The sequence below is a fragment of the Cibotium barometz genome, chromosome 58 (assembly GCF_041138505.1).
Source record: "Cibotium barometz isolate CiBa-2024 chromosome 58, ASM4113850v1, whole genome shotgun sequence".
NCBI lineage: Eukaryota > Viridiplantae > Streptophyta > Polypodiopsida > Cyatheales > Cibotiaceae > Cibotium > Cibotium barometz.
Genome location: NC_141103.1, coordinates 17,532,695 through 17,604,783, shown reverse-complemented (window position 1 = coordinate 17,604,783; position 72,089 = coordinate 17,532,695). Strand labels below are relative to the sequence as shown.

The 72,089-nt window shown below is 42.9% G+C and overlaps 1 protein-coding gene across 1 annotated transcript; it reads left to right on the top strand.

Moving 5' to 3' along the window:
- Positions 1 to 18,062: 18,062 nt before the first annotated feature.
- LOC147605978 (uncharacterized) lies at positions 18,063 to 57,120 on the top strand. Its single transcript, XM_086792603.1, has 7 exons — positions 18,063 to 18,509; positions 27,653 to 27,784; positions 27,971 to 28,015; positions 28,280 to 28,449; positions 28,546 to 28,631; positions 56,386 to 56,493; positions 56,591 to 57,120. Exons 1-7 carry the CDS (start codon positions 18,406 to 18,408, stop codon positions 56,720 to 56,722), a joined length of 777 nt encoding a protein of 258 aa, XP_086648729.1. The 5' UTR covers positions 18,063 to 18,405; the 3' UTR covers positions 56,723 to 57,120.
- Positions 57,121 to 72,089: the final 14,969 nt, after the last annotated feature.

Here is a 72,089-nt window from a genome sequence, read left to right as displayed (position 1 = left end):
TTAGTCCTCTTAATGTAGAGGGTACTGGACTGTTGCAAAAACCTTATGCAATCGTATGCATGTATCTTCTCATACCATGCTCTGGGAGCCTGCTTAAGACCATATAAAGCTTTTTTCAATATGTATACTTTTGATTCATGACCTTTCTGAACAAAACCATGAGGTTGAGATACATAGACCTCCTCATGTAAATCTCCATTCAAAAAAGAAATTTTGATGTCCATTTAATGTACATTCCAAACTTAATGTGATGCTAATGCAATGATACGCTGCATGGTAGTCATACAACATGTGGGTGCAAAGGTCTCACTATAGAGTCAATGCATTTTTCCTATACATAATCCTTTGCAACAAACCTTGCTTTGTATCACTCCCCACTATCATCAACTTTACATTTAAGCTTGTAAACCCATTTTCTACCAATGGCTTTCTTGCCACCATAAGGCAACATTAAAGGAGATAGGTTCCTCTTCATTACATAAATTGGTAATAAGAGCATGACCTGTGTCAACATGAGATGCGTGATGAGAACCTACATGTCCCCATTGTTTTTATTTTCATCGATGGTGTAGCTAGAGTGACCACCAAGAAGAGAGACTACCAGAGTAAGACTGTAGTTAAGTGGGCTCCTGCAGGTTAGTTTTGTTGAAGGTTGCAGGCTGGAGTTCCTATAGTTTATTTCACGTTTTCAGAGAGGAAGACAGTGTGAGGATTGATTGGTTCAGAGCGGAGGGAGAGCTGGAGGCCTGTGAGATCCCTGCCCCCTCTGTGCGTCCGGAGTGCTAGCAAACGGAAGTAGCAACCTCTTGCATAGGGCAGAGCTTCCCACTCAGGGCCTCGCCCACGAATGTCTGGACAAGAGACTAATCCCTCAGTTCTTCCAAAACCGAACTCGGAAAAAAAACTTCCCTCGCTCAGAAAGCATGGGCGATTCCTCTAGGAAAATATTCTAGCGTAGTCAAGGGCCTTAACTAACCTTTGTATTCCGACCAAACCCGCGGGTCACATGGCTGAATCAAAGGAAATCAAAGGAGGAACTTGCACTTGGTTCATAGAGATCAATGCTTTTTTCCCTATCAAAGAGGCACAGCCATTGATTCTTTTCCATAGAGCAAGAATTATCCTGTGACTTACTTCAACTATCGTAACTTGAAAAGAATTAAATTTTATTATAGGAATCCATCGATCCAACCTAACCCCATCCAATCCCATGGTTTAGCCAACCGCCCAACCACTATATTGATAGGATCCATTATAAAAGTTTGGTTAGGTTTTGTCCCGAGTACCAGGGAAAAGAGTTCCCAGGCTCCTTAGCCGGCTCTCATGCAAAATTTAAATAGACACACCACTTACACACCCAATAGAAAATTGTCTTTTCTTTGATTCAACTATTTCCAAAATAGCATTGCAATAAAACCACAGTATTTCCATCATAATCTCAGTATTCCATTTCCAGGTCCCATTTCCAACTTTTCTACCTCCTAACCATAAAATCCAAATTTCAGTCATTCCTTCCTCAGCGTACCTATGGCATCATCGGTAACCAGAATGCTCACCACCTGCTCACTCAAGGGCCTTTTCAATAGTTCCTAGCCCATAGTACCTAGGGGTATAATCACATAAAATCCATATGGACTCTCCGTTGAAGATCAACTAGATCAATCAACAGGATCCATGTAAAAGTGCCATGAACTCATCCGTTTGAAGACCAGCAAGGCCAATCAATCAGATCCATGTCCGTGTTCAGAAAACAGCTCCAACTCATTTTTCTTCCTCGTCGCACGTGTGGGTATCCTGGGCGACCCAGAGCCCGAGCACCGTATGGTCAGCACCCTCTAGGCTCCTTCGTAGCAAGTCACCTAGCGCTTCACTCATAGGCCGCTTCCTTGGTCCCTCATCCACCGTACCTGAAGCTCACCATTTTAATCGAACCGAGGCTGGTCAAGACCTCGGCCGACCTTGCCACGCAAGACGTCCTTCATTGACTCTCCGTCAGCTATTACAACTTTTTCACTTAGGTCCCCCCCACAAACTCATTCCACAAGATAGTCAAAATGCTTCCCTAGCATTCTTGACATAAAACAACCTTTAAAAAATAGGTTTCACATACAAATACAGTTCCAAACAAAATTCCCATCTTTCCTTGTCATTCCACATCCTTTCACATTATTCCTCATCATTTCTCATCATTCCTCATCATTTCTCATCATCCCATATCATTCCACGTCATTTCTCATTATCCCACATTTTTCTACATCAATTCACATCACATCATTTCACATCAATTCACATCAATCCACGTCATCCACACATCACTCCACATCATTCCACATCCCACACATCACTTCTCATCACTCCACATCATTCCATATATCCCACATCCTTCCACACATCACTCCACATCAATCCACATCACTCTACATCTTTCCACACATCAATGAGATTAAAAGTATAGTTACCCTACTTTTTATACTGATAAGACTTTCTAAGTCTCGACCATTACTTGACTCAGTTAAAGATAACTTTTCTCGACTCAATTCAGTTAAGTCAAAATTTCCATTCTCTTTTGGATCCTCGATCCTTTCAAGGGTTCCGGATTCCTTTCCCAGCAGGGAATCTAGGAATAAGTGAGTCACAATTATTCATATTTATCCAACTAAGCGTGTTTCTGGTCTTTTTTTGGGAAATCCTTTTCTCGTTCAGAATGTACACCAAGATTCTATTTTTTGAGAATCTAGACATATACTTAGTAATTCCAAAAGTTAATTATGTTCGTGATTTCTCTTTCTGATTAAAATTTTATCCATGATTTCTCGATGCATTCCCATGAATATTTTCTCATTCTTATCTCAATTTTTCCAAAATAAAATATACTCAATATTCCTCTTTTTGAATAAAAGATTTATGCATACGATCGATCTCATGGGATTTATAAAATCAATTATACCCATAATTCCTCTTTCTAATTAAAATTTATCTATATTTTCTCAATGCACCCCTATGAATATTTTCACCTTCTTTTCTCTATTTTCCCTAAATAGAATATCATGGAAATCCCTCTTTTAGCATAAAATATTTATGTACACATACTAATCTATTTTTATCTAAATGAATTATATTCATAATCATTTTCATAATTCTCATAAATTAAATGAATCTAGAAAATTTGTGCAGAACCTTCTTTATTTTTTTCAAGCAAATGAATAATGTTCAAAACTCCACTTTTAGCATAAAATTTATTATGCATAAATTCATTCTCTAATGATATAAATTTTTCCATTGCTTTCCCATATTTTCTAAGAACTGATAATACTCAAAATTTCCACTTTTGATATAAAAGAGCAATAATTATGAGTTTATAGTGTCATCTGAGAGTCAGCTGAGCTTTAGTATAGTCAGCTGACACTATACTCTCACAATTGTTGCTGCAATTGAGTCAGTGCTGCTAGCTTAGTCACAACAACAATTACAAGAGTACAATGTCAATCACAACAACAATTAAGAGAGTACAGTGTCAGCTAAGAGTCCCCTGAGCTTCATTATGGTTAACTGAAGGTGTAGAGGGTTTTTCTTGGCCTGGTTAAGATTGGGAGAAGTGCTTGTGAGTGAGGTCTAACAATTTTAGAACTCAACTGTCTCAGCAGTCATCAGAAGGGTCTGAGGTCTAATTGGTTTCGGTGTCAGTTGTGTGTCAGGTGATGTGAGTTGAGTGTCCACAGGGTTGGATACATGTTTGGTTTGTGTCTGAAGGGTTTAGAAGTGCCAGCGCACGCAGAACAGAGGAAGCCTCTATGAGCTGTGTCAGTTTAGTTGGCCGGTTGGGTATAGTCAGATCTGAAGCAGTTGCGTGTCTCTGATTTCAACAGAGAGCTTATAGTGTGGTATCCTTGCAAGGTAGGAGTAGCCTAAGGGTCAGAGAGAGTCTACGGACAAGTGAGAGGATTTTGATTCAGCTAAGGCTGTTGAGTCAGTCAAATCTAGGTCAGATTGTTGAGGTAGTTTTTAATGGGTTCAATCAGAGAAAGGTTAGAAGAGGGTTGGCAAGATGTCCAAGAAGGTCCTGGGGTTGTGTATATAAGGTTAGCTAATGCTAGAGGAGAATAGAGGAGCCTGGCGACAGTTCTATGGCTGGGGACAAGTGGATGATTCCAAAGGCAGATTACAGTCAATTCTTTGTCTCACTAGGGAGTTGTTTAGGTCAGCTGGATGTCAGCTGAGGTCAGGAGAGGATTTTAGGTGGAATATCAGAGGTGCTGGAGTTCAGTGTGCTGACCTGGAAGGATAGATGAGAGAGTCAGCGCTGAATCAGAAAGGGAGGTTGGGAGGGTGTCCGGAGGTGTTAGCTGGAGGGCTGAGGACAGGAGCTAGGTTGATTGGTGCCCTTAGAGCTGGTATTTCAATGTCTCCCAGTTATGATCCCATTGTGTTCTCTTCTTGTGTTTCTATGGTAGTGTAGTAGATTCCATCACCCAGCCACCACACATGCTTTGGTGCCTCCACAGAGGATCATAAGGTTCTTCTTAAGGGCTTTGGTCAACAGGTTGGAACCCACTTGTTGATCAACTCAGGACTAATGGCTGGAGTTGGATATGATGTGTTTAGAGGTCAGAATGGTGAGGACGTCACCCAGTTTTTGAGGAGTGTTTAATTGGTAGCCTTGAGGAACAATAGAGATTAGGGTTCCTACAAGTTGAAGATGGTGAATCTATTGCTTGAGAATGCAGCCAAGGACTAGTTTGAATATGAAGCCACTGATGCTGAGACAAGAAGCTGGGATGGATTGAAAGAAGCCATGAAGAGGAAATATGGGAGAGCTGATAGTCCTAAGGACTTGTGGAGGGATTTGAGTAGACTGACCCAAGAAGAGTTTGAAGAGGTGTCAGATTTGAAGTGGCTTGGAGGAGGAGGATCAAGATCTTGGGACAGAATCAGATTTCTCCTAACTTTTTGAAGAATTTTTATTTTTTGAAGTGATGACTGAGAGGATCAGAAAGAAAGGTGGAACTGAAGGACCCACCCACATTTGCTGAAGCTGTGAAGACTACAGTGTACAGGAGAGGAAGATAAAGTGGAAAGCTGGCTTATGTATGCCACCCACTAGACATGGTAAGGTTGTTGCATTTGATTTTCTTGAGGTGTGTCCTGCTAGAGGCAATATGCAGGTTGTGGATCTCTCTGTGAATGTTGTGATAGAGGATGCAAAGGCATTGGATCAAAGTGTTTGTGAAGTTATAGTAAGTGCAAGTTGTGTAGCCGGCGGACCCAAGATGGAGATAGTGGATTTTGGCAAGGCAATGGGAGGGTTGCTCAGTGATTAATGAGTCTGCTATGGAGGGGCAGGTAGTCCATAATATGATGGAAATGTCACAAGATCCTGAGATGAGGATAGATTCATCAGAGAAAGAAAGGGTGGAAACTACATGTACGTTTGGTGGAAGTGGTGGAGTATGAGGAAGAGAGACGGTCGGAGTTACCTTTCTTTGATGACACATATGATGATGGTGGTGGCAGGTTCAGTAGCCAAGTGTGCATAAAGTTACGAATAGTGGAGTGGGTAAGGATGCTTGGTCAGATGACGCCTTGGAAGATGTCTTTACCTTGTTTGAAGGACCCGTGGGTCTAGATGATGTCAAGCCGATTATGATGCCCAGGTGAATGCTTGAGTATATGTTGGGGGGATGATGAAGTTTTGGATGTCGTGCATAGGCTATGCGATGAGGAAGTCGTAGATGATGACCAGGAAGTGCAACAGGTTGCTTTTTGGGGCTCTTTGCTAGATAGTGCTGAAGGTGATCTAGTTGGGGAGTTTTTTTGTAATGGTGCAGATGTATTAGGGGAATGTAATGAAGGCTTGATAGAGGTACAGAGAATTGTAAAATGCTTTGAGTCATATGAAGAGAACAAAGCTGACAGGGATGGAGGAAATAGGAAAAGTGCTGACAAGAGGTATGTTTGGATGATGCAACTGGCGGTTGATAAGGGGAGGACCCTGAAGTTGTTTGAAGATAGTGTGCAAGTTTTTTATCCAGGTTGATGGATCAATGCAGTTGGAAAGCTTTGGAGAAGGGTGTTGTTCCCATTTGATCCCACGAGGATGATGTAATGCTGGATCATGCTGTTATTGTTGTATATAAAGTTGTTTAGAGTGATGTGAGGAAGAGGGTAGTCTAGAGCATAAAGGAGACAATGAAAACATGTATGTTTTACTCTAGGGGGTGGGCTATATGTGAGGATAATCCCAAGCCCCTCCTAAGCATGATGTATAACCCTTCTCCTATAGTAAATTTGTCTCCTATATGTGAGGATAATCCCAAGCCCCTCCTAAGCATGATGTATAACCCTTCTCCTATAGTAAATTTGTCAGGTTGTCATAATTGGCCATGAACATACAACCAACATGCTCATCTGTGTATATAAGGTGAGCCGATGTGAGGAACCTAGAGGACAGTTTTCTTGATGGAGACAAGTGGAGGATTCCGAAGGTAGATTACAGTAGATTCTGTGTTAGCTGGAAAGTGTTTAGGTCAACTGGATGTCAGCTCAGGAGAGGTTTTTAGATGGAATATCAGAGGTGCTGGATGTCAGTGCTAAATTGGTAGGAACCTAGAGGACAGTTTTCTTGATGGAGACAAGTGGAGGATTCCGAAGGTAGATTACAGTAGATTCTGTGTTAGCTGGAAAGTGTTTAGGTCAACTGCATGTCAGCTCAGGAGAGGTTTTTAGATGGAATATCAGAGGTGCTGGACGTCAGTGCTAAATTGGTAGGACAATTGAGGGAGTCAACTGGATCAGGAAGGGAGGTTGGGAGGGTTTCCGGAGGTGTCAGTTGGAGGCTGAGGACAAGAGCTAGGTTGATTGGTGCCTTTAGAGCTAGGATTTCAATGTCTCCTAGTTGTGATCCCATTGTGTTCTCTTCTTGTGTGTCTTAGGTGGTGTAGTAGAGACTATCACCTAGCCACCACACATGCTTTGGTGCCTCCACAGAGGATCAAAAAGTTCTTGTTAAGGGCTTTGGTCAGCAGGTTGAAACCCACTTGTTAATCAACTCAAGACTAATGGCTGGAGTTGCATATGATGTGTTTAGAGGTTAGAAACTAGTTTTTGAGGAGTGTTGAATTGGTAGCCTTGAGGAACAACATAGATGAGGGTTCCTACAAGTTGAAGATGGTGAGTCTGTTACTTGAGGATGTAGCCAGGGACTCGTTTGAATATTTAGGGAGCTGAGATGGATTAAAAGAAGCTTTGAAGAGGAAATATGGGAGAGTTGATAGTCCTAAGGAATTATGGAGGGAGTTGGGTAGACTGACCCAAGAAGAGTTTGAAGAGGTGTCAGATTTTGTAGACAAATTTGAAGCTACTTGGAGGAGGATTCTCAAGAGCTTGGGACAAAATCAGATTCCTCCTCAGTTTTTGAAGAAAGATAAATTTGTTAAAGTGCTGATTGAGAGGATTAGAGAGAAGATGGAACTAAAGGACCCACCTAGTTTGCTGAAGCTGTGAAGACTACAGTAGTGTATCAAGAGAGGAAGATGAGGTGGAAAGTTGGCTTATGTATGCCACCACTAGACCTGGTAAGGTTTCTACATTGATTTGATTGAGGTGTGTCCTACTAGAGGCAGTATGTAGGTTGTGGATCCTTGTGTGAATTTTGTAAGATAGAGGATGCAAAGGCATTGGATCAGAGTGTTTGTGAAGCTACAATAAGTGCAAGTTGTGTAGTTGACGGACCCTGAGATGGAGATAGTGGATACTGGTGAAGAAATGGGAGGGTTGCTCAGTGATTAGTGAGTCTGCTATGGATGGGCAAGTAGTCCCTAATATGCTAGAAGTGTCACGGGAGCCTGAGATGAGGATAGATTCATCAGAGGAGGCAGGGGTGGAAACTACAGGTACATTTGGTGATGTGGTGGAGTATGAGGAAGAGAGACTTTCAGAGTTGCCTTTCTTTAATGACACATATGATGATGGTGGTTGCATGGTTCATCAGTCAGGTGTGCATGAAGTTATGGATAGTGGTGTGGGTAAGGATTCTTGGTTGGATGACACCTTGGAAGATGTCTCTACCTTGTTTGAAGGACCCGTGGGTCTAGATGATGTCGAGCCGGTTGACGCTTAGGTGAATGCTGGAGTGTTTGTTGGGGATGATGAAGTATTGGATGTCATGTGCGGGCTATGGGACAAGGAAGCCGTGGATGATGACTAGGAAGTGTAGTAGGTTGCTTTTTTGGGCTCTTTTCTAGATAGTGTTGAAGGTGATCCGTTGGGGAGTTTTTTTGTGATGGTGGAGATGTATTGAGGGAATGCAATGAAGGCTTGATAGAGGTACAGAGAATTGTAAAATGCTCTGAGTCATATGAACATAACAAAGCTGATAGGGATGGAGGAAATACAAAAAGGATTGACAAGAGGTATGTTTGGATGATGAAATCGGTTGATAGGGGGAGGACCCTGAAGTTGTTTTAAGATAGTGTGCAGGTTTTTAATCCAGGTGGATGGATCAATGTAGTTGAAAAGCTTTGCAGAAGTGTATTGTTCCCATTCGATTGAGGGGGATGATGCAGTGCTAGATCGTGCTGCTATTGTTGTATATAAAGTTGTTTAGAGTGATGTGAGGAAGAGGGCAGTCTAGAGCATAAAGGAGACTGTGTTTTCACTCTAGGGGGTGGGCTATATGTGAGGAGAATCCCAAGCCCCTCCTAAACATGATGTATAGATGTATGAAAGGTCCATAGGATGGTGTGTAGAGGATCCTAAGTGGCAAAAGCGGTGTTGCAATCGAATGGATAAGCAAAGGTGCACAATTGAAAATGGAAAATGCATGGATGAACAAAGGAAGTGGGCAACGTAGGTTCCAAAAGGAAGGCAAGGCGATGATGGGTTGAAGAGGGAGAATTGAGGAAGTTTTTGAGGGTGGTTTGTCGACAATGTAGCTAGAGTGACCACCAAGAAGAGAGACCACTAGAGTAAGACTACAGTTGAGTGGGCTCCTACAGGTTAGTTTTGTTAAAGGTTGTAGGCTGGAGTTCCTACACTTTTTTTCAAGTTTTCAGGGAGGAAGATAGTGCAGTGTGAGGATTGATTGGATCAGACCGGAGGGAGAGCTGGAGGCCAAAGACTCTTGTAGGAAGTGTGTCTCCTAGGATCTCTGAGGAGCTGAACACCGTTAGAGTCTTGATTGAGTTCATTGGTGCCCATCTCTCAAGGCTGTTGAGAGAGTGGAATGTTTTTGTTTATCTGAAGCAGACAGAAGGTTTGGGGGTTATCTTTTTGTTGTGATAAAAGTGTGGTTCTGATTGAGTTCATGGTGGAGAGACCTGTATGTGTCAGATTGGTGTCTGTTGAGTTGATTCTGAGTCAGTGTTGACTCAGTCAGCAATGGTTGTGGAAGTACAGTGTCAACTCAGAGTGAGCTAAGCTTCAGTATGGTCAGCTGAAGGTGTAGAGGGTTTGTCCTAGCTTGGTTGATATTGGGAGAAGTGCTTGTGAGTCAAGTCTGATAGTTTTAGAAGTCAACTGTCATCCAGCAAGTCACAAGGGTCTGAGGTCTGATTGGTTTCAGTGTCAGTTGTGTGTTAGCTGATGTTAGTAAAGTGTCCACAAGGTTGGATCCATGTTTGGTTTGAGTGTTTGAAGGGTTTAGAAGTGCCAACAATGTAGCACAGAGGAAGCTTGTATCAGCTGTGTTAGTTTAGTTGGTCGGTTCTGATTCAATTAAGGCTGGTGAGTCAATCGAATCTAGGTCAGATTGTTGAGGTAGTTTTCAGTGGGTTGAGTCATAGAAAGGTCAGAAGAGGGTCAGCGAGATATCTAAGAAGGTCGTGGGGTTATGTATATAAGGTTAGCTGATGCTGGAGGACAATAGAGGAGCCTGGAGGATAATTTTCTAGCTGGGAACAAGTGGAGGATTTCAGAGGCAAATTACAACCAATTTTGTGTCAGCTAAGAGTTATTTAGGTCAGCTGGATGTCAGTTGAGGTTAGGAGAGGCTTTTAGGTGGAATATCAGAGGTACTAGAGGTCAGTGCTGACCTGGAAGGAAAGCTGAGGGAGTCAGGTGGATCAGAAAGGGAGGTTGGGAGGGTGTTAAGGTGTCCGGAGGTGTGAGTTGTAGGGTTGAGGACAAGAGCCAGGTTGATTGGTTCCTTTGGAGCTGGGATTTCAGTGTCTCCCAGTTTTGATCCCATTGTGTTCTCTTCTTGTGTATCTATAGAGGTGGTGTAGTAGGCCATCACCCAGCCACCACACAACATGTTCTGCTAGGCAAAGGAGTGGCCAATTTACTGTCATGGAGTGTTTGAACTAGCCATTTTTGGCATACTTTTTAACTTGTCAATTTTCCTTCTTTCCCAAAATGGTCTACATCCATGTGTTCTGCATTGAACAATGGAAGGAGAGTGTCAAATATGTCGCCAACATACATTTTGTTATTTTTTACACTAATGCAAGGGCTAAATTGCATTTTCCACAAATACATCTTTTCTCATAAGAATCCACTTGGTAGCAGGATGATAGAGATGATAACCTTTACTTTCTAAGCTATACCCCACAAAAATACAGTTAACAGCCTTATCATCAAGCTTGATGTGAATTTGTTGAGGCACAAATATATAAGCAAAACAATAAAAAATGCGTAAGTGAGCTATAAAGGACTTTCTACCATTCCACATTTCAAAAGACATAATTGTATGTAAAGCCTTTATAGGACACCTGTTCAAAACATATGTTGCACACATGACTACTTCTAGCTAAAAATCATGAGGAAACTCTGGACTTTTAACCATACAATGTGATGAGAGACCTATTTTTGCATTCAGCTACACCATTTTTCTCAAGTGCATAGGGCACAATACATTGGTGTTTTATCCCATGATCAGCCACCATGTATGCATGAAACTCCTTAGACATATACTCCCCCCCTCGATCAATACCTAGGTTACTAATCTTACATATGGAAACATTTTCAACCATATCTTTAGATCTATTTTACCTAGATTGCTCTTCTTGCAAGAGCACAAAAACCGACTTCTTAAACTTCAAGGCATTTGGATTGCATTTCATCATAAGCCTGATGGTAGAAGCAAATTTTTTATACGAATCCAGCAACACATTCAAGATAGTAGGCACCAATGAACTGTCAAGATATACTTTATCAACCTTAGCCAATAGCTCCTTAAAGTCCTTGGTTTTTGTAAGGAAATTATCCATGTAATCTCCCTCATTCATATTCTTTGACTGCTGACTCTTATTGCTTGCATAAATAAGCAACACGTGCTTCATTACGTACCTAGTATAATTGCAATCCCAAAGCATGGTTTGTAGTCCCTGTATGACTGAATGTGAGGAATGATACTCCTCTTAGCTGACAAAACACGCATTGCATGTGCCTGCATCTCTTCCATCCCACTTTGTTTGTTATCGCGTAGGAGGTATTCTATCCTATGATAATGTACCATGTGAAACTGAGTCTTTGTCTACAGATGTGCCTTCTGTATCATGTTCATCAGAGGAACCAGGACGTTTCTCAGTACTAACCACAACATTCTATAGCCCTTTGGCTACCAATACATGCCGCATCATATAAGACCATAACGAGTAGTTGGTCCCGTCAAGGTTATCCTTAGCGAGACGAATAACATTTGACATACATCACCCTCTACCATTTCTAATAATACCTAAGTAAGTAATCACGTAACCAATACATAGCCCTTTGGCTACCAATACATGTCGCATCATATAAGACCATAACGAGTAGTTGGTCCCGTCAAGGTTATCCTTAGCGAGACGAATAACATTTGACATACATCACTGTCTACCATTTCTAATAATACCCAAGTAAGTAATCACGTAACTTACAAGTGCTAAGTGATCCTTTGATCCAACCAAGGTGGTTTCATCAAAGGGTGGTTACTATAATAAGGCCCTGACAATGGAGGCCTACAAGGTGTATGAAAGAAATGCAGAGTAAAGTGAGTAGAAATTTTACTTGTAAGAAGTAGAGATCGATGTTGCTGAAGTGTAGCTCGTAGATAAGATCCAGTATGGTGAGATGCTTTCATGTGTATCTGCACACTTGTTTGTAGTAGATCTCACAATACTACTCCAAAATTTGATGAAGGACAGTGCAAATTTGGTTCCTAAAGATGCCTGTAAAAAACCAAAAACTGCACGAACAGACCCCAAAACATGCCCAGAACAAAAATTTGACCACAAAACTTCAATATCTTCATAGTTCATAGCCATCTTTCTTCTCCTAGAAGGGCTCCTTGATCCGATTCAAGAAGACAGATGAATCAGGGTGAAGGGCTAAGGAGCGTATACTCTGATACCAAATGTTAGAAATAGGGTTGTAAGAATGCACACACACACACACACACACATAGTGGAGAAGCTTAAGGGAGCACACAATGAGATGGTAGATAGATAATGAATGTGTGATATACAAAGATGATAAGTATATTGCACGATGGGTGTATACTAGCAAAAACCTCCTAAAGAGGGAAAAAGTGTCCTAGCTAGTCCTAGTGCGTTCACACACATCACTACCAAATATGACTACAATCTATACAAAACTTTTTCACCTTCTTTCTTGTCTCATTCTCTCCACAAGCTTATGAACTATTTAAAGCTTTAACCTTATCCCAAAGGAAATAAACCCACATCTTCCTACTAAAATCAGTTAACATCGTAAAGGAAGAAGATCCCCCTAATATAGTAGTAGACATCTTACCATAGAGATCAGCATGTACCAGCTCTAGAGGAGTCTTTGCCCTATTTCTACTCTCTTATGTGGAAATGCCTTGTGCTAATGGCTTGCCCATTATGAAACCCTCACATGGTTCCTACAATTCTAAAAATGCAAGCAAATTAGCTACCATTCCCTTTTTCTACATCTTCTTCAACTCTACAAATCTGATGTGACCAAATCGCTCGTGCTAAAGCATGCTCATGCTCTTATCTATAGTGGTGGCTATACGTGCACTTAATTCATACAGATTGTTGCAGCTTACTCGTTTGCTGAAAAACTTACCAGCAACATCTAGAATTTTTACTTTAGCTTTCTTGAAGAGTACTTCAAGCCCACGATCTATCATCATGGAAAACAAGTTCCTCCTTGATTTGAGGTATATAGAGCATGTGACGACTTCTTCTCTTCATTTGTAGCTGCCACAAAGAGATGGTTCTAGAACCTTCAACTAGACATTTAGCATTATTCCCAACAACAACACTAATGGGTTTCTATATAGGCTTCCAAGAACTATACTAGTCCTTTTTACTAGTCACGTGTCGAGATGCCCCACTATCTAAAATTCATGAATCATCTAACAATAACTAGAGCCTGAGTAGATGAAAATACTCTTTAATGGTGACCCAAAGTTCAAGCTTAGTCTCAGAATTGTTAGCTGACTCCTTTTCCTTCTATGAAGACTTTAGGATGCTATTCTTCTCGTCAGCCTTCTTCATTCTATAGTCTTTGATAGTGTGACCCTTCTTGCCGCCACAATAATAGTAGCTCCCTTGAAACTACTTCTTCTTTGGCTTTTCCTTCCTATCTCATCAGAAGATGCTATGCCTTTACCTTTAGCATTGGCTAAAAATGCAGCATCACTGACACCATCATGGGTTGCATCTCCTCCTTAACCAGCAACATAGTACTAAATTCTTCAATTGACAGAGGTGGTACTCTAACTTGAGTGTTTAGTGCCATAAGCAAGCCATCATACTTTTATGAAAGAATTTGAATGCATCTTCGGGCTGGTCTTTGTAATCCCCACAACAACCATTTGATCTTGTAGATTTTTGATCCGTGTGATAAATGCTTTAGTAGCTTATCCTTTAGTAAATAATCAGTAGTAAGTTAATTCTCTAGGTTCTAAATCATGATCTGATTTTGAGTCTTATACTGATTCCTCAGTATGGTCCAAGCCTCCAATGCCTTAGTTATGTGTTGAATTAGAGTAAGAACAAAATCACTTACGTTGGTGATGATGTCACAAAGTGCTTTAGCATTGTGCCTCTTCCATGCCCAAAGAAGTGTAGCATTTGGTGGAAGTATGTTCATGCTATTGTTGGGGTCAAGGGTTCTTGTTGGTTTTGTATTCATTCCTAAATTAGTTTCTAGAAGCTCGTAAGAGTGGCATTGATTTTGGATTTTTAGAAAGTGTAGTTTGTCCCATCATGCTTGCCTTTTCTGAAGGCCAGTGGACAAATGCACAAGACCAGTGCAGTAATAACGAGGTAGAAGCTATCACACCTAGTATCCTATGCAAAGAAAGACTAGACTTTATACAATATTTTTGCTAAAAGCACCTACGCTTTGATATTAAGAATATAGCACAACAGAAAGATAGATAGCAAAACAAAGTGCAATAAACAATGTAATAGATAGAATCTAAATTTCTAAGATAGGTACAATAATGTGATGGTGGTGTCCACCTGTGTGCTCTCAAGTACAGCTTAGATGGTGATCTAGAAAGACTTTGGATGGATGATGTACTAAGTGTAGAGGGTGTGGATACTCACAAGCATTGGATGCCTTGGCTTGTGAGATAACTATGTCTATATATATAATGATATAGGTGGTGTGGTAGGCACGTATGTAACGTGGGAAGTTACGTGGCATAGATATAGTCACTACCCTCAAAATGTGGCCAGCCAATCAACGCCCACCCAAGGGCCCTACCTAACACTCAAACCCTTGACCATCTCCTAACCATCAATGGTCATAATAATGACCTCATCGGTATCTAAGTCAAGATTCCCACCAAAGACACATGCCAATGGCTTCTCCTCATAATGGGGGCCTTTACAAATGTGTAAGTGTTGGTTCCATACTCCCTAATATCTTGAACTCTGCATATTAATTCAAAGTTGGAAGTGGAAACACAAAAAGTAAGCATGCACTTCATACTTCCATCCAACTTCCAACTTTAAGAGTAAGAGTAAGAGTCAAGATTTCATTGTGTGTCTCAAGAGAAAATACTCGCCATGCCCCTCCTTGCCACCTTCACCCCCCTTAGACCCTTCCTGGATAAGTGGTGCATGTACTCCCTCCCCCTGCCACCTCTCCCCTCCTATGTACACCCCTTCCAAACCCCTCCTAGACAGGTGGCGTTCTCTCCCCAACACACCTATTCCCATGTAGCTAGCCCAGATGTTGCCCCCACCTGGACACACTTGTCCCCCTTGCTGGCACTCCCTCTATGCGCAGGCATCCCCTCCCCACACCTATATAAACCCCCCTCCCCTCCCATAGGCACTCACGTAAAGGCTAGGCTCTAGCTTTAGGACATGTCCTACAACTCTTCTCCCCTGTGTGAATAGACTTAAAGTCACTCATGTAGAGTCTAGGCTCTAGCTCTAAGACATTTCCTACAACTCTTCTCCCCCCTCCCCTCCCAGAGGCACTCACGTAGAGGCTAGGCTCTAGCTATAGGACATGTCCTACAACTCTTCTCCCCGTGTGAATAGAGGCTTGGGTACGTCACCTTCTTGGCCTCCCCCAACCAAGGCTAGACGTACCCAAGCCTCACTCTCTCTTGTGAGAGCTCTCCCTAAGGACACCCTCTCCAAAGGTGAGCTTAAGCCCTGTTCTCATTAGGATTTCAAGAAAGCTTGTGGAAGCCCAAACGGTGTCCATTTCCAAATGCATTTGATATGTTTAGAATCCTCTCTCTCTCCTACTGATCTCTAGAATTTCACATCCACCCTACTCTCTTTTTATTCTTCGCAAATAAAGGCCTTACTATGGCACTGAAATGCTACCGAATCGAAGAAATGCATGACAATCAATGCAGAAATGAGGAAGCACGCATCCATGCAAATGACTTCTCCCCTTTCATAACAAACCCTCATGTAAACGACAACTAGGTTGGCCATATTTTTAATTTTCTTAAATATTAGCAACTTCTTCCTTTTGGGTCATAAAGTTAAGATTCTTAGGCTTAGCAAGATTACGTTTCTATTGAATAAACCTATAACGATCACAATTAGCATTGTATAAGCATCACACCTCTCTTTTAAGTTAAGTAGCCAAAAAGATTAAGGCTCCAATATGGAGAATTGCCGCTTTCTTCCTTGTATAATTCCTTAAGTAAGGCTAGTAAGTGAAATTGTGAGTGAGTAATCTTACTCCGGAATACTTTATGGTTCTTTTTTCTTGTTGACAAGGATTATAGCTAAGAAGATCATTTTTGTGTCTGATGCTATTTTTTTATTGCTCAATAAATTATTAAAAAGTAAAAATATTTTCTTGGTTTCAATGGATATGTTTGCTGGTTTCATTGCTAATTTGAAGGTACATCTTCTCCCCTAATTAGTTAACTCCCCTCTTGCTTATGTAGTCAGCAGGCGCAGGCAGTTAGCAAGAAGCCGGGGAGCCGGCCCAGGGTAACCCCCTCTATGCCATTGGGAATTGGATTTTCTGCCCCGTGAGTGTGGACATGTGATTATGGATGCTGCCTAGTTCTACAGGCCTAGGCTAGTGCGATGAATTAGCCCACCTCATGAGTAGATGTTAACTCTAAGGAGCGGGATGGCCTCATGAGTAGATGTCACCTCTAAGGAGCGGGATGGTTTGGTATAAGTGGTAGTGCCTGAGGGGGCAACAATGTTCCATGAGGTATGCCCAGCTGGTTGAGGTTGGAAGATCGAATTCTAGATCATCGATGGATTGGTTTTGGTTTGGATATGTCTATGGACATGGATATGGAACCCTGGATCTGGCTGTTGACTTGGTTTCAGGGTCTTTTTTGTGAACATCTTGCTGTAAGAATTGTTTGATGTAAATATTATTGTTTTCATTAAAGGAACATTGGAACTTTTTTAATTAGAGAACTTGTTTTTATATGTTTCATAGAGTGGTAGGACCTCATTAGATAACAAAAATGAATGGGTGAGTGGGTGGATGGATGCCTTGATGGTGCCATCCTATGGATGGGTGGACCCAATGAGTCGGGTAACTTTTCGATAGATTTATTTAATAATGATCTGTAGGACATGAACAAGTTCCATTCTAGGGGAACGAGCCAGCAGAGCAAGGCTATGCCTCATAAAGAAAAGAGGAAAAAGGCATCGGCTTCTATGAACCAAGTACGGACTTGTTTCATTCTCGATTAGGCACATTGGAAGATTTGGATTGTGATCTCACATCTCCTTGAAAAGGATGAGGAAGGATGATGGCATTTTATTTGGTGCTATCATTTGGCTAACATAGTGTGGTCATTATGATCAATCTGGGAGTTACTCGACAGCGCCGTCTTTAGGACATGTCGGAGTCAGGATATGTCCCACCTGCACAGGGGTTAGACAATCCCTGGAGGATTATTGCTAGCACTACAGCATGGCACATGGAAGTCTAGCCATTGATGGCACTTTGGTTTATGAGTCACAATGCATTTGCAGGATTCATGGGCCCTAGAATCTAGGGATCCTCGAGGGCATCGGAGAGAAAGCAAGAGTAGTTTATGAGAGAGTGGGATTATGGCATCTTTTACAGTGCCACTCATGTGGTATCTTGTTGGCAGCGCAAGGCACCTGATTGGTTGATATTTCCCCCTTGTTTGGTTTGAAATCTCCATGTTGTGTATCTTTTCATACTTGATAGAAGTCACTTTTATGGGAAAAGAAAAATTAGCATTGCTAAATTTCAACTGAAGCATGACAATTTAATTAAGAAAAGTAACCTTCATTTTTATCTTCCATCTCTTAAAAACACAATATAGTTGTCCTGAAATTATACTGAGGTAAACTATTTGTGCCAAAAACACTAAACTAATGAAATTAGTTTTCTCAAAGTAAGGGGGGTTTCACAAGTGTCCCGTGCAGACGCAAAAAGTCCACGAACGGTGTGTTCGCTCTTGATGGGCACCAAGAACTTTGGTTGGCTCAACTGAGCAGGTTATATTCTAAAGTTAGCCCTTTGTAACCACTAGTCTTGTGGTGGGACACTTCCATCATGTGGAAGACGTGCTGGGTTCAAGTCCCACCATTTATCTTCGGGGAGGAAATCAGTCAGACACTCCCTTGGGCGAGGGGGGAGTGCCACCCAACATTTTGCATCCGCCTAATGACACCTCAGCGCCATGCAAGCTCCACATCCACGGATGACCTTTTACGTGTGAAAAGCTATGGCGCCCGACAATCAATCGAATGTCGCCAAGTGTCATTGAGGGATGGGCGTCCGGACTCTAAGTCATAAAAAAAAATCATACTAGTGAAGGCTACTTATTTATTTTTCCTCCTTACATGCTCTACTTTAGCAAGGTTTTCTTTTTTCCCCTACTTCTGTACCAAGTTATGTAGCTCTTCTGCAACCTTAAGAAATAAAACCTTGGTGGCAAAACCCTTGAAAATCTATACAAAGTTTCATTGATGATTGCGAGCCATCAGAGAGGGGAAGCCAATAACGATGGCTAATAGCAAGTACGAGTACGTCAAGTCCTTTGAGCTTGAAGATCGATTGCTTCCACACACTTGGATTGTTGTAAGGATTGACGGTCGCTCTTTTCACAGGTATTTTTCCTCGTTAATTTTAATGGGAGCCATTAGCATGGTTGTGTAGAAGCTGGTTGCTCATTCATGTGGAGAGAGAGAGAGAGAGAGAGAGAGAGAGAGAGGGAGGTCTTTTATGGTCAGCCTAGCCAGCGAACATATCATCCATATGACTCCACCGAGGGACTTGAACCTGGGATCTCTTGTCTGATTCATAAACGGCTATGAGAAAGAAAGAAGGTGTATTGTTGTCTTTTAAAGACCCAATGGGTCTAGAGACCAAAAGTAGTATGTAATATTAAGCCATGGAAGAGACTAAAAGAAACTAAAAAGGCTCATACAAGAGGATAGACTAGCTGTATGCCCATCATATCATCACCATCATCAATATGATCATAGTGAGCATGTTGATACATGCGCAAATACATCTCCATATGGATACAAAGGAAATCTCATGTGGTGTCATCCTCATCCATCTACAATATCCAGTATAGGGGAGTCTATGATTGTCAAGAGGCTCCCCATGTCCACCATGATTGGGGGAGTCTCCCTGCCTTGCTCGAGAATCTCCCCAATCTGGAGTTTCCGTGTAATGCAACGGGAAGAGGTCCAGCAAAGTCCTTATTGATATCTTGAAAAGGACCATCTGGAATTGGCAAAGGTTGAAGTAACCTTGCTTGTTTTGTATAAGGTACCTTCACTTTTTGGCATATTTGACATGCAGTCATGGGCATCATGGAGAAGTGCATGTCGCTTTTTCCTTGGGAATGCACAGCCGGTTCTTGTAAAATAACCAGCCATCATGAATGGTATAGTGACCCGGTTGTGCTTGTAGGACCAATCTATACTAAGTTCCGAATTCCAATGAATCCTTGTATTGTGCCTTCATACTGTCGAGATCTTTTCCGTGTATTTCAAGCACAGTGGACTCTCTGCCATTGTATTGGGTACTAGGCATGGTCTGTAACCATTTCAGTGCATGATGTTTTGTCTTAATTGTAAACTCTCTCCTGTAAAGGAAATGTTTCCAATGTTTAAGCGTTGTCATCACCCCCAATAGCTCTTGTCATACATAGAATAATTCTTTTCTGCATCATTTAATTTCCGGCTATAATAAGCCATTAGGCCCGGTTCCTGCTGGAGGACAGCTCCTATGGCTAGATTGCAGGTATCGGTGATTATCTCGAAAGGATCATCCCATGAAGCCAATCTGAGAATCAGAGATTCAGAGAACTTTTTTCACTGCATGAAATGCCTCGAGTTCTTTGTTCATAACGGACACCTTCTGTCGATGCGCCTTCACGCCCTTGAGTAGATCGGTAAGAGGTGTTGCAAGGTCAGAAAATTTGTCCATGTGGGTACTGTATGCTTGGCAGAGACATACAAAAGAGCGAATCTCTTGTGTATTCTTGGAAACATCCCATTTGAGAATTGCCCTTACCTTTTTAGGGTTGAGGCTAATCCTGTCTACATTGATAACGTATTCTAGCTAATGGATTTCTTCTACCCCAAATTCGCTCTTCTTTGCATTGATGTAGAGCGCATTGTCGCAAAGTTGCAAGACCTTTCGACATCCAGCACATGCTGCCCTGCAGTAGCATAAAAAATGAGTATATCATCTAAAAAGATGAACACGCACTTGCCTATGAGCTCCACAAATACCTGAGACATCATCTTGTTAAATGTCGCATGTGCATTGGTGAGACCGAATGGCATCACCACAAACTCGTAATGGCCACATTAAGTCCTTACGGCTGTTTTAGGAATGTTAGCCATAAAGATTGGAATCTCGGAAGATCATCCTTTAGCATGATGTCCTGAAACTGTTCTAGGAGACCATCCAACTTTAGCTTTAAGGGGGTTGCTGACTGAACAATAGACTACTGGCTACTGACATATATCAATGCACACTCGACTCCTTTTTTGATAGCTCATTGGGCCTGGAGGTGTGAGATTAGAGGAATACTTGGAATGCTCCTATCCCTGTGAATTAGGACAGGCTCAGGAACACCATCAACAATAGTGAAAGTGTCGTGCCTCCAATCAAGAATGGGTGCATAATCCCTAAACTACTGAATGCCGAGAATCATATCATACCCCAAAAGAGGTGAGACAATGAAGTCTCGTTGAAACGCGGCCTTTTGAACCATGAATGAGAATTGTTGAGCCTTTTGAGATATGTGTGTGCGAAGACCGGGTGTGAACCCGGCGGGTGTGAACCCGTCCACATCCAGATGATGGGGTACAAGTGTACAACTCATCTTCTTAGCCAACTGAGGAGAAATGGCATCCTCAAAGCTACCCATATCAAAGAGAACAATGAATTGTTGTTCCTTTGCTGTGCCATAAGCAAGAATGAGGGCTTTCTTTTGCTCCTCAAACTCACCCTCTTGCTTATCGTCAAATACCACTGTGGGTACGGCGTTTAAGGCGGACAAGAGTTGGATTGCATTGGTGGCCGATGCGGGAGGTGTAGTTGTAGCTGAAGCTGAAGCTGTGGCGGTGGCTATTGTGGAGGCAGGGGCTTTGGCAGCTTGTGCAGCTTGCCACTTGGTACAGTCTTTCTTACCATGCCCCATGGTCTGGCAGAAGAAACATCTATTCTCCCCCTTATACTGCATTTGCAGTCACGGCCATACAAAAAATGTTTCCAATGTTTCAAGGCCTGTATAACTGCAAGGAGTTCACGATCATAGAGTGAGTAATTTTTCTTTGCGGGCAGTAACTTACGAGACATGTAAGCTACCGGATGACCATTCTGTTGTAACACACTACCAATTGCGATGTTACTCGCATCGATGATCACCTGAAATGGCTCGTCCCACGAGGCAAGTGCTAAACAAGACGCTTCTGAGGTTCTTGAATGCCTCCAACGCTCGTGGAGTCATTCGAATCCATTGCCTTTTTGTCTTCATACCCTTTAACAGATCGGTGAGATTTGTTGAGAGGTCAGAAAACTTGTCTATGTGGGTGGAGTATGCTTGGCATATACCCACAACGGATCTGATGTCATATGCTGTGTGAGGTATTTTCCAATTGACAATCTCGGCCACTTTAGCCGGATCAAGTCGAATGCCTTCGGCACTAATTATGTATCCCAAGTAGTGTACCTGGAACAGATAAAATTCTGACTTCTTTTCATTGACGTAGAGCTCGTTGCTTTCCAGCAACTTAAGGACTTTCTCCACATCAATATCGTGCTGCTCAACCGTAGCTGAAAATACCAGTATGTCGTCCAGAAATATGAACACACTTTCCAATTAAATCCCGGAAAACACGCATCATCATGCGGTTAAATGTAGCTGGGGCGTTCGTCAAGCCAAATGGCATGACCACAAATTCATAGTGGGCCCGTTCCGTACGGAAGGCTATCTTGGGGATGTCCCTCTCCACAATCCTCACCTGGTGGTACCCACTCTTTAAATCAAGTTTCGAACCTTTGCTCCATTTAGCCTCTCGAGAATATAATCTATTCGAGGCATCGGGAATCTACTCTTGATAGTCAGCTTATTGAGTGCACGATAATCGACACACAGTCGAGAAGACCCATCTTTCTTCTTGACAAATAAGATGGGTGCTACAAATGGCGACACGCTGGGGGGCGGATGAAGCCAGATTGCAACAATTCTTGGAGTTGGCGGTCCAACTCCGATTCCATTGCCTTGGAAAGGCGATACGGAAACTTGCTCGGGGGTTCCGAGCCTGGGAGGAGGTCAATCTTGTGGTCCTCCGATCTGGACGGGAGGGAGGGAGACTGTCCCGAAGCAAAATCTTCTGGAACTTTTCATGGAGAGCCGAGTACTTCTTGGAAGCACTGGCCACCGTCTGGGCTGTCTGGATGTATATCATCGCACAATGTGCGCCTTTCCTGACTGCTTGCTTAGCGTGCAAGTGGCTTATGAGCGGAAAGTTCGGAATTCCTGGCTCACACTTAATGGTCACTGGGGCGTTTGACACATTCCGATTGATCTGGAACGTGTGCTTGTCCCACTTGACATCAGGAAGAAACTTGTGAAACCACTTAATATCCAAAATTAAGTCTGCTCCTACAAGAGGGGCAACCATAAAATCACGCATAAATTCTATGCCCTAAATAACTAATTTAGCACCTAGAGCTTCATACTTGACGCTCGTTGTCATGCCTGTGCTAAAACCCTCAACCTGTTTGTCTATCGAAGTCAGGACGAAACGGGCACGCCCAGCGGCCTGTTTCGTGACCACCGCATCCTCCGTGCTGCCGCTGTCAAACAAGACGACGACTCTCTGGCCACCTATGTAGCCAAAGGACTTGAGCAATTCGTTGCGCTCATACTCCTGGTCATGGGTGCCCTTCTGCTTATCTTCGAGCTCCTGGCTAATAATTGCTCCAACTCTGAAGCACCGGGATTCGAAGAACTAGGGGCAGCCACTGGGGGTCTGTGGGAGCTGAGCTCACCACGGAAGCTGTGGAGGTAGCGGCGACGGGCTTTGGAGGCTTCTTAGGACACTCCCGAGAAATATGTCTTTTTGTATGACAAAAGAAACATCTACCCTCCTTCTTGTACTGAGAAAGTTCCTCAGCACTCAACTTGCCACCTGTCTTGCCTGCCTCCGCTTTCTGGTTTGGAGTAAGCTTAGACGCATTGTTCGAGTTCTTGGAGCCAGAGGCTTCCGAGCTCTGTCCTGGGGAAGACCCTGTCTGGTTCTAGCCTTTCCCCCCCGAGGCGGTAGCCTTGGGAGTAGCCGGCTGGGAAGTCTTGGGCTTGCCACCATTATGCTTCATTTCTGCACTCTGCGCAAGCGAGAGTGCGTCTTCAAAGGTGGCTGGCCTAAACATACGCACCTCCCACTGGATTTGCATGTCAAGGCCATACAAAAACTGCCCTTTCTTGTTCGCATCAGATAAGCCTAATTGCAAACATAAAGTCGAAGTTCTATTGGCAAACTGAAGGATTGGTTGCGCGTTTTGACGCGCTCCCTTGAACTCGTCTTCGAGTCGACTGTCGCTCTAGTGGGGCGGTAGTAACCGTTAAGGTCGCGGACAAACTCGTCCCACACATAAGCTGCTTTACCTAATCTGGTGTGGGCATGAGCCCACTAAGTCCACCAAGGAATGGCCTCACCTTCCAAGTACCAATTGGCTAAGATAACTCTGTCAGTATCTGTCTTTCTAACTGCGGCAAAGTAAGCTTCAAACTGATGCAACCATGAATAGAGAGTTGTGGGGTGGTCGAGTTTACCATTATACTTACTGAAGTTCATTTTCTCGGGAAAATGATTCGAGGGCGCCGCCGGTGTCAATCTGGCGTCCAACGTTGCTAGGTAACGCTCGTGTTCCACGCATCGCATGGCTTCGTCTTCACGTTGTCGGATCTCCAATGCACGCATCTGCAACTCAAGCAAAGAGCTCGGTTGCGGTCGTGACCCCGCGAGAGGGTCCCTGTGTCGAGAATCTGGGATACGGAAGGAGAGGGGGGAGAAGATGGAAAACGCGACGCTGGAGAACGAGTACGCTCTTCCAGAGCCAAAATCTATGCATTTTGCTCTTCTAACTTGGTTGTCTGGTCTGTGATTGCTCGCATCATCTGCTAGAACATATCTGTAACAGTCAAGCCTGGTGCCCTAGCTGGGCTGCCCGGTGCACTCTGGTCCCATGGTTCTTGGTCTCTCTTGTCGAAGCTCGCCATAGCAGGAAAACACACTTCCTTTCTGGAGCACAATCTGACCATCCACTATGTGTGTGGGAGACGTCCGGAGGCTGAAAACCAATTGTCCTTCGAGGGACAGGAGTCACTCCGAAAGGGGTAGTCCATCGGTGTCTGAAAACCAAGGTGCACGTGCTCATTGATGAACTCATTCACTCCCCCTTTGGGTGTGGGTCTAGACTAGGAGTATTTTGGTGTATTCCACCTTTTTATGAAGGCAGCCTATGGCTGTAGATTAGGGGTAACTTTTTGGTACCATATGAATATACTGAATTTCCAGCTATCTCTCTCTCTCTACTCTCCCTTCTGTCTGCGTTTTTGCATCAGCATGTTCTCAGTGGTGTTTAGGGCTGAAAGAAGACCCCCAGAGCTTCCGCGATGTCATGTGCATGTTTGCCCATGGACATATCCAGATGCTAGTCCAGAAGGGGCAGCCAGTAAAAGATAACTAGAACTAGGATTTGGAGCACAAAGTGCAGAAGTGGCAGTGTTGGACTTGGAGCAGGGGCATGGAAGAAGGGGCCGTGGGCTGAACCAGATGGGAGGCGGTTGCAGGAGCATTATTATATTGGATTTATGAACCAGTCGGCTGCAAGCGCCTCAGCGTTTAATGATGGATGCCCTGTCGGCTGCATGGAGAACAATGCTTAAGCATTAAATGCCCAGTACAGCAGATGTCGCACGTGAAGTTTGGAAGGCTTTTGTAGATCTCTACGAGATTAAGTCTCCGGGTCGGATTTTGGCGTTGGAAAAGTAGCTTATGAACTTATCAGTTTTTGCCTTTCCATCTTTATCTGCTTTCATCTCGAAGATGAAAGATCTCCGGGACGAGCTTGCTGTTTGTGGCAAGGATATCTCTACAGAGGACATGGCTATTCGGCTTCTCTCCAAGCTTCCAGAGAGGTTTGATGCTTATTTTCAGTCTCTTGTTTCTTCTCCTCGTCCTGTTCCAGTTACTTGGGAGGAAGTTCTCCCCTCCATTATACAGATTGAGTCTTGCTTTGAGGAGCGGATTGACACCTCTGGTGGTCCTGATGGAGCTTTGGCTATGCGAGATAAAGGGAAGAATGGGGTGGAGGCTTGCTTGGAAGTCACGGAAGCCTCAACTTTGTGCACATAAGACTTGACCTTGCGAGACAGAGCATTACCTATCTGAGGTCTCCCCATGCGGCCCATGCGGGGGTTCTTTCACACAGTTCCCCTGCATTGCCTTTCACTAAATCTCCAGTGCGCATAAGGTACTTAAGGGCTACTTCTCGAGGATTCATACCCAATTCCTTCACCATAGAATCTATAGTGTGTGCCACCATAGACTCAGCCTTTGTGGCCTCCATAGCTTGTGAACCTGCGGGTTATCATAGAGCATCCTAAGCTCTTCTTCCTTGGAATACAATTGCCTTTTGACATGCTCAATCTCTGCTTTCAATACATTTGGGTCATCCTCTTGCATCTTCTCTTTACCTCGAGAAGGCTGTCCCACATGTATTTGCTCCTCTATATAACCTGCATACATATGCTTATTGCCCAAAGCTTCAGAAGCATGAGTACCACTTGCCCCTTGACTACTTTGTGCATGGCTGTCCATAGTGTTTGACGGCTGTCCACATGGAGCCCAATGCCCAATTGATTGTTTCCCCCAGTGAGAAGACAACCGTGCTCTGATACCATTGAAACTACACCGGCTAGGTGTGAACGTCCTTGGGCACCGTCTTGTGAACAATATGCACGTCACACCAAATATGTAAAAGCCACATTGCACATAACAATGATACATCATTGCACAAGATAATTTGCAAAAGAGACAAGCACTGCATAGTACACCATCACTAGGGCCGTGAACGGGCAGAACCCACATCCCCCCCCCTCCCCCCCGCGCCCTCAATACTGAAGTATATTATTGGAGTATTTAAATCTATACAAAGTTCCAAGGGCTTGCCTACTAGATAATCCAATGCAATACGAGTATGAAGACAAGTTACCCAAACAAAAGTGTGTTGGGGTAGAATGTCGATGCAGGACTCGTTGTAAGAGTCACCATGACTTGACCACCAGGCTATACACCTGGAGAGGGATGAACGCGAAACTATCGTTCCGTGTGACCATGCACAAACAGGCGCTTTTGTACTAGAGCCTGGCTCATCCTCTCGCAGAGACTAGGGTTCAAGTCCTCCAAATACGAGTGCACAAACATGCACAAGCACCCGAGCAGGTTCAAGAGTACACTCCGGTACAGCACGAACAGCAGGTACAAGGGTTGTTTCAGCAAATACAATTGATACGGGAGTTGGTACAACAAATACAGAGGTGTATCCAGCAAGTACATCAGTTGGTCCAAGCGGTACAGCAAGTACAACAAGGTTTCCAGCAAGTACAGTAACTAGTACAAGCAGTACAGCAGGTACAGTTGAGGGGCAAGTAGTCGTGGGAGAGGTTGGTGGAAAGGATAGGACACATGGCACCCTCCCTTTAATGAAGGATAAGGTGCCCCCTCATTAAAGAGTTCCACGCATGGGTTTTAATGGGTGCCCAAGGCTTGGACAGGCCATACCTTGGTCCTTGGGCCCTGGGCATTGGTCAATGGCCGGTGCCCAACTTAAAAGAATTTGAACTGTTAAGGTTATAAAGTCTTACAAAAATAAACAAAGGTTTAAATAAATACTTACCACCTATTCACATGCTACAAACCATGTCAGAATATAGGGCATTTGCACGGTTCATGGGTGGGCGTCCCCCGTCCATGAAGTGGACACATCTTAGCAGGCAGCCACATGAAAACAAGTCACTCGAAAATAGTTTCAAGCAGGTAGAGCTGTGTGCATATGCATTATGCAATGGATATATCTTCCGTTCCTAAAACCTATAAATAGCAAGTTTTCCAAAGCACTGAATTGGCTCAGTGGGAAGCCTAAACTGGGATCCCTGACAGTGGGTTCCACATGTCCTGGCCACACTACGGGTGACACGAGGCCTCGTGTCCCGTAGGTGATGCGAGTCTTGGCCTTAGTATGGGCGACACGAAGCTCCCTGGCCTCCCGTACCTTGGCACGAAATAGGGGAAGACCACCTGGATGGCCAAATGGTGACATTTGTCTTCACCTTGGGAGGATATGCGAGTGGGTGTCTTCATAGTACACTGATTTCTTGGAGACCGTATCGACAATAACTAGAGTTTTTGCTCTGGTGTATCAACGGAGTCCACATGGAGGTGGTGACATATACAGTGCCGAACAGTACTGATGGATACAGATTTAGTGCAATTCTTTCGAGGAGTATTGATCTGCATTCTGCTTTCTTCCTTTAGATTATTGAATTTAGTAGGAATGTCTATGCTATGCTTTGGGGGGAGTTGATGTTCTGAAGTTTTGTAAGCAGAGGTAGGATCACACTTTTGTTTTTTGTTTTTTTGGGAATTACCTGAACTTTCTAAAAGGTAATATTCTTGCTGTGCTGTCCAGTAATTTATTAGATTTTTATCTTCAGGTTTGCGGATGTGCACAACTTCGAAAAACCAAATGATATTGATGCCTTGAATTTGATGAATGAGTGTGCCAAAGCTGTGATGGAGGACTTGCCAGATATTGTATTTGCATATGGTGTAAGTGACGAGTACAGGTAATGTATTGATGAACCTTTTGCCAGTCATGGTTGACATGGCTTTAGTAGCCATGTCAGCCATGGCTATTTAAGCCATGATTGACATGGCTACTCAAGTGATGGTTCAAAAAGTGTTGTAATATACGTATTGGACATCTGGGTTTTCTACTAGTTTGAGAGCAACCATGCTTTGTTTCTGTGCAGCTTTGTAATCCGAAAAAACAGCAATCTGTATAAGAGGCGAGCTAGGTATATATGTTCCTCTAGATTTTTGGATGGCTGGTGGCATTAATGGGCATTGATTTTGTTGTGAATATTCACATATTATAACAATTGGCAGGAGGCCTGCAATACTTTTAGGATTTCTTTCTTGTAGGATACCGTACCTAATAGCTATGGATAATCTAACAATGTCTTTCTTGTAGGTACTGTACCTAATGGCTATGGATAATTTAACAAGGGTCTTTTTGTATACCCTTGAAGTTCTGCCTAACTTCACGTCTTTTGGCACAGCAAGCTTGTATCCGTTATTGTGTCGCTTTTTGCTGCAACATATGTGTTCAAATGGCCTGCCTACTTCTCAGACAAGAACCTGCAGTACCCCCCTGCTTTTGATGGAAGAGCAGTTTGCTATCCGGAGGATTCTGTTCTGAGGGATTATCTGTCTTGGCGCCAAGTTGACTGTATGCCCATGCCCTTTTGCCCTTGCCCAGGATTAGTTCACACCATTTTTTGTGAGCTTTGTACATGTTCGCTTGACATGGTCTCTGTTTTTCCAGGTCACATCAACAATCAGTATAACACATGCCTTTGGACCATGGTAAAAGCAGGAGAAAGCAAAGATTGTGCAAATAATGAGTTAAAAGTAAGAGCTTCTACTTATCGATCTGATCATGCATAGAAAGATTAAAAAGCAGTACATGGTTGTGTAAAGAGGATTGCTTAGCTTTACTACCCAGATTGGCCAGCCCATACTGGCATGCCTGATTACATGCAAGTATTTTTTCAACAGCCTGTACTTATGTCCATACTAGTTCCAAGCCTCTTCAAGAAGTAACTGAATTCATACCGCCAAGGAAAAGGAGGGCATCATTGTTGCAAGTTTTGAAGGGTTTTGGAGATATCTTAAGTTTTGATGTTTGACAAGCTTAGAGCAGGACTATGCCATTGGCCTTTACTCCTTGCACCAAGTGGCACAAGGAGAATGTGCCACCTTCTTTCTGCTACCCAACACCATCTTTTTAGTACGGCACTGAAGTTTAGGCCTACATGTTTCCCTTTTTGCAATAGTTACGTGATAAAAACAAAGTTGACTGTATGTCCGAATATATAGAAATGAAATGTTATATTAACGTCTTCAAAAGGCCAAAGTGAACTATGAGACCAAAGTTACAACCATGTGACATCTGATACACTGTCTGGAAAAGAAAAGAAAGAACTGAAGGTGTAGGGAGCATCCGGAAGCAGCAACTAGGGAGAGTGGGAAGCTAATGCTACTAGTCAAAATGGGGTACATGAGTACATGGATACATGAATACATGAATATGGGGGAGTACAAAAGTGACAGTGAGTACAACAGTATATGGCTGGAGTGGTAATCATCCTAGGAGCTCTAGCATGGGTCTCTGCTGGATGGCCTGGATATCTGCCATAGTGAGATGCCTGGTCGGGCAAGCCCGATGCCTCGCAATGATGCTCTGAATCCTCCGGTGTAGGCACCGTCTCCGATGTGAGGATCCGCGAACCCTCGGGCGTCTGGATCTGCCCAACTGGATAGCTCTCTCAACAACTAGAGTCCCACGGGGTGCCTACTGAGAGAGAGAGAGTGTCCGTCCGAAGAGAAAGAAAGAAAGAAAGAAAGTATCTATTAAACGTCTTCAAAAGACGCATTGGGTCTTTGAGACCAAAAGTGATACAATAGTGTCCATGTAATCTCATCATGGTACAAAAGAAAACAAAGACGAGAGCTATGAGCTAAGAATGTCAAATCCAAGCCATATGATACAAAGTGGGACCATCATCATACCTATGGAGCTAACCCCTCGATAGGGGAGAGGGCCGTCAAGGATATCGAGCATGGTGTTAGCCTGTGGAAGGCTCTGTAGATCCGTTGGGCGCTGGAAGGTGGCTCTGTGCCTCTCCAAGATCTCCTCAAGTTGGGCTTGATGTCTGTGTTGCTGGCGAGGTCTAGGGAGTCGGGCTCTTTGTAGTGCTGTGGCCCAATCTAGAATCCTGCCAGAGTGGGGTTTGGTGGGGGGTTGGGCACTCAAGAATGTGTGGCTCGATGAGGCTATGGCTATGTCATCCATAGCTGGTGGGGCATCCTCTCGTGGTCAGAAGAATTGAGTGATGGTCCCTTGGGACCTGGGTGGGAGAGAGAGAGAGAGAGAGTTATATTAATGTCTATGGAAGACCCCAAGGGCCTATGAGACCAACAGTAATACAATGGTACCATGGATATGCTGAGCCATGGAAAACTGAAAGAAAAAGTAAAATGAAAACATCTAACAGTACATGTGATCAGTAGATGATCCTGTGTAGAGTGAGAAATGCTGTGATCAGCTAATGACGATACCCGCCTCGGCCAGAACTGATCTGATGGTGGAGTGAATGTCAGGCCTTTGTGATGGGAGCGTGACATGTCGGCGGAGAACCTCACGAATCTGTCTCTGTGGTGGAGGGCCCTGATGCTCTGGGTCGGGGACGTCTGGCTCGCAAAATGGATCAAGCTCTCTCACTAAGAACTCCTCTGGGGCGTGGAGTTGGAGCTTGGGTACAAGTGGTGGGCTTTGATGTCGTAGTAGAGGAACTGTTGTGGGCAGTGGATTCCGATGTGGATGTATGTACCACAAAGAAATCTGTGATGGCTCTCTGTGAGGTGTCCTGTCGGAGTCGGGGCTGTCTCTCAGCATGCTGCCTCAACACTACATCCCTCTGTCATTTGAGCTCCATCAAGTACATGCCCAAACACCTCTTATCCTCAAACTGTATCACCCGTGTGAGTGGTCCGAATCCCTCTCAGAAGAGGCAGTGGAATCTCCCCCGTATCTCATAGTAAGCCGGGCAATTGAGTATATAATGGGCCTCATCCTCTACTGCTCCTGTGATGCATACTGTGCATGTCCTCTCCTCATGTGGGATATCCTCAGCTTTGCCAGTCTCTACTCTGAGGCGGTGAGAGGATACCTTGAGCTGGCGGATCGTGATACGCATGGCATGTGACATGTGTATCTGTATGTATCCCGGGATCTCAACGAATCCATCCTTGGAGATTCTCAAGAAGTGATCTCTGTAGACTCACACTTCTTACCAATCTTTGACAGAGACACCCATGTTTGGTGTATGTGTAGCCCGAGTAGATCTAACCGGATGATCTGGTTGATCTCCTGACGTGAGTAATCAGGGTATGGGGAATCCAAGCTATACTGAAACAAGGGGAGACGGTTCACCTGTATGCCGTGTGCATGAAACCACTCGACTACCTCAGAGTACCATGCATGTGTCGGTAATGGTGGTGGCCATGTCGCTGAGGAGGAGGGCAGTCCAGCTGGTCTCAATCGCTCCCTCTCCCTCTTGTCGTATAATTGCATAGAGGACTCTAGTGCTAGTCGTGGGAGGCGATCTCTGTCAAGCGTGTATACATGCTGAATATAAGTGAGTCTGAAAAAGGGCATTTGTAACCAGTGGGGCCACCCCAAACTCTGCATGTAGAATGTCATGTGGTACAGATGGCTTACTCCTGGTCTGCGTGACAACATCATCACCTGTAGCCTCTCTATGCTCCTCTAGTGATCCTTCCCTAGTCCTGGCCCCCAAAGGGCTCCACCATACATAGCCGCTGGTCGTACTAGAGTATCAAAGAGCCAGCGCTTAGTGCAGGGTTCTTGGAAATGTGCCTGGAAACAGTCTCTCCATACGAGCTAGGGAGGCGTGCCCCCTCGCAAGTTGGTTGCTGGCAGTTGTGGTCATGCAATGAGAGAGAGAGAGAGAGAGAAAGAGAGCGAGAAAGAGAGAGAAATGAAATGAAATGATATATTAACGTCCTCAAAAGGCCAAAATGACCTATGAGACCAAAAAGGTTACAAACAATTGGTGGATCCATAGAAACATGAGAGCAACATCAGCTCCGAGTAGATGGTATAACACTCTCCAAAATATCAAGCATGGGGCTAATGAGTATGGCCGAGAGTCTCCCTCAGCTATGTCACGTGGAAAGGTAGCTCGATGGCGGTGGAGCATGTCCTGGATCTGGAGCTGATGAGGTGATCGTGGCTGACGGGGGGGTCGAGGGCGTGTCACATGCACTCTGCACTCAGTGCATGGTGACAAGATGGCTCATCATCAGAAGTGCAATAGTTGTACAGTTTTAGAACCCAATAGGATGATATTTGTCGTACGCCGTGACCCCATTGTACATCCTCAGTCTAGGATAAGTTAGGCACGAGCTACGTAGGTCATTCCTCAGCCTTAGCGGGTCAGTCAGTCAGTCAAGTCCCTTAACCCACTTGGAGAGAATCATTCATGCATGTAGAGTCAGTAGAAGCCTTAGGGTTTGCATCAGAAAGCACTCTGCATCCTGCATAATATGCATTCATATGCTTGTGCATCATTTAGAACATCCCCGAAGCCTTAGGGAATTTACTGGGATTTATTTGGTATTTTTTCCATATTTATTAGTATTTATTTAGCATTATTTGCATTATTGGGCATTTATAAATATAAAACTTTATTAAATGACCAACCTCCAGTTAGTATAAATAGGCTTGCCTAGAGCCTATTTTCTCATTCAGTCTTCATTGTGCTAAGAGCTCTCCTCCTCCTTGCTTTCAGCCCAAGACTAATCCAGCCCTAGAGCCCATAAGCTTGCTTCTCCAGCCCCTTGAGAAACCATAGCTTCAGTCAGCCCTAGGTGCCTGCCTTCAGCCTCATTCAGCCCTGATTCAGCATCAGTTCAGGCCCAGATTGAGCATCCAAATCAGCTCAGTTCAACGCCAGCAAACAGTACAGCTTCTCTGCGTTTTGCCCAGCCGTACAGCAGTCCTGCGTTTCTGTTCCAGCCGTACAACAGCAGCCTGCAAGCCTCTGTTTCCTCATGCGTTTCAGTCCACAGCATCTCTACAGGCTAGCGTTTCTGTCCACAGCAGTTTCCAGCCCTGAAGATTCAGTCTACAGCAGTTTCCAGCCCTGAATCTGCTGTTTGCATCAGTGTCCAGCCTTCTATGCATCATCCACACATGCAACAGTCATCTCTGGTGAAGGTAACACAGCATTCATAAGTGTTTTCAGCATTCTAACATAGTGTAGAACAGTCCACCTTCTTCTTCTCTCAGCCTCAGGTGTGCAGCCCTTCCTCATGCCCTTGGGAAGAGTGCATAGGCTCGAGATCAAGTCATCGAGGTGTTTCTACAGCAGTGTACAGATCAGCCACTCTCCGATCCTCCGAGATCTTGCGTTTGGCTTATCTACAGTCCACAGTCATTCTCTCTAAAGAAATAAAGCAAATACTATCTCGTTATTATCGGGATAGGGGCCCTTCAGTGGGTAATTCGGGACCCAATTTGGTGTACAGTTCTCATCTATCTCTCTCTCATCTCTTTAAAGTTTGAAGTATTGAAATGGATTGCTAAACTCACGAAACTCAGGATACAGAAGACGGTGTGAGCATTTGTGTGACAGGATCTTCCAATACAAAGACTTCCGCTGCATATCACATTGGTATCAGATTCAGATAGTCCACACACACCGTATCCTAGCGTGGGGGCATCCTTGGATGGTTAGATTGCGTTCCGGCACGACCACCGACTTCAGCATCATGTCTACAGGAGAGAGTACTCATCAGCCGGAAGACGTCTCCCCCGAAGGAGACCTTGTTCTTCCGCCTACAGCAGACACCATAGCTCTTCTTAGAGCTCAGAACCAGCTGCTCATGGAGCGTCTCCAACTCTTGGAGGCAGCAGCAGCACGTCCTTCTACACCTCCAGCAGCACCCGACTACATCTCCCTCTTCTTTCAGATGGAACAACAAAGGAGAGAGGACGAGACCCGAAGGAGAAGAGAAAAAGAAGAAAGACGGGACTATGAGGAAGCCCAACGCAGGATCGACGAAGACCGGCGTCAGGCTGAACTCGCCGCTCGGGAACACCAACGTGAGCTTGATCGAGAACGTATGTTACTCGAACACCAACGGGAAAAGGAGGCCATACACTTGATGTATTAGCAGCTCTCCTCAGTCTCCCGAGTCATAGGTGTCACCAGCCAGCAGCCCGCAGCAGCATCAACCACCATCATTCGCAGTCAACCAAACTTCAGTAAGTATGATGGTAAGTGTGATTATTCATCAGTTAATCAATTTGTTCATCAGTTTAATGCTCATTTTCCATTAGCTAGGATCACAGACCCACAAGACAAAGTCCACTTAGTGGCTCCCCATCTCACTGGTGAGGCAGTCACTTGGTGGCAGCATTGGTCTAGTATTCATACAGACCAGGCCACAGGTGTCACAGCCTTTGACTAGGACATCTTTGTCCGTGACCTGAAGACCAGATTTCTCCCGCCCCAGTACATGACCGGTCTGAAAGACGAGTTCTATGGACTCAGACAGAGCGGATCCCCAGTGCTTCAGTTTTCCGGTAAGGTTATTACTTTAGCACAGCAGTTAGGGTTATCTGAGCAGGCCAAGATGGAGCAATTCATTCGTGGATTGGACTCCAACATTCGGTTCACAGTTCGTAACTTTGAACCAAGTACATATGACCGGGCTCTGACTCTCGCTCAGAATGAAGAAATGAAGCTCAACGGGGGCAAGCCCAAGCAGGCATCTCAGTCCAGTACCAAACCCCAGTAGCAGCAATCAGCTGCACAGACAGGGAAAGGTAACGCATCTTCTAAAGATGCTAAGAAGGACAACAGTAATAGCTCCAGTTCAGGGGGTAAGAAGGATAAAGAACCTAAGAAAACTCCTGATGAAAAGGCTAAAGCAAGCATTACTGGAGGTTACCTTCCTCCAGAGGAGCAAAGGAAGTACCAGTCAGAAAATAGATGTTTTTTCTGTCATATTATAGGGCATGGTAAGAAGGATTGCCACAAATGGCAAGCGGCACAGGCCGCCAAAGCTTCTTCTGCCACAGTTGCCACAGCCTCCCTAGCTCCTCCAGCCCCGCCTACTACCTCAAATGCAGTTCAACTTTTACCTTCCATGCATCCTATGCCATCCGTGGTATTTGATGCTAAGCAGGAGGGTGAGAGCGATGCTGCTCAGAAGAGCCTCATCCGAGCTTATGGCTCTGCCCAGGGCCGACAGTTTGTAGTCCTTTTCGATATGGGCAGTTCTGAAGACGCCATCTCTCCCCAGTTGGCTAATAAATTGAACTACACTTTAGTCCCATATCATCTGGATGTGGACGGGTTTACACCTGGTCTTCGCATCGCTCAAACATTGGAAGCCTTTTCTTTATGGACAGGCTTTCACAGTGAAAACAGACCACCAAGCACTTAAGTGGCTTCAGACTATGCCAAGTGCCCAGTGGAGTGATCGACAGGCCAGGTGGAGTCAAATCTTCCAACAATTTGGAGGTATGATTGAATACATCCCTGGTAAGCATAACCCAGTAGCAGATGCTCTCAGTCGAAAGTCCAGCATCCAGGCAGTCCACGAAGCTACCATTCTCGAAATCACGGGGAAGGACTTGGATAGTATGAAAGACCAATATGTCGACTCCCTTGAGTTTGGTACTCAGTATAGTTTGGCCCTCACTTCTGAGCCTGGCCACTATTCAGTACAGAACAGTTGGTTGTTCTACTATCAACAGTACCCTCGAGAAATTAGAACGGTCCTTTTATTGGCCAAAGATGAGGCGTGATGCCTATGCACATGTACAAGCGTGTAAGATTTGTCAAAAAGTCAAGGTTCCCCATACAAAGAAGGCAGGTTTACTTCAACCTTTGCCTATCCCCGACGGACCTTTCATCGACATATCTATGGACTTTGTAGGGCCTCTACCAGCATCCACTGGATCCCGTAACACTCAGTGTTTTACCATTGTGGATCGCTTTAGTAAATTCTGCATGCTCATCCCATGCAAGCATACGGCCACAGTCGAGGACGTAGCCCGTCTGTTTCTCAAGCATTGATATCCAATTTGTGGTTTGCCTAGCACCATAACATCAGACAGAGATTCCAAGTTTACCTCGCATTTCTGGAGGGCATTATTTGAAAACTTTGGAACTAAGTTGCAGTTGTCTAGTGCATTTCATCCCCAGACAGATGGCCAGACAGAAATTTATAATCAGTTGGCCTTTGATGTCCTCAAGTCATATTGTCATGACCAGCAGTCCAAATGGGAGCACTATCTTCCGTTGGTCCAAGCTATCTTGAACGACATGCATTCATCCAGTGTCGGACAGACTCCATATGAAGCAGCCTTTGGTCGCCGTTTTTCTTCTCTTTTGACGAGAATGGTGTCTCCATCTTTAGAGGCTAATAAAACCACGGAAGCATTTTCCGAGATCATTGAGTCAGTCAAGGACCGCTTGACCAAAGCTCAGGAAGCATATAGCAGACAGGCAAATAAGTCTAGACGAGATGTCCACTTCAAGGAAGGGGATTGGGTCTATTTGCGTATCATGAAGCAGAGATTGAAACAAGTGGGCAAACATTGTCCCAAGCTTTCATTCCGTAGTTTTGGCCCTTTTCCAATAGTTAAGAAGATAAGTGATGTCTCAATGAAGTTAAAGTTGCCTGCCAGTTGGACAATGCATGATGTTTTCCATGTTTCTTGGCTAAAACCATATGTTGGTCCAGAAGTGTTTGATGTTTCAGATGAACAGCAGCCAGACGTGGTAGACGAGGCAGAAGTTATTGAGCCTGAGCAGATCCTTCTTCATCGATGGAAGCATGGTTCCGGTCGACGGATTCGTCAGTTCTATACGAAGTTCCGAGATCGAGGCACCCACGAAGCCGTATGGCTCGACGAGGAGTTCTTCCAGGAGTACCCCCAGTTATTGGCGGACTACTTGGAAGCCATGAACCTGCCGCCAAGCTAATCAGGAGGGAATGTCACTCTGCACTCAGTGCATGGTGACAAGATGCTCATCACTCTGCACTCAGTGCATGGTGACAAGATGCTCATCATCAGAAGTGCAACAGTTGTACAGTTTTAGAACCCAATAAGATGATATTTGTCGTACGCCGTGACCCCATTGTACTTCCTCAGTCCAGGATAAGTCAGGCAGCACGAGCTACGTAGGTCATTCCTCAGCCTTAGCGGGTCAGTCAGTCAGTCAAGTCCCTTAACCCACTTGGAGAGAATCATTCATGCATGTAGAGTCAGTAGAAGCCTTAGGGTTTGCATCAGAAAGCACTCTGCATCCTGCATAATATGCATTCATATGCTTGTGCATCATTTAGAACATCCCCGAAGCCTTAGGGAATTTACTGGGATTTATCTGGTATTTTTTCCATATTTATTAGTATTTATTTAGCATTATTTGCATTATTGGGCATTTATAAATATAAAACTTTATTAAATGACCAACCTCCAGTTAGTATAAATAGGCTTGCCTAGAGCCTATTTTCTCATTCAGTCTTCATTGTGCTAAGAGCTCTCCTCCTCCTTGCTTTCAGCCCAAGACTAATCCAGCCCTAGAGCCCATAAGCTTGCTTCTCCAGCCCCTTGAGAAACCATAGCTTCAGTCAGCCCTAGGCGCCTGCCTTCAGCCTCATTCAGGCCCAGATTCAGCATCAGTTCAGGCCCAGATTCAGCATCCAAATCAGCTCAGTTCAACGCCAGCAAACAGTACAGCTTCTCTGCGTTTTGCCCAGCCGTACAACAGTCATGCGTTTCTGTTCCAGTCGTATAGCAGTCCTGCGTTTCTGTTCCAGCCGTACAGCAGCAGCCTGCAAGCCTCTATTTCCTCATGCGTTTCAGTCCACAGCATCTCTACAGGCTAGCGTTTCTGTCCACAGCAGTTTCCAGCCCTGAAGATTCAGTCTACAGCAGTTTCCAGCCCTGAATCTGCTGTTTGCATCAGTGTCCAGCCTTCTATGCATCATCCTCACATGCAGCAGTCATCTGGTGAAGGTAACACAGCATTCATAAGTGTTTTCAGCATTCTAACATAGTGTAGAACAGTCCACCTTCTTCTTCTCTCAGCCTCAGGTGTGCAGCCCTTCCTCATGCCCTTGGGAAGAGTGCATAGGCTCGAGATCAAGTCATCGAGGTGTTTCTACAGCAGTGTACAGATCAGCCACTCTCCGATCCTCCGAGATCTTGCGTTTGGCTTATCTACAGTCCACAGTCATTCTCTCTAAAGAAATAAAGCAAATACTATCTCGTTATCGGGATAGGGGGCCCTTCAGTGGGTAATTTGGGACCCAATCTGGTGTATAGTTCGCATCTGTCTCTCTCTCATCTCTTTAAAGTTTGAAGTATTGAAATGGATTGCTAAACTCACGAAACTCAGGATACAGAAGACGGTGTGAGCATTTGTGTGACAGGATCTTCCAATACAAAGACTTCCGCTGCATATCACAGGGCGTCAGGCACGCTAGAGTGCAGAGGCTCGGTCCGAGGTAACTCCTCTCGGGCAAGGTAGGTGTGGAAACAGTCTCTCCATATGGGCTAGGGAGGCGTGCCCCCTCGCAAGTCGGTCAGTGGCAGCTGTGGTCATGCAATGAGAGAGAGAGAGAGAGAGAGAGAGAGAGAGAGAGAGAGAAGGAAAGGAAGATATATTAAGCGTCTACTAAAGATCCAATGGGCCTATGAGACCAAAGTGATACAATAATGTCCATGGCATATCTCATCATGGAATGGAAAATAAAATAGAAACAAAACATAAACATAGCTATCTCATTGGGGTGATACAAAATTATCCATGGAAACTCATCATGGAATACTAGGAACATAGAAACATGAGAGTAGCATCAGCCCCCAGTAGATTGTATACCACTCTCCAAAATATCAAGCATGGGGCTAATGAGTATGGCCGAGAGGTCTCCCTCAACTATGTCATGTGGAAAGGTATCTCAATGGTAGTGGAGCATGTCCTTGATTTGGAGCTGATGAGGGGATTGTAGGCGTCGTCCGGGTGGCCGTGGGCGTCGGGCATGCTAGAGTGCAGAGGCCCGGTCCGAGGTAACTCCTCTCGGGTGGGGTGGGTCCGGAGCAACTCAAGGTGGGTCCACAAGATCCACTGTAACGTTGTCCTCCACCTCCTGGGTTTGGAAGAAACTGGTGATGGTTGGCTGGTGAGGGAGAGGGCGGGGTGGCTAGGGCCGAAGCTCTGTCAAGAAAGTGTCCCTTTGTCTGCGGAGCTCAAGTAGGAAGAGGCTTAGGCAATGCTGGTCCGGGAAGTCAGTGATCCTGTAGAGTGGACCAAATCCCTCACGAAACAGACAGTGAAACCTCCCGCAGATCTCATAGTAGGCAGCGGCATATGTAATGCTTCTCCGTATCAACCTCTGTGTGGTATAATCGCAGATCCTCTCCTCTCTGGGTCTCCATATGAGCTTCGTGGCTTTGAAGACGTGCTTAGCTCTACCTGTCTCCACTTTGAGGTGGTGGACTGAAGCCCGTATTTGGCCAATTGCAAGGCATGGGACATGTGTACACTCAGGTAGCTTGGCTGCTGGATGAATGAGCGTGAGGAAGATATCTTTGTAGAAGGGCATCTTCGTTGGGAGCTCTGGAGGTGTGATCCATGTGCAATGGGTGTAGAGGCTGAGAAGATCTAACCAGATAACCCGGTTGGTATCCTCGTGAGAGGGCCGGAGAAAAGGGGAGTCCAAATTGTACTAAGGGGTGGTAGGCGGTCCATGCGAATCCCGTATACTGAGAACCAAGTGGAAACTAATGCATACCATACTTTAGAGTGGCCCTCAAGTGCTAGTTGTCTCGAGGACTCCAAGGCAAGCCTGGTACACCCAAGGGGCTCCATGTGACTGATGCGATGGAGGTATGTGACTGTTTGGAAGAGTGCATCCACTACCATTGGGGCTGCAGCAAACTCTACCTGGATAATTTGGTGTGGGATTGATGGTTTGCTGTGGATGATATGGGAGAACATCATAACTTGGCGGCTCTCAACTCGCTGCCAATCCTCATCGGATAAATGTGACCCCTAGAAGGCTGCTCCATACATCAAGGCTGGTGTGACGAGGGTGTCAAAAAGCCAACCCTTTGTCGTGGGCTCTTGGAAATGTGCCTGGAAGCATTGCCGCTCAAGTAAGCTCAAGGCTACATATCCCCGTGTCACTCTGGCATGTGTGCTGCGGGAAGCATGGTGAAGCGTGGGCCATTGAAAGTGACACCAAGGTAGACATAGGATGAGACAATCTCCACAGGATCCCCTCTGTATGTGAAGGGGCAAGAAGTATTGAAGACCATTACTTGGTTTTACCAAGGTTAATAGAGAGGAGGAGGATGTCATCTGCATAAAGTAGTATGGGGATCAATATGCCTGCCAGTGTGGGACCAGCCCTGCCTAATTCGTCAATGAAGCACGAGATCTCATCAATGTAGAGGCAATCGTAGCCTTTAGGGCTTCCATTTCTGCCCAGAGTTCCCCTAGCACTGGGGCAGCCTCTTGCATTTCCTATTGTTGCATCTGGGTCTCTTTCAACATCCAAATCTCCTCCTCCTGGTGGTTCACCTTTGCTGCCAATTCTTCAATCTTGTTTTTCTTGCCTTGTATCTCCTTGTGGAGACCTTCCAATTGTTTTTCATGTTGGTTTAGGACCTTGTCCAACACCTTCTTGGTGTTGCTCTCCACTGTCTTGATGTACGCCTCCAGCTCTTGTAGAATAATTGTGGCTATTTCCCCCTAGTTGGTGCCTTGGGTGCCTAAGCAAGGGTGGGTGGGAAAAGAGAGCACAGTCACAGCGAAGCAGAGGGGGTGCGCACAATCGTAGCACAGGGGCGCGGGTGCACACGTATAGTCGCAGCACAGCAATGCGGGTGCAGCTATCACATGCAATCTGCACTGTAGTGCATGGTGACAAGATTGCTGATCATCAGTGCAACACTGTATAGTAGTAGAACCCTTTAGGATTTGATATTTGTCGTACGCCGTGACCCCATTGTAATCCTCAGTCGAGGATATGTTAGGCACGAGCTACGTAGGTCATTCCTTAGCCTTGAAGAGTGTCAGTCAATCAAGTCCCTTAACCCACTTGGAGAGAATCATTCATGCATATAGAAGTCAGTATAAGCCTTAGGGTTTGCATCAGAGCATGGTTGCATTCATATCATTCATCTCATATGCACATAGACCACCTAGACCATTGCAGAAGCCTTGAATATCATCCAGTATTTTTACCATATTTAATAGCATTTATCTGGCATTTTTACCATATTATTCCGAACATTATCCATTTATGCAAGTCGTGAAGCAGTCGGCCAGCTTTCAGCCAGCCGACCAGCACATGAGAAGCATATAAATAGCTCAGCATTGCAGTCATTCATTCCACCACATAATCATTGGAGTCAAGCATTTCCCTTCAGCACAAGGAGCATCAATGCATGAGCATACAGCCCATCATCATCAAAACGCAGCATCAACAGCATTCAGCCAGTAGAAGCACTTCAGTACCTAGCGTTTTCAGCATACATACAGTTTTCAGCATTCACACACTTCATCGTTTTGCTACAGCCCTATCGGTGAAGGTAAAACGCATTCATTCATTCAGTTTCAGCATATACATACAGCCTAGAACAGTCCCAATCAGCCCCTTCTCTTAGCCTTTGATTTGCAGCCTTCCTACATTCCATTGGAAGAGTGCATAGGCTTGAGATCGGTCATCATTGGTGCTTCTAGAGCCGTGTACAGTTCAGCCCGACTCTTGGTCTTTCAAAGGTCTTGCGTTTGGCTTATATCCAGTTCAAAGTCATTCCTCATTCATTCTCTTCAAAGATAATAAAGAAAATACTCCCAGTAATAGGAGGGGGCCTTCAGTGGGTAATTTGGGACCCAATAAGGTGTACAGATCTCTCTCTCTCTCATCTCTTAAAGTTTGAAGTGATAAAAGTGGATTGCTAAAGACTAGTGAAACTCAAGTTAAAGAAGGCGGTGTGAGACTTGTGTGACAAGATCCTTCATTACGCATAATTCCACTGCATGTTACATTGGTATTAGATTCAGCTTGTCCACACACACCGCATCCTAGCGTGAGAGCATCCTTGGATTGTCATACTTCGCTCCGGCATGACCACCAACTTTAGTAACATGTCTACAGAGAAGAGTACACATCAGCAGGAAGGCGTCTCCCCCGAAGGAGACCTTGCTCTTCCGCCTACTACACAGATACCATAGCTCTACTTCGAGCATAGAAACAGCTTCTTATGGAGCGTCTCCAACTCTTGGAGGCAACAGTAGCAAAACCCACTTCTCCGGTTACCCCCGACTTCGTCACCCGACTTCGTCACCCTCTTCTTTCAGATGGAACAACAAAGATGAGAGGATGAAGCCAAACGGCGGGAAGAAAAAGCAGACAGACGGGATTATGAGAAATCCCAACACAGGCTTGCAGAAGACCGGCATGAGGCTGAACTCGCCGCTTGGGAGCACCATCAAGAGCTCGATTGAGAGCGCATGTTACTCAAACACCAACGGGAAAAGGAGGCCTTGCATCTGAAGTATCAGCACCTCTCTTCAGTTTCCCCACCCATAGGTACCACCAGCCAGAACTGCGTGACATTGACAACCGTCATCCGAACTCAACCGAATTTTAGGAAGTGTGATCATTTAGTTGTCAATCAATTTATTCATTAGTTTAATTCTTATTTTCCATTGGCTAAGCTAACAGATCCTCGAGACACAAAGTCCACATAGTGGCTCCCCACCTCACGGCTGAGGCAATCACTTGGTGGTAACATTGGTCTAGTATCCATACAGATCACATCACAGGTGTCACAACTTTTCGCTGGGATACCTTTGTCCATGACCTTAAGACCAGATTTCTCCCTTCCCAGTATTTCACCAACTTGGCAGATGAGTTCTATGGACTCGGATAGAATGGGTCACCCGTACTTCAATTTTCCGTTCAGGTTATAACTGTAGCACAACTGTTAGGGTTATCTGAGCAGGCCAAGATGGATCAATTCATTCGTGGATTAGATCCCAACATCTGGTTCATAGTTTGTAATTTTGAACCCAGCACATATGACCGGCTTTGCCTCTGGCTCAAAATGAAGAAATGAAGATGAACAGAGGCAAGCCTAAGCAACTGCAGTGTAGTACTAAACCCCAACAATAGCAATATGCTTCGCAGCCGAGGAAAGGTAATGCATCTTCTAAAGATACTAAGAAGGACGACAGTTCTAGCTCTAGTTCAGGGGGTAAGAAGGATAAGGAATCCAAACCTGAGAAAACCCCCGAGGAAAAGGCTAAAGCAGGCATGACTGGAGGCTATCTTCCTCCAGAGGAGCAAGGGAAGTACCAGCCAGAGAACAGACGTTTTTTTTGTCATACCATCGGGCATGGTTAGAAGGATTGCCAGAAATGGCAAACAGAGCAAATCTCTAAACCACCTTCTTCCACGGTTGCCACAGCATCTCCTGCTCCTTCTGCCCCGCCTACTACCATAAACGCAGTTCAGCTTTTACCTTCTATGCATCCTATGCCATCCGTGGTATTTAATGCTAAAAGCAGGAGGGTGAGAGCGATGCTGCATAGAAAAGCCTCATCCGAGCTTATGGCTCTGCCAAGGGCCGCCAGTTTGTAGTTCTATTTGACATGGACAGTTTTGAGGACGCCATCTCTCCCCCGTTGGCTACCAAAATGAGATGTAGTTTAGTGCCATATCATTTGGATGTGGACGGGTTTACACCTAGCCTCCGCACCCACATATCTCAAAAGGCACAACAGTTTGCCTGTAGTTCAAAAGGCCTCATTCCAATGAGGTTTCATTGTCTCGCCTCTTTTGGGGTGTGACATGATCTTAGGAATCGAGTGGTTTCATCAGTATGAGCCTATTCCCGATTGGGGGCAGGACACTTTTACTATTTGTAAAGGTTTTCCTAAGCCCGTCATGATTCGTGGGGATAGAAGCATTGTTGGCAGTTTGTTGATTTCTCATCTCTAGGCCTAATAAGCTATCTGCAAGGGAGCGGAAGGAGCATTGATTTATGTTTATGCTCAGACAGCCTCTACCTCTTCGATAGCGGCTATCTCATCTTCATCCCCAGTCCCGTAGTTAGTAGACCTCCTATCTAGACATGAGGCCGTCTGTCTGTGGATAGAATGCACTAGACAACTGTAACTTGGTCCCAAAGTTCTCGAATAATGCCCTCCAAAAATGCGAGGTGAACTTGGAATCCCTGTCGGATGTAATGGTGCTAAGCAAACCATAAATGGGGTACCAATGCTTGAGAAAAAGATGGGCTACGTCCTCAACTGTGACCATATGCTGAGCATGCAGAACTTACTGAAGCGATCCACAATGGTAAAACACTGAGTGTTATGAGATCCGATGGATGTTGGTAGACGCTCTACAAAGTCGATAGAAATGTCGATAAAAGGTTCATTGCATAAAAGGTTCATCGGGGATAGGCAAAGGTTGAAGTAACCCATCCTTTTTCGTATGTGGAACCTTAACTTTTTGACAAATCTTACATGCAAAGTTGCAAGACTTTCTCCACATCTTTCTCATGTTGCTCCGCAGTGGCTGAGAATATAAGTATGTCATCAAGAAATATAAAAACACACTTATCAAGAGGACTGCGAAAAAAATGGACATCATTTTATTGAAGGTTGCGGGTGCATTCGTAAGCCCAAAGGGCATGACTACGAACTTGTAGTGACCACACTCTGTTCGGAAAGCTGTTTTTGGAATGTCAGCTTCAAAAATGCGGACTTGATGGTAACCACTCTTGAGGTTGATCTTAGTGAATAATTTTGCACCGTCTAAACGCTCCAAAATGTAAATCCTTGGCATAGGAAACTTATTCTTAATGGTGAGTTTGTTTAATGCCCTATAGTCTACACAAAAGGCATGCAGACTTGTCCTTCTTTTGGACAAATAGGATAGGTGCAGCAAATGGTGAGGAACATGGCCGAACGAATCCGGCTCGGAGGAGCTCAGATAACTACTTTTCTAGCTCACCCTCTAAAATCTTGGAAAGACGATAGGGGATTTGCTAGGAGGTTCGGATCCAAGGACCAAATTGATATGATGGTCCTCAGGACGAGATGGGGGGAGTCTGGGCGGGAGATCATCCCTAAGCATAATGTCCTCACTCCCGCGCTTCCCGGGCGAGTCACATTGGTATTAGAGCATAAGGCTTTCTCTCATTCTTATGCGAGAACGATCTTATTAAGGTGCATACTATGGCCATTGATAGGATTACACATAGCAATACCAAGCATAATTGGAAGTGAACATTATGGTTTCTTGGAGTCTGTGAGGAGGTGCCGTATCTTCTATCTTTGTATTATGGAAGCTGCTTCTCACGCTCAAAGCAAGCTATAATGGAGTTCTATTTGTCTCATGGCTTCATGATGTTTTAGACAAAGAAGAAGAGCTAAGTATTCTTTGAGGTTACAAAGCTATTACTTTTTTGATTTATGTGTTTTGAACACCTAATCCTTGTGTGTAAATGCAAGGAAAAGTGTTTTATGTTTTTCTTGAATGTGTTTTAGGAAAAATGCTTTTCATGGTTGAGAAGCCTAGAATCTATAGGTCATCTCTATTGTGAGCATGATACTCAAGGACTGCAATATATGACATGGCTATATATATATGGTCATCTTTTGCATTCTTCAGTTTGATGGCTTTATGGACTCATGGCTTCCTTTAATGGGATGAATTCTTTTCATGGCTCCCTTTATTGGGATGGATTATATCTAGGGAGATTTCTTTCTTGGACGAGATTTATATAGATATTGGACTTTGCAAGAAATTTCTATGGACGAATTTGTCCACATTTATAGAGAAGAAATATCTCATGGATATGATGCTTTTATGGATAAAGTCCACCTCTACTCCAAGGTGTGTGGTCAGCATGGACATGTGGTAAGAGTTATGGTATACATCCTAGACTTCTTTTCTTAGACTTCTTTTCTAGGGATTTGGATCCATCCTCAGGTTTATGGATTATGTTTATGGCTCCTTTTTATGGGGATGAATTATTCTTTTTGGCTCCCTTTATTTGGGATGCAGTGGACTTATGGAACTCATGGTTCACATACCTTGTGTAGTGTTCTCTTGTCCTACGTGCTCTCTTGAAGATTGTTTCTAGCATGTGTGGGTGAAACAATAGAGAGCAGATGGAAGGGGACATGGACACTTGAGAGGGTAGTGTGAATGGCCGAAATGCTTATAAACTATGTGTAGCAGAAATGTTTATGGAGCACCAGGATATCTATGCCTGAGAATTTTATGTTACATACTTGAGCCCACCTCTCCTCCAAGGTGTGTGGTAAGAGTACCAACACGGAGTGCAAGTGGTAGAGTGGACATGACGCCTGGTTGGCAGGGGACTCATGTCTACGCCAAGGGTCATGTGAAGTGACACCTTGTTGGCAGGGGACTATGTCTACGCTAAGTGTCGGTAAACTGGAATTTGATATGCTGGGGACTTAATGTCTGCGCTTAGATCCAGTGGACGTTCTACATCTGCGGCATGGTTAATCGGTCTTCTATTTCCCGGCCTGGTCTTCGCATGTGTAAGCATGGAAGCTAGTGAGAAGGCCCTTGCACAGACTACTGTAAAAATATGGAAACAAGAGCTAGAAACTAGAAGACTAGAAGTGAAATAAGAACAAGATTGAAGGATAAAGAGTTACCTTGAGATGAGTGTAGACAAGACACAAGCTAGATACTTGTTATGATGTGACACCCACAATATATAGGTGTGTAGTACAAGAGATAGTAGCCACGCTGATATGTGGGACAAATAAGATGCCACATGGCAGACACACAGACTCAAGACAAAAGTTTATACTAGACTAGGAAAAGAGTACACCTAGTGTGCACTTATTTCCAACACCCTCCTTAAGTGGACACTAGGAGGAAGACAAAAGACAAGACTGAAAGACAGACAGAAGACAAGATAGAAAAGATCCTGAGACACCCCTCCTCAAGTGATATCCTCATATGGGTCCACAAGGGTAGGGACAAGATGGATCTAAAACAAGACATAGTCAGATTGATAGACAAATAGACAGACAGACAAGATTAGATAGACAAAATACTGACTGTAGACAAATAGATGGACCTTGAAGACATCCCCTCCTCAAGGGCAATCTCTGCCTCTTGGGTAGGGACAAGAGAGAGGTCCAAAAGCAAAATGAGTAAGACACTAGAACCCCTTGACCTACATCATCGGTGGTCAAAGTGGTAGACAAGAAAGATGAAGTAATCAGAAAGCCCACGTTTCATCATATGAGGAATGAACAGCAAGATCTGTTGATGGAGATGCTGCAGCAACATGGGTTGAGGTAGATGTAGGGGCTGATGTAGTGCGAAGATAATTGACATGAGAGGCTATAGTAGCTCCCTCCTGCATATATAGATCAAAGAATGAGATCATAAGTGCAATCTTAGAGTTTTTAGAGCGGGGTCCAAAAAGGGTATCCAAAGTGATCCATGCTCGAGAAGCAGACTGTATGTCGGAGATGTGATGAATGTAATCATCTCCAAGACCGAGCAAGATGATAGCATAGGCTTTGTCATTCTTGGCAGTGGGAACATAAGTGACAACTTGCTCAATGTCGGAATCTTCGGGAGCAGCATGGTGAACAACGTCCCAAAGACTTTCTTTCATAAGATGGCACTTGATTTTGATTTGCCAAATATGAAAGTTGGACCCATTGAATTTGTCGATAGACATGGGAGAATGAGTAGAAGAGGCCATGTGGGAAGGTCTTACCTCTTGCTAAAATGCAAGGGCAGTGTCTATTCCCTTACAAGATTGTAGAAATGAATGAAAGAAGAGATCAAATTGTTTTTAGGAGCCGGCTCTCTCACCACTTGTCAAGGCCATAGCATGTGACAGCCCATCGAAGCATGAGGAACCAGCAGTTTGCAGATATGAGGATAACAAAAGGACTGACCAGCAAACTGAAGGAGACAATGCACAGTACCTTGTAGACTCTTCAAGAGGAAGCGATGGCAGAACTGAATGCAGCAAATAGCTCGTTAACAGGAGGAAAGTTGATCTGCAGCTGCCTCTAGATGATGCACAATAAATCCCAGGCAGAGACAGTTCCTTGAGTCGATGAAGAAGGCAGCCAAAGGAGAGCAGCAACAATACAGCGGGCTGTAGCAGTTCCAATATGACGGGCAGCAGCAGCTCCAAGAGAGATAATAGTAGCAGCTCCACGAAAACTTTGAATAAGGACAGCCCGATGGCTGAGATGAAGGCAATGGGCTGAAGAGGCTAGGAGGAACCTCGCTCTGATACCATGTAAAAATATGGAAACAAGAGCTAGAAACTAGAAGACTAGAAGTGAAATAAGAACAAGATTGAAGGACAAAGAGTTACCTTGAGATGAGTGTAGACAAGACACAAGCTAGATACTTCTTATGATGTGACACCCACAATATATAGGTGTGTAGTACAAGAGATAGTAGCCATGCTGATATGTGGGACAAATAAGATGCCACATGGCAGACACACAAGACTCAAGACAAAAGTTTATACTAGACTAGGAAAAGAGTACACCTAGTGTGCACTTATTTCCAACAACTACCACCCCGGCCTCAACAGCTTCAGTGGGGTGAGCTAGCCTCTCACACCAACCGCCTAGGCGCTAGTTCTCCAACTCCGACTCCTTCGGTTGGCGCAATTGTCAGTCGCGAGATCGAAGATAAGCAGAAGGGCAACCGTGACTAGGAGTATGAGCGAAATGATTTGCTACATAGGTGGTTAGAGAGTCATTGTCATGTTTGATAGCAGCATAGGTGGCTAGAGAGGAGTCGTCCTGTTTGACAGTGGTAGTATGGAGGATGTGGTCATGGAATATGCCGCTCGGTGAGCTCATTTTCCGTTAAGGTCGGTAGATAAGAAAGTGGAGGGATTTAGCACAGGCATTACAACGAGCATTGAGTTTGAAGCTCGTCATGCTAAGTTAGTCATCTACATAATTTGTGCGTGATTTCATGGTTGCCCCTCTTGTAGGTGCAGGCATCATCTTAGGGATCCAGTGATTTCATAAGTTTACCCCAAACGTTGATTGGGAGCAGCCCACATTCCGGATTACCCAAATCGTGTCAAAGACTTCTCTGATCATTAAGTGTGAACCAGGGATACCTAACTTGACGGTCATTAGCCATATCCAGGCTAAAAGAGAGATTCGGAAAGGTGCACAATGTGCGGTGATCTATGTTCAGGCCACCTAGATTGTTACGAGAGCTTCGGAGGAGTACAAGGCCCTACATGACCGGTTTGAGAAGATTTTTCTTTGGGACAACCTGCCTTCTAAGCTTCCTCCATCTAGACCGAACTCCTTCTAGGTTCCGAAACCCCAAGCAAGTTTCCATATTGCTTGAGCAAGGCCAAGGAGATGGAGTTGGACTGTCAACTCCACGAATTGCTGTGAGGGTTTCATACGCTCTAGTGTCTCTATTCACAGTCCCGATTCTTTTTGTGAAAAAGAAGGATGGATCCTCTCAGCTTTGCGTAGATTATCAACAAGCTAATGATCAAGGCAAGTTTCCAAAACCTTGGATTGATTACATCTTAGAGAGGTTGAATGGCACTAAGGTGTTTTCAAGATTGACCTCAAAAATGGGTACCATCAGGTACGAATTGTGGATGGGGACATCTCCAAAACCGCATTCCTAACTGAGCAGGCCCACTACGAGCTCGTGGTCATGCCCCAGCTACATTTAACCGTATGATGATGCAGGTTTTTAGGGACTTGATAGGCAAGTGTGTCGTCATTTTTTTGGATGACATATTGATGTATTCAGCTACAGAAGAGCAGCATGACATTGACGTTGAAAAAGTGAGAAAAATTCTAGAAAGCAATGAGCTTTATGTCAATGAAAAAAAATTAAAGTTTTATCTATACAAGGTTCATTACCTCAGATATATAATGAGTGTCGAATGCAATTGATTAGACTCTGCAAAGGTGGCAGATATCCTTAATTGGGAGATTCTAAAAATTGCATATGACATTCGGTCGTTTGTGGGCATTTGCCACCCACATCGACAAGTTTTTTGACGTCTCGACTTAAAGGTGTCAAGACTTGGAGGCAATAGATTCACATGACCCCTTGTGGATTATAGGCTTTCACGGACCTTAAGGTTGTATTATATGAGGCTCCTTGTTTAGCATTAGCCTCCTGGGATGACCCATTCCAGGTGATCACCAATGCGAGTAACATCGCTATCGGAGCAAAATGGGCATCCGGTTGCTTATATGTCCCGTAAGCTTATTGGGTATGTGAGCTGGAACTCTTCGTAGTGATACATGCCCGAAAGCATTGAAAGCATTTTCTTTATGGTCATGACTTTGATGTTTGCAGAGATCACCAGGGTTTGCGCTAGCTTCAAACGATGCCCAGGGCAAATCGGAGCGACCGTCAACACTACTGGAGCCAGATTTTCCAGTAGTTTGGTGAAATGATCGAGTACATTCCAGGCAAGGCCAACCCAGTGGCCAATGCCTTGAGTAGGAAAGAAACCGTGTCCTACATCCAATCCTTACAGATGGATCTTACTAGTACACGACTAGACCAGATGAAGCACAAGTATGCGGATTCGGCATTGGACCCCACAGACCATGCCATTTTTTGATTCGCGATGATTGGCTTTTTTCAAAAGTCGCCTTTGTGTGTTGAAACAATTCCAAGCAACTCTTCTCCACGATGCCCACGATGCCATTTACAAGTAGTCATAGGTGCATGAACTCGACTTTGGAGGAGCTAGAGCGGCAATTTTATTGGCCTTGAATAAGGCTGTTCACTCATGTGCAGCACTGTTTCATTTGTCAAAAAGTGAAAGCTCCTCGCTGGGAAGAAGATAGAGTTGTTACAACTTTCACCTATTCCGGAAGGATCTTTTCAGGATATCTCAATGGATTTTGTGACGGGCTTGCCTCCTAGTCCGGGTGAGCGTAATACGCAATGTTTGATCATTTTAGCAAATTTGTTATGCTTATTTCTTGTAGGGCTAACGTTACTGTTGAAGATGTTGCTAGGTTGTTTATCATGCATTGGTACCCCATAGGTGGCATATCTAGGACCATTGTGTCAGATTGAGATGCCAAGTTTACCAATCATTTCTGGAGGGCATTATTTAATAACTTTGGAACTAAGTTGAATTTTTCGAGTGCATTTCATCCACAAATGGACGGTCGGATGGAGATTTACAATTAATTGGCGTCATAGTCACAAGAAATGTTTCGAGGTTTTTCGGGTTTTGTTTCGAAAGGTTTCGTCCCTTGGCTAAGAAACCACAAGGTTTCGAAAAATCAATAATTTCATAAAGTACAAATACTTAAGGAACTTATAGTAGCCATCTAAAAACAGTGTAATGATGAAAAAATGGTGTCTTCTCACACATCTCTGGGAACCATCCTTATTTTGGTGAGACATTATGACAATTTTGCTTGAAAGATGCCACAAGTGGTTCAATCAAGGACTCTTAAGAAATTGAAGAAGAGTAAGTAGATATCGGAAAAGATTTAAGACATTGAAGGATGGTGTATGAAGAAAAAGGGGAAAGAAGAGAGGAGAAGAGCAAGGGAGAAGAAGAGGAGGAGAGAAGAAGAGAATGAAGGAAGGAGTAGAGGTGAGAGAAGTAGCAAAAGATGGAAAAGGGAAGGAGGAAGGTAGGAGAAGAAGAGGGAAGGAAGGTGATGAGGAGGATATGGAAGAAAAACAAAAATAAAAAAATCTCAGAAAAATCAGGGGGGGGGGGGAAAAAACGAAACCTTAAATTTGGGCGAAATTGCCGTACTTGAGAGGTTTCGAGGTTTTTAAAAACCGTTTAGAAGTTTTGAAAGCTAGAAACAGGTTTTTTTGTTACTATGATTGGCGTTCGACGTGCTCAAGTGATAAGTTCATGACCAGCAAGGTAAGTGGGAACCATTTTTACCTTTAGTTTAAGCTGAATGACTCATTTTCTTCAGCTATTAGCAAGACTCCATATGAAGCAACACTTGGAAGAGTGTTCTAGTCATTTTTGACCAGGACGTCATCCTCAGTGCCTGAAGCTAACCGATTGACAGAGTCTTACTAGGAGATTTTGGAGTCTGTGAAAGACAGGTTGGCTAAAGCGTAGGAGGCCTATACTCAACACGCCAACAAGGATAGAAGAGATGTGAGCTTCTAGGAAGGAGATTGGGTTTCTATTTGCTACTTCCCTTAGTGCTAGGCTTCATTATGGTCGAGTCTACCCTGCATCTTTGGAGGTTTGACAGAAACTCAGTACGAAGGGTTTGTGTGAATATATGCTCTTATGTGTGGAGTGCGTGTGTGAGAGCATATCTTGATACAGAGTTCTACACCCACTATTGGGCACTGATGACGTTAGTGGGGATGTCGTAGTATCTAGTCCATACTATGCATAATGGAGTTGATAGTTATATAGTCTTGTGGGTTGACCACCATGAGTATATAACATGCAGGTTCCTAAAAGGTGAATTTGGGCATGTTCCTGGATTCATCTAGGTATTCTTAGCAGTCATCTCCTGTTTGTACACTATGCCAGGGCCTCTATTGTGGGTGTGCTCGCTTGTATTTAGTGTCTTCCCATTTTTCCTCTCTCTCCATATTTTTTCCTATTTTTTTGGAGCTGTGTATGGGCTGTCGGCTGCCCCAGATGACTGGCCGACTATGTTTGTGCTGCCTAACCGACTGATCTGGTGTTGCCCGACTGTACTTTAGTGCTGGCCGATTGCCCTTCTACTGGTCGACTGGGTATTTTACTGGTCATGGGCTGCTAGGGCAGCTGTTGGCTGACTTTGGGCTGGCCGACCAGCAGCCAGGGGCCGTATAAAATGGCCCCTTGTCCCCACACTCCATGTTTATTTTCTGGGATTTATTGGTGTATATAGCAAAGTTACACAGCTTCCCTCTCTCTTTCATCTGTGTATTGCTCTCTATAGCAGTTGTCTTCATTTCCGCTGTGCATTCTGACAGGTATATATATCTCAGGATCATGAAGCAAAGGTTGAAACAAGTGGACAAGCGATGCCCAAAGTTATCGTTTCGGAGCTTTGAACCTTTTCTCATTCTAAAGAAGATCAATGAGGTTTCTATGAAGTTGAAGCTACTCGGGCTCCCCCAGCAGGGGGCACTTGGGCACCAGAGATTCGCTGGATCTTCATAGAGATGAGGAGGACTGGCCTCAGTAGAGGATGGGAGGACAGATTTGCTTTGAGCATCCTGAGAGCTTGGGAGCTGCTGAGACCGGGGCTCTCTCAGCGACCTCCTTCTTGTGTTGAGGAGCGGGCCAGACAGCCGCTCATCTGGAGCCCAGCGGTTCGCACAGAGCAGGGTCATATGTTGGGTTCTCGGCCTCGTCTAGCCTTGGGACCTTTAGCGGCAGGCCCAGCATGTAGCTTTGGAGACTGGCAGGCCTTCTGCAGTCTCCCAGAGGAGATCCAGGTGGAGAGGCTGAGTCACTTCAGAGGGGGGTTGATTATGAGGGATGATATTCAGGAGGCACTCACAGAGGAGTGGTTCACGCCTTTCGAGCCAGTGGCCCCATGGTGGATGGGAGCCTTTACACAGTTGGAGATCCTGATTGCTGTCAGAGCTTGCACTGAGGATGGCAGATGCCTCTACTATGAGATTCAGGATGAGGGCAGACTTCAGAGAGTGGAGGTGGAGTCGCCTTTGGTTGCAGAGTGCACCTTTCAGAGGATACGGGTAGTGGCCGCCGCTTCTCGGAAGTGGCATATTGACCCCGACCCTGCAGATGTGCTCCCGGATTGGCGCACATGGGCATATGCAGCGCGTCCCTTGGCCCGGCTACAGTGGGACCTTGGGGAGTACGAGTGGCATGATCCTTATGCATCCCTTGAGGCCACAGAGATCACCTTTTTCCAGTATACAGTTCGGCTCGGGCGGCATATTTTGACGGCGAGGAGGATGGTCTCTCCAGCTGCAGCGGGGCATTGGCGGCTACAGAGACTCTCACAGGATTTCCTGGAGGATTTTTGGGCTCGGCTCTGGGCTAGTCGATAGGTCCGCAGGATCTCGACTTTCCAGTGGCTGGTCGCCCCCACAGGGACTCAGCAGTTGGCATTTGGCTTGTTTACAGCGGTCTTCCGGCGGCCTGCGTCCGATGCGGCCACCCTATGGAGACACAGAGACATTGCCTTTGGGATTGCCCTCAGGCGCAGCAGATTTGGCTACGGATGCTGCGTATTCTGGCCCCCCTCTCTCCAGAGGGTATGTTTACGTGGGGTGCCGCTGCTTGGTTGACTTCGTCAGGGCCTGCTATGGGCTATGAGATGGAGCAGGACAGTCAGGCCATCAGATTCATTAGGGGCCAGCCTCGCCTGGTTCCGGCACCGGATTTCTCGTCCGCCAGCTGGACACAGGAGAGGGATTTACGATGGGAGCTCCTCAGCAGCCTCACCATCTGGTTCACCTGGAGGGCCCGGTGTTTCACGGCCTTTGAGGGGAGACTGGAGCCACCAGCAGAGACTGTACGGGGGATTTGGCAGGAGTTGATCCACACCCTGCGAGGACAGTATGACCGCATTCGGGGCGACTCGGATGAGGCGATCTTGCGGTGCCAGGCCTTTCACACCACCTGGCGCAGCGGCCCCTTCTATACCTTACACACGGGATCCCCCCATTGGCATTACAGGCCACCTGTTTGGCTTCCCCCCCCCCCCCTATTGTATGATTTAGCCCCTCAGTCCTTTGTACTGATGCTTGTATTTTGCAGCACCTAGGGAGAGTCTCCCGGGCTGCCTTGCTGTATTCACTGCTCTGTTTCTCTTATGAGCAGGAGAGATCTTTTGTAGCCCTACGGGCGTTTTTATATAACTAATGAAAGGATCTTTTCTCGGAAAAAAAAATAGTAACATCCTAAGAGAGCTAAGAGCTGAAAGATGAACCACTGAATCGTCGCGGTAAACTCCTCCGGTGGTGGGCAATGATGGCTCGAATCTGCCGATGGTGAGGGAGTCGTGGACGCGATCCAATAGGCTCTCTCTATGGCGTCTAAGCTCAAGTATGAAGAGCCCTAAGCACCTTTGGTCCTCAAAGTCCATGATCCGACCGCAAAGGTCCAAAGCCTTCACGGAACAGGCAGTGGTACCTCCCTCGGATCTCATAGTAGACAGTACAACGACATATATAGTGTTCCTCCGACTCCACCTCCTGATGGCAAAGCTGGCATATGCGGTTCTCTAGTGCTATATCCTCATATCGACCTGTCTCTATCCTCAGCTGGTGTGAAGAGGTGCTATTCTGTCCAATAGCACTCCGAATACCATGTGAGAGGTGTGTGTCCATGTAAGCATGGCTCTGAACGGCTGAGATCTAAGAACGGGCAGTCCAGGCTGTAAGCAAAAGGCGGGAGTGCATCAATATTCATGCGAGAGAGAGAGAGAGAGAGAGAGAGAGAGAGAGAGAGAGAGAGAGAGAGAGCCAGAGCAGAAGGTGGGAGAGGAAGAAGGGTTCATCTGCAAAAGGGAAGGGGGGGGGTGGGGGGCCCGCCGGAGGCTCTAAAGGGTCAAATTGCCTCGCTGGAATCTGGATGCCTAACAGCTCTGAGCTGATGACTCTCATTTTACCAATATCCTTTCGGTACACAGGAAGCACCTGGTTAGACTCATTGCCTCTAATTCGAAGAATTCAGGTCCAAAAGGGAGATGGCAACAGAAACACAGACCACCAGGATAATACAGCAAGTATGCATCTGCACTACTTGAAAAAATATGGACCATAGTTGGAGAAGTAATTGTGTTTGTTGCTCACAACAGGTTGTACAAGTGCTGAGGATGTGTGCTGTGGGGGGTTTGCTGTAAGTGCTCCACAAGTGGGGAATGAGGGGCTTCTGGTATAAAAGGCCCCTATGACCTATATATATACATACATACATAGGCATTCTTACATGCATACATACATACATACACATGCTTGCATGCGTACATAAATATATATGCAGCATTTTGAGGAAGACAGAAAGCATAGATGCTTGGAGTCTTGTGTGATCCTTTAAGGTCATTTTGATGCATGCAGCCAACCAGAGCTGACTTGAAATATATATAATAATTATATATATATATATATATATATATATATATATATATATATATATAGAGAGAGAGAGAGAGAGAGAGAGAGAGAGAGAGATATCAATGCATAATATGCATGCATGTATGTATTTATATCTGTTTATGCATACATATGTACATAATACAATACATATATATGCAGCATTGCAAGGAAAACAGAAAACATAGATGCTTGGAGTCTTATGTGATCCTTTAAGGTCATGTTGATGCATGAAGGGAAGCAGAGCCCACTTAAAAAATGAAATGTGATATGTGTGTGTGTGTGTGGAGAGAGAGAGAGAGAGAGAGAGAGAGAGATTATGCGTATATCTATGTATGCATACATACATACATACATATATATGCAGCATTTCAAGGAAAACAGAAAACATAGATGCTTATGTGATCCTTTAAGGTCATTTTTATGAATGCAGGGAACCAGAGCTGACTTCAAAAATGAAATGCTGTTTAAGTGTTTCGGGATCAATTACAATGACCTTCCTAGAATATTTCGAAAAGGCTCATATGTATTTAGGAAAAAGGTAAAATAGAGCTTTTTTTGGGGGGAAAAATTGCATGTTTCGTAGAATGAATATGATGTAATTTGGAAATCAGATACTGCATTTTGTCTTGTTACAGTTAGAAGAGCCTGTCAACATGGGAAATGGTGCCAAGCTTTCTATAAAATCCAGATATGTGTTAACTATTGAACATGGAGACATTATCAGTGACACCTTTTGGAAAGAAAACCCTCATATTCTTCAAGTATAGGAAATATTATATGGGAATAGTACTCCCATCATATGTGCTCCTTGCTCATCTGAGCCACTGCAGGTCATTATTCCCTGTACACGTATAAATGCTTAAATTAGCTTGATAGGCTCTCACTTATGTAAAGCCCCATTAAGAAGGAAGGAAGAGGGGAAGGATGAAGTAGCTTTGCTATAGCTGTTGACATATGAATGTGATTGCCAGCACATACGAGGAGAAACCTCAAGCCAAAAATTTCGAGATGGTTTGCTGCATAATGTTGTTATCAATGGACATGTTTCACTTCTGAAGCTTTACCGTGATGCCCAAAACTTTTAAAGGTGCATCTCAATATGGTACATATGCTGTTAGAAGGGTGTTTGCAAACAGTATGAATTGTGTAGTAGTGATCCACTTTTTGAGCTGCTTGATTGTGACTTTGTTGTCTCTCTACTGTTAAAATTAGAGCAATGTGATGAGCTATGGTGGATCAAATACTAGAATCAACATCATTAACAAAGTGATTAGATAATAATTAAGACGTAATTAGTGAGCAATTAATTAATAGCTTAATGTAAGCATGGATAATCAAACACCAGCAAATTCTCATTAGGCCAATGCCTCAATTTATAGAGTTTATATCCAAGCATCTAATTCCACTGATTTTTCCTTGATTCACTCCACCTCTTTTGCTTGATTCTCTCCACCTTTCACAGAATATCTCCACACTTCCTAAATCTTCTCATGCTATCCTTTATTCTCTCCCAGTAGATTCTTCTCACCTTTTCACCGATTCTCATATTTACAGATTCTCTTTTACAGCCTCTAACCAAGGGCTTGTTCCCGCACACATCCTATTCACTTGTATATTTCAACAGTTTTCCTCAAGTGAATACTCCTAGAACACCTGGATCCTATACCAAGTTTTCCTCTTACTTGATAGTCCGCGACCAGTGTCTAGCACACCTCCCCTCAAGTTAACTTAGCACACCTGGACCCTATACCAAGTTTCTCTCTTACTTGATAGTCCGCTCTGGCGACCAGTGCCTGAAGTTCCTAAACTCATAGTCCTTGACACTCTCTCTATGTGTCCAAGGCTTACTACAAGTGCTCGCGACCTTGACTAAAGTGCTCACATACATCTACCACGTGGTCTACATCATCGGTGGCTCAGAGGTGGTTTTACTTTGTTGGGACAGGTTACATTGGGTTGTGGGGTCTCTCTCTCTCTCTCTCTCTCTCTCTCTCTCTCTCTCTCTCAGAGATTCACATGGCTCCTCACTCTTTAGAGCCTTACATCTTCTCTTGTCTTCAGTCTTCTTGTCGTGGCAGCTTCTCTTTACGCGTCCATGTCTTTCTCTTCTTTCAGTCAATGCAAAATGATGATTATCATAAATTTATCAGCATAATTTTACTAGAAATTACATTAAATCAAGGGTAATCAATTTGTACGGAATGGTTGGAGTATTAAACCAACTCCGAATTGTAATTTGAAGTTATAGGAATTTGTATCAGATATCTAATGATTAATTTGAATTCTCAATTGTATCAAAATATAATGATTAGTATTGATTAATTATTGATTAGCAAATTAATCTTTTGTTTTGTGTGCAAAAAACAGAGTATGCAGGGAGTCCAGATCTGGGACCTTAGACTTCAAATGAGTTCAAATGCTTTCAAGGCCATCAATAGCAATTAGTCTAGTAGAGGATTAAGCCAAGAAACACAAGATTTGATCAAACATTGAATGCTTAATCTCTGTTTTATCAAAGTCACATGCAGATTTGATGAAGAGCTTAGATCTCACTGTAGACTTGATCAAATCAATTTTTGACTTCACCAGCTTGTAGAGCATGCTTGAAAACTCTTGAAGCTATAAAGAATTAGACCAATTTGATTAGATGAAGTAGAAATATCAAATTTCTTTCTGAAAAATGATGCCATCGAATTTGTAAATTTTTGGAGTTCTAGGCGACAGTTTGCGCTTCTGATTAGACTGGCTGGAGCATAGATGAGTTGGCTATGTTGGGCTAGAAGGGTTTGGGCTAATATTGAGTATGCAAGAAGAGGGAGCTCCTCCACCCACTGGCTGGGGGTACAGAGGTTAGTTGAAAATAATTAAAATTTTTGATTATTTTTAATTATCTACTAATTTTAATTAACTAGATAATGGACTCATAAACTTGATGAATTCTAGGCTTGGCTTTGATACCATGTTAAAATTAGAGCAATATGATGAGTTATGGTGGATCAAATACTAGAATCAATATCATTAATAAAGTGATTAGTGAGCAATTAACTAATAGCTTAATGTAGGCATAGATAATCAAAAATCAGTAAATCCTCGTTAGGTCAATGCCTCAATTTATAGAGTTTACATCCATCCCATTGATTTCTCCTTGATTCACTCCACCTCTTTTGCTTGATTCTCTCCACCTCTTCCAGAATATCTCCACACTTCTTAAATCTTCTCATGCTACCCTTTATTCTCTCCTAGTAGATTCTTCTCACCTTTTCACAGGTTCTCTCACATTTATAGATTCTCTTTTACAACCTCTAACCAAGGGCTTGTTCCCGCACACATCCTATTCACTTGTATATTTCAACATCTACTCTATTGTTTCTACTTAGACATCCTTGTCTTAGGCTTCTTACATATTTGACAATCCTTCAAATTAGCTGTCTGAAGCTCATGGACATGGAAATTTTTCCTATCCAGGCTTGCTTGTTTGATGGACAAAGGGTCATGTGCCAACAACCGCTCAATGATAAAAAAGCTTCTCTAATGGAAAGGATATCTAGAAATGGGAAAAGAAATTCTTTTTAGTGGCGTCAAATTGCCCCGCATGCTGTGAGGCATCAAATGGTTGAAATGAGTAACACAGTGATCCATAGTTAGCCAAATCACACGAGTTCTTGATCATTAGGTGCTGCAAGTTCACTCCTACCTCTCTAAAAGTTCATCTTGTTACTTATGTTCTTATTTAAGGAAAAACATGTTCTTTAGGTCACCTATTAAAAGTGCTCTTGTTCTAGCAACAATAAAAGTAGCACGCCACACTTTCGTTCCAAATGGAACAGCTCACTTCAAGGCATTTTTTATAAGCATCATGTGAAGTGTTTTTCATAGTTTTCATTCGGCTTGCTCATGTTAAACTCTCTCTCTCTCTCTCTCTCTCTCTCTCTCATGTGTTTAAGATGTGGGCCCTTGTTCCCATTGTTCAGCCTCTCGTATACTCTTTATCCATGGCCGCTTCTTGATCATTTCCATCTAACTCTCTTATATGCACATTTGAGACACCAAAACATGTGCAACAAAATGTATCCAAGATGATGAACTGGGCACCTTATTCATAACTGGATGTCCAAGGACATCCAGTTATGAATAAAGAATCTAGCAGTACCAATGGTTCCTTCTCTTTTGTTGGATGGACGCACATGAGAGTGGGAGCCTAGGAGCTTGAAACTCATGTACTTCGGGTGTGATCAGAGAGAGAATCAGCAAGATTTATGAGTGAATTTCACGTCCACACAGAGCAAAGTTCATGATTATCATTATTGTTTTTGCATTGGTTATAAAAGTCTTGTGAGGGTAGAGTGCATAATGTAAGCTAACTTGAAATTATAGTGAACTTAGAACACTAAAAATGCATTATCTTTTTTGCAAAAATACTTTTTAAGAACAAAAGAAGAAAATGATAGAGAAGTGAGAAAATTGCAATAAGCAAAGATGTAATGACAGTTGCATTCTACGCTTGCACTCTTGTCGATGGCTATTCGAGCTGCTAAGAGTGTGGTTATAAGGTAAGGAGGCAAACATACAATGATCATTGATGAATTGTCTACAACTTTCATAGTGCGTCTACAAGGCCTTGAGATGCGGAGCAACCATGATTGACCGTGTGGGTACACGATTATAGTTAGTTCGTGGTGTAGGGTGGACCTCTAAAGAACTAGAGATTGTGTAGCATATCTTCATCTCTCACGGCCATCTTGGTTCATCTTGGGTCTACTTAGGGCCTCACAATGTCAAGATAAGATGTTGAAAAGTAATGTCTACCTACCTTGATGTGCCTCATTTCTCGCTAATAGTTTGCACCTACTTCTATTCTATATGGGTACACGGTGGTGTGCCATAGTCCATGGTGTAGGCCATCGTTTGGTGCTTGAATTAGGTCTATATGTTAGGTCGCTCAACCATGGATAACTAAAATTGATTGAGGGTGGACATTGATAGCTAACACATGCACGTGTCTAAAGAAACAAACCATCATAGGGTGTAAGTGTACATTTGTTAATTCCACATTTTATCATTATTGGAGAGAGCATAAATGTGTGTGTGTGTGTGTGTGTGTGTGTGTGTGTGTGTGTGTGTGTGTGTGTGTGTGAGAGAGAGAGAGAGAGAGAGAGAGAGAGAGAGAGAGTTATGTTAGTGTCGTTTTTCTTTCTCATTTTAAAATCTTTCCAAGACTCTTTTTAACAATTTTAAATCTTGCTCTCCCCCCCTCCCCTTCTCTCTCTCTCTCTCTCTCTCTCTCTCTCTCTCTCTCTTTTCTCATATCACCATGCAAAAACTTCTTTGGTTTGCATATTAACATTGTGGTGGATGGTCTATACATTTCTTTATATTTCAAAGGCTACATTTTTGTTGTGAAATGATCTGAATGAAAAGATCACATTAACATTACAACAGGTACTATAAAAGTATTTGGTGTCAAAAAATTTACTGGTGGTAAGTATCGCATAATTTTTTACAGTGGTGTACGATATGGCAAGATTTGTGCTAGACAAAGAGGTTTCAATAGTTTACTTGGTCCTCATTCCCACTAAAGAAGCATCAAGAAGGAAATGTAAAAAATTATTATATGATCTTTTTTCCAAGAAATTACCTAAGCTTTCTCACTCAAATAATAACATGAAAATTAGACAATCAAAATTATCACTTCACCAAAGCTTAGTGTAACAAAGAAAAATACTCAACATCACTCCAAGAACAAACTCCTTGGGTGCAATCTTTCCCCTGACATGCATGGCTCTCTTTTCACATGCAGTATTTAAATCATATTCATATTTTTAGTCTATAAAGTCATAAATAGTACCTATTTCACTTTTGGGCTTTTAGCTTTACATTAAATAACTTTGGCTAAGGTTTACATATGATAAAACCATGGCTCAACAACATATACAAACGGACCAATGCTTACAAATTTACTTGTGCTCATATACACATTAAACTATCTTGTGCACACATGTATGTAAACTCTAGCCACATAATGGGCTACAAAATAATCAATGTTATAATTAATACATAATCTTCGTCTTCTCACACTACCGCTTAATCCACCATTTGTACCCTTCTACATCTCATCACCTATACTCATAGACATGATCCACGTTAGTTAAATAATCAATTAATCTCGACACTATCTTGAGAAATAGGCAACCATAGTATCAAAGTGCACATATACACACTGGCACAATACACACGGGCGTCTTCGATATAAAATAAGAAAATGAAATTCCTAATGATATAAGAGTGACTTTCATAACATTCCTTCTTGCTTGGATTGCAACAACTATCCTCAGTAGCATAAATGTATGAGGATGGCTTTATGATTAGTGTGGAAAACTCAATACATAATGTACACGTGTAATAATCGACTCAAATGAACATATGTGAAATAAGTTTGTCTCATAATATAGAGACACATTCCACATAAACATCAGATGATAGAAGATATAAATGTGCTTGGTGTATGTATATGCAATGAATTTGATGTCCCATACCACCAGATTAACTCCACATAACACGCCTTAAGAATAGAAGTTTGAGATAGAAGGGTCGGTTCTCCCTGAAACTTTTATTCTGACATAAAATTTTCTCATCTTAAGACTAATTAACAAAATGATAATAATACTTGAAACATCTTAAGGGTGGTTGCAAGATCAGGGTGCCCAGTTTTGTCCACTCAGGCACCCTGTAAATAGTAAAAAAACAGGCATTTGTTTACCTTTAGTGGCTAATCTCTCCTAGTAAATGGAGGAATTTTGTTTCAAGTTCTCTTGTTGGAACATCATATTCAAAGTTGGAAATATAGTTGCATAATTTGATTAAGCATTAGATAGTCAAAAGTCCTCATTTTCTTAGGTACAAAGTCAATGTATACACCCTGTCCCAAATTTAAACTGATTCCATAAAATGCTAATATCTTTTACATATAAACTCATATGAGATTCCCACTTTGTACCTTAGATCTTCACATAATATGGAGCTTAACTTGATTTTTCGAGAAAATTTTAAGATATTTGTCTATTTTCTTTAAATATTTCAAGGTCTTTAAAGTGTTATAATATATGCCACTTTTTGTACCCACAATAGCTACCACTTAAAATCCTCAATCTTATAGATCAAAAGAGTGGGTAGATACTGAGACATTAGTAGAATGTGGTGGTTAGTAAAAATTACAAATCCAATGGTTGGATTTTTAATGATCTCTTTTTCAAAATTCTTCCAGACTATCAGAAGGCCTGCAAATATTAATAATCTAATTAGTAAATTTACATTTTTGATGTGAATCATCTAAAACCTATAGGGACTAGTGTACTTATAATGGTGCATCTACGAAAAAATAAATTGGATCACTCTAAGTATGGAAAGATCATTTGTTTATCATTTCATCATATTTTTGATTAATTTTGATTAATTTTGATTAATTAGACTAATTTATATAAATTTAAGTTATATTGGGTTAATTTAAGGGCAAGCGTATTTTATATTATTTGCTTGATCTCATTTTAAGTACCTTGCCCCCCAAAATTTGCTCTCCAAGCATTGTCCCAGTCCAGCATAAACTGGATAAAATTGGACACCCTGATCTTGCAACAACCCTTAAATGAATACTAATGCTATAAAAAAAGAGATAATTAATGTTTTCAAGAATCTATAAGACTTGTTAACTCAAAAGACAGTGTCATTATGGTGAAATATTATCAACAATCAGGTTATTCTATAATGAGTGATACACTTGTGGTTACTGAGTTTATCATTAATTGTAAAATCTTTTTGTAAAAGTTGGTAGTTCAAACGGTTGATAAGGATTATGAGGAGATATCTGAGTGATTTTGATTTGAAAAAGATATTCTCACAATAGAAACTTTCAAGTGTTTTAGGATTAAGAATACTTTTGCAAAAGCTTTTGGTCTTAAGTGAGAGCTTAATGAAAAGCTCATTTGGTTTAAGTTTGAATATATAATATAAAGAAAATAAATTAAATAACTTTTACAATCATCTTGCCAAAGATAATAAGTATATTTACACCACTACAGAGTGATTGTTGATACATTTAAAATTTAAACATATAGCCATGGGTCTCTTCTATCAATTTATTAGCTATGTGTATAAATCATATTCATATTTTTAGTCCATAGAGCCATAAATATCACCTATTCCACTTTTGGGGTTTTACTTTACATTAAATAACTTTATTCTATATTTTACACATGATAAAACCATGCCCCAACAACATATATAAATGGACCAATGCTTACAAATTCACTTGTGCTCATATACATATAGTAAACTATCTTGTGCATACATGCATGTAAACTCTACCAATCAGTACCTGTGTGATACCTCAATCAATACCTCGCACATGTCATCACCTATACTCTCATAGACATGAACCACGTTGATTAAACAATCAATTGAAGTCACATAAATTAATCTCAACACTATCTTGAGAAATAAGCAACCATAGCAAATTGCAATCAAACTACACGTACCCACATTGGCACAGTACACACGAGAATCCCTGATATAAAATAAGAAATAAAATTTTCAATAACACAAGAGTGATTCTTTAAATAAAAACATAATAAAGAGGAAACATGATTTAGTTATCCACCCAACCGTGTGCTCCGGGGGTAAGGAGCTTTGATGACAATCTAGATAGACTTTGGACGATGGATGTCTTTTCTTACAAGATTGCTTGAACACAATGAACTCGATGATAAACAAAGGTTGCCAAACTAGTTTATATATAGTTCTTAGGGTTGGCATGGATGTAGGTCAACCACGTCAGCCACCCACAACTTGGGTCAAAAAATGACCAACTGACCATATCATTCTATTGGGTAGCTCCCAGGGCCATATGCAATAGCATGGACCCTTAAACATGCCTAGCAACCCAAGAGCAGTATATCCTTAGTTTTTTGTCCACTAGCACTCACTAATGTGGATCCGCACAAGCATCCATCATAAGTCGTCTCGTAACTATCAGGTCACATTTGGTTAGAGAAGTCATTTGTTAACCATCTATTGTCTAAACTAGGAACTTCTAGATGCCCACTCATTATAATAGCTACTCCTTATTTAGGGGGCCTTACAAAATACAACACATTCATCACCCACATAATTACACAAGGTGGGAGCATTACGCAGATGCTTTCCAACACCCCCCCCTCAATGCCCACCCGATGTAGGTGAAATATCTACACAATTCTCTTTGATTGGGCAGTAGACAAGCTCCACCTCTCCATCCATAATAAGCTCCACCTCTCCACCCGCCGATGTAGGTGAAATATCTACACAATTCTCTTTGATTGGGCAGTAGACAAGCTCCACCTCTCCATCCATAATAAGCTCATGCACATAATGGTAATATATCTCAATGTGATTTGTGGGAGCATGAAACACCACGTTCTTGGTAATTGCCATGTAACTTTGATTATCGACCAAGACCCCCTCATGTGACATCGTTAAAAATATAATTAAGAGTAGAATGTAAATCTATAATATTCGACAAATTTGGAGTTAATATACTCAAAGTATGGCCAAAAATATACTGAGAAGTTGATTCCCATAGTGTGATATTTTTCCCAAATTATCTAATATTGACTTTATCGCTCCCTTTTGAGCAACACCCATGTCTCCTAAAATCTTTCTCAACCAGACTGCTTCTATTCACATGAAAAAAAGCATGTTGCCTTACCTTGTACTCAACCTCTATAGAAGAAAGTGCCATTGTAGGTTGCTTTCTTACTAATTAAGGATGTAATTCTAGATCCAATAAGAAAATAGTAACCAAAAATAGATTTTTTTATTTGAGAGAACTTGCTAAGGACACTAACTACAAAGCTGATGTTAGGTGGTGTACTAGATAGAAAGATCAGACTCCCACCAACTTCCTATACTCCTTCATATCCACAAGTGAACAAGCATCTTCCATAGATAGCGTCCCATCAACCTCCATGGTTATAAACACACAGACTTGCACTCAACCATGCCAAATACCTTCAAAAATTTCTCCACACAGACTTGCACTCAACCATGCCAAATACCTTCAAAATTTCTCCTACATACTTTCGCTGTGATAAATGAAGATTCCATCTAAGTCTTTCTACACCTCTATCTCCAAATAGAAATGCATAAGCCCAAGGTTTATCATTTTAAACTTTGAACATAACATCTCCTATGTATATTGGAGCTTCTCTTCATGGTTTCCCTTGTCACACAATGAGGTCATCCACATATAGGACAATGATCATGCACCTACCTTGCTTAAATAAAATATACAAATTTGTAGACTGATAGGCTTTTAGAAAGACCAATACTTATAAAGAGCTGGTACCATGCTCAAGGGTGGCGAGCCTATTTTTCAGCCTATTTAATGTCTTTCAGAGTGTGTGCACTTTGTTTTCTAAATCCGGTAGCTCAAACCTGGGTGGTCGCGCCACATATAAACCTCCTCCTTGAGATGGCCATTCAAAAATGCTGACTTCATATCCATTTATAATACTAGCCACTTACCATAAGCGGCCAAGGCTAGTACTATACGAATAGTGGTCAATATAACAACTATGGTGGGAAAAATGTTTTCTCTTGAAAGTGAAACCCTTCGACCTTTGTAAAACCTTTTGTCAATGATCCTTGCCTTTTACTTATCCAATGAACCATCAGACTTGTACTTGGCCTTACAAATCCACTTGGTGCTGCTGATAACTTTTTGTTTTGCAAAATGATCCGTAATATCCCGTGTGGTTTCTCATAATTGGGTCATACTCTAAGTGCATGGTTCCTTTCCATTTTGGATCTGCTTACGCTTCCTCCAAGGTTGTTGTCTCCTCTACTTTCAATATCTCATCCCCATCAACAAGTCCATATTAACAGTGTGAGTGGAGGCCCTTTTGTTGCCATATTATCTTGGATCTGCAAACACCTATTGGCTCTTCTCTGTGATTGCTGGTGGAGCTTTTCCATCCATCGAGAGCTGCTTCACCCATGGCTACTTTTGTGGTGTTACATGCTTGTCTTCTTCATTATCTAATGAATACACCTCTTGTGGAGTTGGTAATGTCATTGGTGGTTGTAAGTTTCTCAAACACTACATCTTACGCTTCCTCCTCTTGGAATCCCACTTGGTTCTAGATGAGTTTGAAACATGTACAAAATAGTCACACCCAAATGTCTTGAAATATGTAACTGAGGGTTTCCTTTGAGAGTAAGCATCCAGGTGCCTAGATGCTAGTGTCTAAAATGGGAATTGCTAGGTACCCAGGTGCTCACAAGTTGGATAATTTTTCAAGACTCATTTAGCATGCAGAACCCCATGTTTGTGACTACTTGCATTTTGTTGATTGTATTATTGTATTGCTTTATAGACCCATTGCTTGGATCATCATGGGCTTTCTCCTCTACATAGCACCAATGAGTGGAACAATTGGTTGCATACCACAGACGTGCAAATCACGCTACATAGATGAATCGTGCACAGATGAGAATCATAGCAAATAGCAAAAGAATCGCTCCACAGACGAATTGCGCATAACAAAAAGCAACAGCTTAATCATCTTCTTCATAATCTCATAATTGTGTGATTGAACAGCATTGCCATCATTATTATCTTTAAATAACATTGTGATTAAAGTACAAAACACCATGTGTGGGTATCATCACCTAAGAGTGTGTGTGTTCAAAATGAAGAATTAATTAAAGAATTATGTTACAACACACTCACATTGGGAAGGGAAAAGCAAATCTATTATTGCATATTCATTCTACATCGTGATTGTGTGTTAAATCCAAAGTGTTAAGGGATTGCTTCATTGCAATCATCATGGTGCTGATTGTTAATATTCATGAGGGTTGCTCCATTCCCTTTACATACAAATAATTACTCAATAGTGGTAATCTTGCTAGGGAGTGTGCATGTTTTTTCTATACAATAGACTTTCTGGGGAGTGAATTCACAACTTTGGTGAATGGAGAATTTCCATATCACTTTAGTCCATGGGTGGTGATAGAGTCGTTGTTGGGTTAATAGTCTTAGAGGCACTGAAAGGGAGCGAAGATACCTAGATCAAGAAAGGTGGATAAATCATTCCTTAGAGCAAGCACATTCCACAAGTCCCCTTGGGAATTCAATAAATTCATTGGTTTCACCAAAATTCTCCATTGTCATTCATTATTAACCCAATATCATTACCTCCTACAAGTGTATGATATGGGTCAACCAAATCTAACAAATCCTCCTATTCTAGCTAACCCTATCTCACTAAATCCATTTTCTCAAGGAATCATAATTCCACCCAACAATCCTAGACCACATAAAACCAATGTAGATTTGCTAGAATTCCTTGGATCTTTTGTGGAAGATGCTCAACTCCATATAAATAAATTCCTAAGGGCTTGTCATGTTTCCCATATTGTAGAGGATGCACATCTCATGTCATATTTCTCCACCACCTTGAAGGATAGAGCTCTTGATCAGTATTATAGAGAGAAGTATAGAGAGAAGCGTTGCTGAGCCACCTTTGTAGACTTTCAATTAAAATTCTCAATGAGTATAAGCATGCTCTAACTAGCATAAATTTGATTAAGAATTTATCTAACTTAGGGAACTCCCTAATGAAACTGTGAAAGTAATATGCAATGAGGACATGATGCATCTATATGGAAGAGTTTCTAATGTTGATCTTGCATTGTCCTTAAAATTTTTTCTTGAAGAGATCAAATCCAATCATCCAAGTTTAACTAGGCTGGGAGACGACCATTAGATCTTGACCAAGCTATTGCAAATGTCATTCACATAGAGAGCTTGTATAATTACACATATAACCTAAATAACCCTACCTATCACACTCCTTATACTTCTTATTCTCCTAATTAACAACATCCAGTGAGATGTATTCTAATCCATAAATTCCACCACAAAACCCATTTCTAGTCAATAATCAAAATCTGCTTGCTTAACTTTTACTACCTTAACTTCGGTCTCTATGCCAATAATTGCACTATCTCAACCTTTATATTTACCCCAACCTATAACATCATCCTCTTCTATTTTATGTTATGTTTTGACACAAAAATATGTATGAATATAAAGACACAAAATTCTTTGTAATTTAAAAATACGTTAGAATGATCAAATTCTAGAAAAATATGTGTGATATCTAGTTTGGACATGTTATAAAAAAAAAGGTTCTTTTGTATACATGAATTCTTATGTTATGTCTACAAGTTCACAAAAAAATGGATTATTATGTATCCATTTTCAAATTTTGAGAACACTTCAAAATTATTCTAGATCATTCACTATAATATTTCATTTACTATTAAGATTTTGATACCATGAATTTGTTTTTTTTCTCTATTGATAGTTATATACGTTTTTTAGAAAAAAGACACAACAAGTAAAGGCTCCTTACTTGTTTTAGAAAATGGATGCCAAGTATGTGTGGAAACACACAATTTGGTTTATTAGGTATCCAAATTGTGTTAAAAAAACATAAATCTAGATACTTGGTACCCATTTTCTAAAAGAGATAGAGAGCTTCCAAAACAAGTAAAGCTCCTTACTTGTTTTGAAAAATGGATACCAACAAGTATCTACATTGTGTTGAAAACACACAATTTGTATCGAAAACACACAAACTTAGATACTTGGTATCCATTTTTCTAAAACAGGGTAGGGAGCTTTTAAAACAAGTAAAAGCTACATGTTTTAGAATATGGATATCACGTTGAAAGACTTGTTTTTTTTAAACACGAACTCATACCAAGTTAAAAAGGTTTATGCGTTTTCAACATGAATTAAGTAAAGACACAAAAGACTTTCAACTTGGTATCATTTTTTGAAATAAGCAACTTGTTTTGTGTTAAGCCTATAAAATTTTAAGTTTTTTTATAAATACAATAGCTTGAGTTACATGCTCAATTTTTTACCTTTTTTGGCATCAACATAACATTTAGATTACAGTCAAAAGAGATGCATGCAATCTAAACATTACCTTAGTGTGCTAAAAGATATGCATGCAATCTAAATGATATGTTGGTGCCAAAGATCATTTATTTGGTACCAACATAACGTTTAGATTACAGTCAAAAGACATGCATGCAATCTAAATGTTATGTTGGTGCAAAAAGATATGCATGCAATCTAAATGATATGTTGGTGCCAAAATATTTAAAACTTGTGTATTGTAGCTAAAGTTATTGTATTTCAAGAAAACTTACACTTTGGTAGTGCTTTTTAGAAAAAATAAAAATAAAAAGTAGAATATCATTATTTGTTTTTAAAAAAATGGATAGGTGTTTTCGACAATTCATGTTGAGAACACATAAGACTTTTAATAATCTATAGATTTTACTTGTTTTAGAAGCTGTCTGCTAGTTTTTAGCACAATTCGCGTTAAAAACACATGAGGTTTTCAAGTTTTCTAAAATAGGTAGCTTTCACTTGTTTTAGAAGCTCTTTGTTTGTGTAACATACCCATCTTCACTAATAAAGAAATGTCCATGTAATTATGAGTTTTATGGTATAAAAATCAATGGTTTTATTATTTGAGTCATTTATACTTAGAATCTTCAAATTCTAAGCCCAAATTTGGAATCTACGTGCGATTTTATCCTAGTATAGGATTTTACAGCATCCAAAACGGACACCGGATCAAGCCTATACGCAAATTTCAGTCATTTTAGTTAAAAACGGCGACCTTTAAACCTTAATAAATGCACGACCGGGCGTCCGATTGACGAACGGTATGAACCCCTACGACTAGGAGAACCCGGACAAAAAAAAAATTTCGCCCCCTGGGGCGGTCAGGCACGCAAATCGAGACGGGCGTCCCAAATTTGGGTACCCCGTCCCAAAATTTGGTCCGTACACACTTACTAGGATGCCCGCACGATGGCCGCCCAAGAACCAAAGGACGGCCGCCCACTGTATGGTCCACACATACCCCTATGTGGACACCCATGCTGCCCCAGACCAGATAAGGTACATGCGTACCACTCCTTTCCCGGACAACCGACACCATACCTTTCCCCTAGACCCATGCAGGCCACTGACCCATAGCCTTTGAAGGTACACCGTCCTTTCGTCCTTGCTTTGCGCAGCGCCCGTACCCTCACCCCTCAGCTATATAAACACCCGAGATGCTCCACAGAGACGGCACGCATCTCTGTACTGCGTATGCTCTGTTGTATCGCCGTCTGTATCGCCATCCGTCCCTGTGTAGCATACTTGCTACAGTACAGCCATCCCTTGCAGCCCCCCTCTCACACCCCCTCATTTGCCTCTTTTTTGATAAGCCAATTTTCCTCCATCCCCCTCTTGCTAGGAGGCAGTGTCCTTCTCTCCCCCCTCCCCCCCGGTGTGAATAGACTTACAAAATCCCTCTCAGCCCTCCTCCACGTTTTTACCCTTAAGGACATCTCACAATCCCCCCCATTTGCGTAGACTTTAATAAGGGTTTGGGTTCGTGCGTCATACTCTTTTGCTCATACGGTGAGCAAACGAACTCAGAATTCAGATCTGACTGAAGCGTTTCGATCGCAGCAGCGAGCTCTACAAGGCGACGCATAAGATGGCCTCTTCTCGGAGACATCAAAATATTACCCCAAGAGGAGCGCGCAATAACGAGATTAGGGAAGATGCTCCCAATACGGCACCAGCCCTCCCTTTTCAAGCTCCTCAAGGAAATGGTGGCCAGGTTAGCTTGGTTAATTTTTTTAAAGAAGAGATTTTCCTTAAATTAGTGTTAATGAATGGTATCTTTTCCTTTTAAAATGACGACATAAAAATTGTATGAAGTTACGAATTATGTGATGCTATATTCGATAAATTGCGTTGAAATTGTTATCTTCACGAATTGTGAATGCTATATTTAATAAATTGCATTGAAGTTGTTATCTTTAGAATTCAAGATTTTTTTTTTAGCTTCAACGCTAACTCCGTTCCGTGCTTGTGTAGCCGGGCGTCGTCGTTAGCAAAGCCCAGGAATGGCCCAAGGTATCCCTCATACCATTGGGAGAATAAGGATCGCCGATTGAGGCGAGAGATTATGAGGCTGCCTAGTTCTGAGGGCCCAAGCTAGTGCGGTAAATAAG

Bases quoted from the DNA above. Each gene is read 5' to 3' on its own strand.
- LOC147605978 (XM_086792603.1), top strand. From the start codon at position 18,406: ATGGCTAATAGCAAGTACGAGTACGTCAAGTCCTTTGAGCTTGAAGAT. The intron at 27,785-27,970 runs GTAATGTATTGA...GTTTCTGTGCAG, and splicing joins GGTGTAAGTGACGAGTACAG to CTTTGTAATCCGAAAAAACA. The intron at 56,494-56,590 runs GTAAAATAGAGC...GTCTTGTTACAG, and splicing joins CATATGTATTTAGGAAAAAG to TTAGAAGAGCCTGTCAACAT.